Source organism: Salvelinus namaycush, chromosome 5 (genome assembly GCF_016432855.1).
Source record: "Salvelinus namaycush isolate Seneca chromosome 5, SaNama_1.0, whole genome shotgun sequence".
NCBI classification, from domain to species: Eukaryota; Metazoa; Chordata; class Actinopteri; order Salmoniformes; family Salmonidae; genus Salvelinus; species Salvelinus namaycush.
Window position 1 is genome coordinate 63267689 of NC_052311.1, and position 71086 is coordinate 63338774.

At 45.5% G+C, this 71086-nt stretch overlaps 3 protein-coding genes across 10 annotated transcripts in view; 1 reads left to right on the top strand and 2 right to left on the bottom strand.

Annotated features, from left to right (window-relative positions):
- Positions 1-12099: 12099 nt before the first annotated feature.
- On the top strand, positions 12100-24893 carry LOC120047712 (voltage-dependent calcium channel gamma-4 subunit-like). The gene is made up of 4 exons (XM_038993265.1): positions 12100-12319; positions 21733-21816; positions 23458-23598; positions 24079-24893. The coding sequence occupies exons 1-4, from the start codon at positions 12100-12102 to the stop codon at positions 24891-24893; spliced, it is 1260 nt and encodes a 419-aa protein (XP_038849193.1).
- A 26486-nt stretch (positions 24894-51379) lies between these two features.
- On the bottom strand, positions 51380-62151 carry LOC120048687 (splicing factor U2AF 65 kDa subunit-like). Of its 4 annotated transcripts, XM_038994826.1 has the most exons (13): positions 61573-62151; positions 61114-61176; positions 60774-60915; positions 60067-60105; positions 59435-59544; positions 59097-59248; positions 58525-58641; positions 55516-55654; positions 55227-55306; positions 54732-54872; positions 54146-54232; positions 53607-53858; positions 51380-53501 (listed from the first exon to the last, which is right to left on the bottom strand). In XM_038994826.1, the coding sequence occupies exons 1-13, from the start codon at positions 61619-61621 to the stop codon at positions 53367-53369; spliced, it is 1506 nt and encodes a 501-aa protein (XP_038850754.1). In that variant the 5' UTR covers positions 61622-62151; the 3' UTR covers positions 51380-53366. The 4 variants fall into 4 exon arrangements, with proteins under 4 accessions (XP_038850754.1, XP_038850757.1, XP_038850756.1 ...); XM_038994829.1 differs by lacking the exon at positions 61114-61176; XM_038994828.1 differs by lacking the exon at positions 60067-60105.
- Positions 62152-62464: 313 nt separating this feature from the next.
- The window catches only part of LOC120048688 (coiled-coil domain-containing protein 106-like), a 10459-nt gene continuing 1837 nt past the window's right edge, over positions 62465-71086 (bottom strand). For all 5 annotated transcript variants that reach the window (XM_038994835.1, XM_038994833.1, XM_038994832.1 and 2 more), the window contains exons 5-9: positions 70600-70656; positions 70197-70439; positions 67993-68163; positions 64541-64844; positions 62465-63696 (exon numbers count right to left, since the gene is read on the bottom strand). In XM_038994835.1, the coding sequence (XP_038850763.1) occupies positions 63639-63696; positions 64541-64844; positions 67993-68163; positions 70197-70439; positions 70600-70656 (833 nt within the window). In that variant the 3' untranslated portion in view covers positions 62465-63638. The remainder of the gene's footprint in view (positions 63697-64540; positions 64845-67992; positions 68164-70196; positions 70440-70599; positions 70657-71086) is intronic.

Below are 71086 nucleotides of genomic sequence, written 5' to 3' on the forward strand. Positions count from 1 at the left end.
AGGTTCCTACAGCCAGCTGCTCTCCTGGTACAACTTAGAGAGGAGAGAGAGAGATCTGGAGGTTCATACAGCCAGCTGCATCTCCTGGTACAACTTAGAGGAGGAGATCTGGAGGTTCCTACAGCCAGCTGCATCCCTGGTACACTTAGAGGAGAGATCTGGAGGTTCCTACAGCCAGCTGCATCTCCTGGTACAACTTAGAGAGGAGAGATCTGGAGTTCATACAGCCAGCTGCACCCCTGGTACAACTTAGAGGAGAGATCTGGAGGTTCCTACAGCCAGCTGCATCCCCTGGTACAACTTAGAGGAGAGATCTGGAGGTTCCATACAGCCAGCTGCATCTCCTGGACAACTTAGAGAGAGAGAGATCTGGAGGTTCATACACCAGCTGCATCTCCTGGTACAACTTAGAGGAGAGATCTGGAGGTTCCTACAGCCAGCTGCATCTCCTGGTACACTTAGAGAGGAAGAGATCTGAGGTTCATACAGCCAGCATGCATCTCCTGGTACAACTTAGAGGAAGATCGGAGGTTCCTAAGCCACTGCATCTCCTGGTACAACTTAGAGAGGAGAGAGATCTGGAGGTTCATACAGCCAGCTGCATCTCCTGGTACAACTTAGAAGGAGAGAGATCTGGAGGTTCCTACAGCCAGCTGCATCTCCTGGTACAACTTAGAGAGGAGAGAGAGTCTGGAGGTTCCTACAGCCAGCTGCATCTCCTGGTACAACTTAGAGAGGAGAGGAGAGAGATCTGGAGGTTCATACAGCCAGCTGCATCTCCTGGTACAACTTAAGAGAGATCTGGAGGTTCCTACAGCCAGCTGCATCTCCTGGTACAACTTAGAGAGGAGAATCTGGAGGTTCATACAGCCAGCTGCATCTCCTGGTACAACTTAGAGAGGGGAGAGATCTGGAGTTCCTACAGCCAGCTGCATCCCCTGGTACAACTTAGAGAGAGAATCTGGAGGTTCCTACAGCAGCTGCATCCCCTGGTACAACTTAGAGAGGAGAGATCTGGAGGTTCCTACAGCCAGCTGCATCTCCTGACAACTTAGAGAGGAGAGAGATCTGGAGTTCATACAGCCAGCTGCATCTCCTGGTACAACTTAGAGAGAGAGATCTGGAGGTTCCTACAGCCAGCTGCATCTCCTGGTACAACTTAGAGAGGAGAGAGATCTGGAGGTTCATACAGCCAGCTGCATCCCCTGGTACAACTTAGAGAGGAGAGAGTCTGGAGGTTCCTACAGCCAGCTGCATCTCCTGGTACAACTTAGAGAGGAGAGAGATCTGGAGGTTCATACAGCCAGCTGCATCTCCTGGTACAACTATGAGAGGAGAAGATCTGGAGGTTCATACAGCCAGCTGCACTCCTGGTACAACTTAGAGAGGAGAGAGATCTGAGGTTCCTACAGCCAGCTGCATCTCCTGGTACACTTAGAGAGGAGAGAGATCTGAGGTTTTACAGCCAGCTGCATCTCCTGGTACAACTTAGAGAGGAGAGAGATCTGGAGGTTCTACAGCCAGCTGCATCTCCTGGTACAACTTAGAGAGGAGAGAGATCTGGAGTTCTACAGCCAGCTGCATCTCTGGTACAACTTGAGAGAGAGAGAGATCTGGAGGTTCCTCAGCCAGCTGCATCCTGGTACAACTTAGAGAGAAGAGATCTGGAGGTTCATACAGCCAGCTGCATCCTGGTACAACTTAGAGAGGAGAGAGATCTGGAGGTTCCTACAGCCAGCTGCATCTCCTGGTACAACATTAAGAGAGGAGAGAGATCTGGAGGTTCATACAGCCAGCTGCATCCCCTGGTACAACTTAGAGGAAGATCTGGAGGTTCCTACAGCCACGCTCTCTCCTGGTACAACTTAGAGAGGAGAGATCTGGAGGTCCTACAGCCAGCTGCATCTCCTGGTACAACTTAGAGAGGAGAGATCTGGAGGTTCTACAGCCACTGCATCTCCTGGTACAACTTAGAGAGGAGAGAGATCTGGAGGTTCCTACAGCCAGCTGCATCCCCTGGTACAACTTAGAGAGGAGAGAGATCTGGAGGTTCTACAGCCAGCTGCATCCCCTGGTACAACTTAGAGAGGAGAGAGATCTGGAGGTTCATCAGCCAGCTGCATCTCCTGGTACAACTTAGAGGGAGAGATCTGGAGGTTCTACAGCCAGCTGCATCTCCTGGTACAACTTAGAGAGGAGAGAGATCTGGTTCCATACAGCCAGCTGCATCCCCTGGTACAACTTAGAGAGAGAGAGATCTGGAGGTTCATACAGCCAGCTGCATCTCCTGGTACACTTGAGAGGAGAGAGATCTGGAGGTTCCTACAGCCAGCTCATCTCTGGTACAACTTAGAGAGGAGAGATCTGGAGGTTCATACAGCAGCTGCATCTCCTGGTACAACTTAGAGAGGAGAGAGATCTGGAGGTTCATACAGCCAGCTGCATCTCCTGGTACAACTTAGAGAGGAGAGAGATCTGGAGGTTCTACAGCCAGCTGCACTCCTGGTACAACTTAGAGAGGAGAGAGATCTGGAGGTTCCTACAGCCAGCTGCATCTCCTGGTACAACTTAGAGAGGAGAGAGATCTGGAGGTTCCTACAGCCAGCTGCATCCCCTGGTACAACTTAGAGAGAAGAGAGGAGAATCTGGAGGTTCCTACAGCCAGCTGCATCCCTGGTACAACTTAGAGAGGAGAGGATCTGGAGGTTCATACAGCCAGCTGCATCCCTGGTACAACTTGAGAGGAGAGAGATCTGGAGGTTCCTACAGCCAGCTGCATCTCCTGGTACAACTTAGAGAGGAAGAGAATCTGGAGGTTCCTACAGCCAGCTGCATCCCCTGGTACAACTTAGAGGAGAGATCTGGAGGTTCCTACAGCCAGCTGCATCTCCTGGTACACTTAGAGAGGAGAGATCTGAGGTTCCTACAGCCAGCTGCATTCCTGGTACAACTTAGAGAGGAGAGATCTGGAGTTCCTACAGCCAGCTGCATCTCCTGGTACAACTTAGAGAGAGAGAGAGATCTGGAGGTTCCTACAGCCAGCTGCATCCTCTGGTACAACTTAGAGAGAGAGAGAGTCTGGAGTTCATACAGCCAGCTGCATCCCTGTACAACTTAGAGAGGAGAGAGATCTGGAGGTTCTACAGCCAGCTGCATCTCCTGGTACACTTAGAGAGAGAGAGATCTGGAGGTTCCTACAGCCAGCTGCATCTCCTGGTACAACTTAGAGAGGAGGAGGATCTGAGGTTCCTACAGCCAGCTGCACCCCTGGTACAACTTAGAGAGGGAGAGAGATCTGGAGGTTCTACAGCCAGCTGCATCTCCTGGTACACTTAGAGAGGAGAGAGATCTGGAGGTTCCTACAGCCAGCTGCATCTCCTGGTACAACTTAGAGAGAGAGATCTGGAGTTTCATACAGCCAGTTGCATCTCCTGGTACAACTTAGAGAGGAGAGAGATCTGGAGGTTCATACAGCCAGCTGCATCTCCTGGTACAACTTAGAGAGAGAGATCTGGAGGTTCCTACAGCAGCTGCATCTCCTGGTACAACTTAGAGAGGAGAGAGATCTGGAGGTTCATACAGCCAGCTGCATCTCCTGGTACAACTTAAGAGGAGAGAGATCTGGAGGTTCCTACAGCCAGCTGCATCTCCTGGTACAACTTAGAGAGAGAGAGATCTGGAGGTTCCTACAGCCAGCTGCATCTCCTGGTACAACTTAGAGAGAGAGGAGATCTGGGGTTCATACAGCCAGCTGCATCTCCTGGTACAACTTAGAGAGGAGAGAGTATCTGAGGTTCCTACAGCCAGCTGCATCTCCTGGTACAACTTAGAGAGGAGAGAGATCTGGAGGTTCCTACAGCCAGCTGCATCTCCTGGTACAACTTAGAGAGAAGAGATCTGGAGGTTCATACAGCCAGCTGCATCTCCTGGTACAACTTAGAGAGGAGAGAGATCTGGAGGTTCCTACAGCCAGCTGCATCCCCTGTACAACTTAGAGAGAGAGAGATCTGGAGGTTCTACAGCCAGCTGCATCTCCTGGTACAACTTAGAGAGAGAGAGATCTGGAGGTTCAACAGCCAGCTGCATCCCTGTACAACTTAGAGAGGAGAGAGATCTGGAGGTTCCTACAGCCAGCTGCATCTCCTGGTACAACTTAGAGAGGAGAGAGAGTCTGGAGGTTCCTACAGCCAGCTGCATCCCCTGGTACAACTTAGAGGAAGATCTGGAGTTCCTACAGCCAGCTGCATCTCCTGGTACAACTTAGAGAGAGAGGAGATCTGGAGGTTCCACAGCCAGCTGCATCTCCTGGTACAACTTAGAGAGGAGAGATCTGGAGGTTCTACAGCCAGCTGCATCTCCTGGTACAACTTAGAGAGAGAGAGATCTGAGGTCTACAGCCAGCTGCATCCCTGGTACAACTTAGAGAGAAGAGATCTGGAGGTTCTATCAGCCAGCTGATCTCCTGGTACACTTCAGAGAGGAGAGAGATCTGGAGGTTCCTACAGCCAGCTGCTACTCCTGGTACAACTTAGAGAGAGAGATCTGGAGGTTCATACAGCCAGCTGCATCTCTGGTACAACTTAGAGAGGAAGAGATCTGGAGGTTCATACAGCCAGCTGCATCTCCTGGTACAACTTAGAGAGGAGAGAGATCTGGAGGTTCCTACAGCCAGCTGCATCTCCTGGTACAACTTAGAGAGGAGAGAGATCTGGAGGTTCATACAGCCAGCTGCACTCCTGGTACAACTTAGAGAGGAGGAGATCTGGAGGTTCACAGCCAGCTGCATCTCCTGGTACAACTTAGAGAGAGAGAGATCTGGAGGTTCCTACAGCCAGCTGCATCTCCTGGTACAACTAGAGAGAGAGAGATCTGGAGGTCATACAGCCAGCTGCATCTCCTGGTACAACTTAAGAGGAGAAGAGATCTGGAGGTTCCTACAGCCACTGCATCCCCTGGTACAACTTAGAGAGAAGATCTGGAGGTTCCTACAGCCAGCTGCATCTCCTGGTACAACTTAGAGAGGAAGATCTGGAGGTCCTACACCAGCTGCATCTCCTGGTACAACTTAGAGGAAGGAGAGATCTGGAGGTTCCTACAGCCACTGCATCTCCTGGTACAACTTAAGAGAGAGATCTGGAGGTTCCTACAGCCAGCTGCATCCCTGGTACAACTTAGAGAGGAGGAAGATCTGAGGTTCATACAGCCAGCTGCATCCCTGGTACAACTTAGAGAGAAGAGAGGATCTGGAGGTTCATACAGCCAGCTGCATCTCCTGGTACAACTTAGAGGAGAGATCTAGGTTCCTACAGCCAGCTGCATCTCCTGGTACAACTTAGAGAGGAGAGAGATCTAGGTCCATACAGCCAGCTGCATCCCCTGGTACAACTTAGAGAGGAGAAGATCTGGAGGTTCATACAGCCAGCTGCATCTCCTGGTACATTAGAGAGGAGAGAGATCTGGAGGTTCTACAGCCGCTGCACTCCTGGTACAACTTAGAGAGAGAGATCTGGAGGTTCATACAGCCAGCTGCATCTCCTGGTACAACTTAGAGAGGAGAGAGATCTGGAGGTTCTACAGCCAGCTCATCTCCTGGTACAACTTAGAGAGAGAGAGAGATCTGGAGGTTCCTACAGCCAGCTGCATCTCCTGTACAACTTAGAGAGGAGAGAGATCTCGAGGTTCCTACAGCCAGCTGCATCTCCTGGTACAACTTAGGAGGAGAGAGATCTGGAGGTTCTACAGCCAGCTGCATCTCCTGGTACAACTTAGAGAGAAGAGAGATCTGGAGGTTCAACAGCCAGCTGCATCTCCTGGTACAACTTAGAGAGGAGAGAGATCTGGAGGTTCCTACAGCCAGCTGCATCTCCTGTACAACTTAGAGAGAGAGAGAGATCTGGAGGTTCCTACAGCCAGCTGCATCCCCTGGTACAACTTAGAGAGAAGAGAGATCTGGAGGTTCATACAGCCAGCTGCATCCCTGGTACACTTAAGGAGAGGAGATCTGGAGGTTCCTACAGCCAGCTGCATCTCCTGGTACAACTTAGAGAGGAGAGAGATCTGGAGGTTCTACAGCCAGCTGCATCTCCTGGTACAACTTAGAGGAAGATCTGGAGGTTCCTACAGCCAGCTGCATCTCTGGTACAACTTAGAGAGGAGAGATCGGAGGTCTACAGCCAGCTGCATCTCCTGGTACAACTTAGAGAGGAGAGATCTGGAGGTTCTACAGCCAGCTGCATCTCCTGGTACAACTTAGAGAGGAGAGAGATCTGGAGGTTCCTACAGCCAGCTGCACCTCCTGGTACAACTTAGAGAGGAGAGAGATCTGGAGGTTCATACAGCCAGCTGCATCTCCTGGTACAACTTAGAGAGAGAGATCTGAGGTTCCTACAGCCAGCTGCATCTCCTGTACAACTTAGAGCGGGAGAGATCTGAGGTTCCTACAGCCAGCTGCATCTCCTGGTACAACTTAGAGAGAGGAGATCTGGAGGTCCTACAGCCAGCTGCATCCCCTGGTACAACTTAGAGAGGAAGAAGATCTGAGTTCATACAGCCAGCTGCATCCCTGGTACACTTAGAGAGGAGAAGATCTGGAGGTTCCTACAGCCAGCTGCATCTCCTGGTACAACTTAGAGAGGAGAAGATCTGGAGGTTCATACAGCCAGCTGCATCTCCTGGTACAACTTAGAGAGGAGGAGATCTGGAGGTTCTACAGCCAGCTGCATCTCCTGGTACAACTTAGAGAGGAGAGATCTGGAGGTTCTACAGCCAGCTGCATCTCCTGGTACAACTTAGAGAGAAGAGAGAGAATCTGGAGTTCTACAGCCAGCTGCATTCCTGGTACAACTTAGGAGGAGAGATCTGGAGTTTCCAGCCAGCTGCATCTCCTGGTACAACTTAGAGAGGAGAGATCTGGAGGTTCCTACAGCCAGCTGCATCTCCTGGTACAACTTAGAGAGGAGAGAGATCTGGAGGTTCTACAGCCAGCTGCATCTCCTGGTACAACTTAGAGGAGAGAGTCTGGAGGTTCCTAAGCCAGCTGCATCTCCTGGTACAACTTAGAGAGGAGAGAGATCTGGAGGTTCATACAGCCAGCTGCATCTCCTGGTACAACTTAGAGAGGAGAGAGATCTGGAGGTTCCTACAGCCAGCTGCATCTCCTGGTACAACTTAGAGAGGAGAGAGATCTGGAGGTTCCTAGCAGCTGCATCTCCTGGTACAACTTAGAGAGGAGAGAGATCTGGAGTTCTACAGCCAGCTGCATCTCCTGGTACAACTTAGAGAGAGAGATCTGGAGGTTCTACAGCAGCTGCATCTCCTGGTACAACTTAGAGAGAGAGATCTGGAGGTTCTACAGCCAGCTGCATCTCCTGGTACAACTTAAGAGAGGGGAGAGATCTGGAGTTCCTACAGCCAGCTGCATCCCTGGTACAACTTAGAGAGAGAGTCTGGAGGTTCATACAGCCAGCTGCACTTCTGGTACAACTTAGAGAGGAGAGAGATCTGGAGGTTCCTACAGCCAGCTGCATCTCCTGGTACAACTTAGAGAGGAGAGAGATCTGGAGGTTCATACAGCCAGCTGCATCTCCTGGTACAACTTAGAGGAGAGATCTGGAGGTCCTACAGCCAGCTGCATCTCCTGGTACAACTTAGAGAGGAGAGATCTGGAGGTTCTACAGCCACTGCATCTCCTGGTACAACTTAGAGAGGAGAGAGAGAGATCTGGAGGTTCCTACAGCCAGCTGCATCCCCTGGTACAACTTAGAGAGGAGAGAGATCTGGAGGTTCATACAGCCAGCTGCATCCCTGGTACAACTTAAGAGGAGAGAGATCTGGAGGTTCATACAGCCAGCTGCATCTCTGGTACAACTTAGAGGAGAGATCTGAGGTTCCTACAGCCAGCTGCATCTCCTGGTACAACTTAGAGAGGAGAGAGATCTGGAGGTCCATACAGCCAGCTGCATCCCCTGGTACAACTTAGAAGGAGAGAGATCTGGAGGTTCTCTACAGCCAGCTGCATCTCCTGGTACACTTAGAGAGGAGAGATCTGGAGGTTCACAGCCAAGCTGCATCTCCTGGTACAACTTAGAGAGAGAGATCTGGAGGTTCATACAGCCAGCTGCATCTCCTGGTACAACTTAGAGAGGAGAGAGATCTGGAGGTTCTACAGCCAGCTGCATCTCCTGGTAACACTTAGAGGGAGAGAGATCTGGAGGTTCATACAGCCAGCTGCATCTCCTGGTACAACTTAGAGAGGAGAGAGATCTGGAGGTTCCTACAGCCAGCTGCATCTCCTGGTACAACTTAGAGAGGAGAGAGATCTGGAGGTTCCTACAGCAGCTGCATCCCCTGGTACAACTTAGAGAGAGAGAGGGAAATATCTGGAGGTTCCTACAGCCAGCTGCATCCCTGGTACAACTTAGAGAGAAGAGAGATCTGGAGGTTCATACAGCCAGCTGCATCCCTGGTACAACTTAGAGAGGAGAGAGATCTGGAGGTTCCTACAGCCAGCTGCATCTCCTGGTACAACTTAGAGAGGAGAAGATCTGGAGGTTCCTACAGCCAGCTGCATCCCCTGGTACAACTTAGAGGAAGATCTGGAGGTTCCTACAGCCAGCTGCATCTCCTGGTACACTTAGAGAGGAGAGATCTGGAGGTTCCTACAGCCAGCTGCATCTCTGGTACAACTTAGAGAGGAGAGATCTGGAGGTTCCTACAGCCATCTGCATCTCCTGGTACAACTTAGAGAGGAGAGAGATCTGGAGGTTCCTACAGCCAGCTGCATCCCCTGGTACAACTTAGAGAGGAGAGAGATCTGGAGGTTCATACAGCCAGCTGCATCCCTGGTACAACTTAGAGAGGAGAGAGATCTGGAGGTTCATACAGCCAGCTGCATCTCCTGTACAACTTAGAAGGAGAGATCTGAGGTTCCTACAGCCAGCTGCACTCCTGGTACAACTTAGAGGAAGAGATTGAGGTTCCATACAGCCAGCTGCATCCCTGGTACAACTTAGAGAGGAGAGAGATCTGGAGGTTCATACAGCAGCTGCATCTCCTGGTACAACTTAGAGAGGAGAGAGATCTGGAGGTCCTACAGCCAGCTGCATCTCCTGGTACAACTTAGAGAGGAGAGATCTGGAGGTTCATACAGCCAGCTGCATCTCCTGGTACAACTTAGAGAGGAGAGAGATCTGGAGGTTCATACAGCCAGCTGCATCTCCTGGTACAACTTAGAGAGGAGAGAGATCTGGAGGTTCCTACAGCCAGCTGCATCTCCTGGTACAACTTAGAGAGGAGAGAGATCTGGAGGTTCATACAGCCAGCTGCATCTCCTGGTACAACTTAGAGAGGAGAGAGATCTGGAGTTTCCTACAGCCAGCTGCATCTCCTGGTACAACTTAGAAGAGAGAGATCTGGAGGTTCCTACAGCCAGCTGCATCTCCTGGTACAACTTAGAGAGAGAGAGATCTGGAGGTTCATACAGCCATCTGCCAATAATGCAGGGTAGAGTACAGGGTGGTAGCCGCTATAACATGACTATGTACATGGGCAGCAGCCTCTAAGGTACAGTGTAGAGTACCGTGGTAGCCGGCTAGTAACAGGGACTATGTACAATAGGGCACAGCAGCCTCTAAGGTGCAGGGTAAGTACCGGGTGGTAGCCAGCTAGTAACAGTGACTATGTACCTGGGGGGGGCAGCAGCCTCTAAGTTCGGGTAGAGTACCGGTGGTAGCCGGCTAGTAACATGACTATTACATGGGGCGCAGCCTCTAAGTGCAGTAGAGTCACAGGGTGGTATCCGCTGTAACAGTGACTATGTACATGGGGCAACAGCCTCTTAAGGTGCAGGGTAGAGTGACCGAGTGGTAGCCCGGCTAGATAAAAGTGACTATGTACATAGGGCAGAAGCCTCTAAGGTGCAGGGTAAGAGTACCGGTGGGGTAGCCGCTAGTAACAGTGACTATGTACATGGCAGCAGCCTCTAAGGTCAGGGTAAGTACCGGGTGGTAGCCGGCTAGTAACAGTGACTATGTACATAGGGCAGCAGCCTCTAAGGTGCAGGGTATAGTACCGGGTGGTAGCCGGCTAGTAACAGTGACTAAAGTTCAGGGCAGGGTGCTGGGCAGAGGACTATGTAACCATCATGTAAATGCACAGGTTTTAGCACCACTTCATGTACAAGGGGACCAGAGGGGTATACTATGGTGATGTTGGAGGTAAGAAGAGGATAGGAACACTGATACTGTATAGGATTGATTGTATAAGCCAAAATGGTTGATTGATTGATTGATTGATTGATTGATTGATTGATTGATTGATTGATTGATTGATTGATTGATTAATTGATTGATTGAGTTGCGACAATGAAGATTTCCTGTTGAGTCTTGCTTTGTTCCTGTATGTGCTGATGTTGCTGCTGTGTTCCTGCGCTGTGATTATGTATATTGAGTTGTGTGTGTGTGTGTGCGTGCATCCGTGCGTTAGTGTGTTCTGTCTCATCGAGTGTGTTGTGTATTCTGCGCTAGCCCTGTCTATGCTGATTATGTGGGGGAGAGAGTGGTGTCATGGTCATGAATATGGAGCACATTGAGATTCTCAGAGTGTAATTTGTTGTGTTCACCATCAATTCCTTCCTGTTAAGACGAGTCAGCAGTGTCGTCCAACTCCCCTTCCAAGGACACCTCATATAACCACTTATACCCCTCCTCTCTCTGTCTCTTTCTTTCTCTCTGCCTCTCTCTCTCTGCCTCTCTTTCTGCCTCTCTCTCTGCATCACTCTCTGCATCACTCTCTGCATCTCTCTCTGCCTCTCTCTGCCTCTCTTTCTGCCTCTCTCTCTGCCTCTCTCTCTGCCTCTCTCTGCATCTCTCTCTGCCTCTATCTCTATCCCTGCCTCTTTCTCTCTCTCTGCCTCTTTCTTTCTCTCTGCCTCTCTCTGCCTCTCTCTCTCTGCCTCTTTCTCTCTCTGCCTCTCTCTCTGCCTCTCTCTCTGCCTCTTTCTCTCTCTCTCTCTCTGCCTCTCTCTCTGCCTCTTTCTCTGCCTCTTTCTCTCTCTCTCTCTGCCTCTCTCGCTGCCTCTTTCTCTTTCTCTCTCTCTACATCTTTCTCTCTCTCTTTCTCGCTCTCTGCCTCTTTCTCTCTCTCTGCCTCTCTCTCTTTCTCTCTCTCTGCCTCTCTGCATCTCTCTCTCTGCCTCTTTCTCTCCTTCTCTCTCTGCATCTTTCTCTCTCTCTGCATCTCTCTGCCTCTTTCTCTCTTTCTCTCTCTCTGCCTCTTTCTCTCTCTGCCTCTTTCTCTCTCTCTCTGCATCTCTCTGCCTCTTTCTCTTTCTCTCTCTACATCTTTCTCTCTGCCTCTTTCTGTCTCTCTTTCTCTCTCTCTCTGCCTCTCTCTCTCTCTGCCTCTTTCTCTCTCTGCCTCTTTCTCTCTCTCTGCATCTCTCTGCCTCTTTCTCTCTCTCTCTCTGCCTCTTTCTCTCTCTCTGCATCTCTCTCTCTGCCGATCTCTCTCGCTTTCTCTCTCTCTGCCTCTTTCTCTCTCTCTCTGCCTCGTTCTGTCTCTCTGCCTCTTTCTCTCTCTGCCTCTTTCTCTCTCTGCCTCTCTCTCTCTGCCTCTTTCTCTCTCTCTTTCTCTCTCTCTGCCTCTTTCTCTCTCTGCCTCTTTTTCTCTCTGCCTCTCTCTTTCTGCCTCTTTCTCTCTCTCTCTCTCTCTCTCTCTCTCTCTCTCTCTCTCTCTCTCTCTCTCTGCATCTCTCTCTGCTTCTCTCTCTCTCTCTCTCTCTCTCTCTCTCTCTCTCTCTCTCTCTCTCTCTCTCTCTCTCTCTCTCTCTCTCTCTCTCTCTCTCTGCATCTGTCTGTGCATCTATTTTTCTTGTCCATCCCTTTTTCATTCTCTCTCCTCCCTCTCCCTCAACTCCCCTTTCTCCCTTTGTCTATCTCATCTGTTCCTCTCTTGTCTCTACTGCACTTCTTCTCCTTCTTCCTCCCTCCACCTTTCTCATCCCTTTTCTATTTCTCACTTTTCTTCCTCCTTGTCCCTTCTCTACTTCTCATCCCTCCCCTCCATCTCTCTCTCTCTCCTCCTCTGCCTTCCTCTCTAGGGATGGTTTGTGAGAAGGGGATCCAGATCCTCCTCACCACCGTGGGGGCCTTTGCAGCCTTCTGCCTGATGACGGTTTCTATAGGGACGGACTACTGGCTGTACTCCCGCGCCTCCATCTGCAACAGCACCCGCAACCACTCAGACGACCCCCACAACAAGGACAAGAAGGACCCCGGAGCCCTCACCCACTCTGGCCTCTGGAGGATCTGCTGCCTGGAAGGTAGGCTGCTGAAATGCTACTGAGACACCATCTTGGATCTGTGGGTAGAGTGGGAGAGGATGGATAGAGGGTAAACGGAGGCATGTGGGGATCTTGTATCTGTGTGTGTGTGTGTGTGTGTGTGTGTGTGTGTGTGTGTGTGTGTGTGTGTGTGTGTGTGTGTGTGTGTGTGTGTGTGTGTGTGTGTGTGTGTGTGTGTGTGTGTGTGTGATGTTGGAGGGGATGAGTTAGGACTGCTTCCATTTGAGCCTTTTGTCCTAATGTCCTTTCTAGATTTAAAGGTGCGCTATGGAGAAATCATTCCACCATTTCCTGGTTGCTAAAATTCTAATAGTTCTCCTAATTTCAGTTTGACAAAACAAGCAGGTACAGTGTAGAGAATCATTGTACCATCTAATCCCCTGTGAAATATATTTTCCATAACCAAAAATATTGTGTTTTCAGCTGTTTGAAGCTGGTGTACAAAACCGAAAGTAAAAGACGCAAAAATGAAACTTAAGAATGGGGAGCATAGAAATAGCTCATATAGAACAGATCTACCACTTCTTACTTTACTGACTTTATTGTCCCCATGGGGAAATTTTGTTGCAGTGTCATGTACATGTTTAAAGTGTCGTTTAAATACAACGCAAATTGACAATACAACTTTCATAACAGTTACATACCAATAAAAAGAGACTAGCCTGCTGGCCTTACTGGGTCGATAGGAACATTAGCCCAAGCTAATAAGGAGGGATATCACACCTGGTACAAATTATTGTCTAGTTCTGTTTTTTCAGCCGACGAGTGCCCTATATCTGTGCCCAGAGGGGAGTAGTACAAAGTCCGGGTACAGGGGGTGGTTTGATTTTAGACTTGCTTTCAATGAGAATGACAGATCTATAACTCACATTTCTATGTGAATTTGGTTGGGTCACCCAAAAAGTTACATACTGCAGTTTTTAAGAGATTAGATACTATAAATACTATGTATAATATATTGAATGTAATAGTAATAGTTGGTAAAAGCTGGTCATAGTTGGTAATAGCTGGTCATAGTTGGTAATAGTTGGTAATAGTTGGTAATAGCTGGTAAAAGTTGGTAAAAGTTGGTAATAGCTGGTAATAGCTGGTTATAGTTGGTAATAGTTGGTTATAGTTGGTAATAGTTGGTAATAGTTTGTAATAGTTGGTAATAGCTGGTAAAAGTTGGTAAAAGTTGGTAATAGCTGGTTATAGTTGGTAATAGCTGGTTATAGTTGGTAATAGTTGGTTATAGTTGGTAATAGCTGGTTATAGTTGGTAATAGTTGGTAATAGTTGGTAATAGCTGGTAAAAGTTGGTAAAAGTTGGTAATAGCTGGTAATAGCTGGTTATAGTTGGTAATAGTTGGTAATAGTTGGTAATAGTTGGTAATAGCTGGTTATAGTTGGTAATAGCTGGTTATAGTTGGTAATAGTTGGTAATAGTTGGTAATAGTTGGTAAAAGTTGGTAAAAGTTGGTAATAGCTGGTAATAGCTGGTTATAGTTGGTAATAGTTGGTTATAGTTGGTAAAAGTTGGTAATAGCTGGTTATAGTTGGTAATAGTTGGTTATAGTTGCTAATAGGTGATAACAGTTGGTAATAGTTGGTAATAGCTGGTCATAGTTGGTAATAGTTGGTAATAGTTGGTAATAGCTGGTAAAAGTTGGTAAAAGTTGGTAATAGCTGGTAATAGCTGGTTATAGTTGGTAATAGTTGGTTATAGTTGCTAATAGGTGATAACAGTTGGTAATAGTTGGTAATAGCTAGTAAAAGCTGGTAATAGCTGGTAAATAGGTGGTAATAGCTGATAATAGTTGGTGATAGCTGGTATGATCAAAGTAAGGACTGTGGCCATTTTGGATCTGATGCAATACCAGTGCAGACCTCATGTCTGTGTCCTAATGCACTACCTGCAGTGTTGCTGTCTTGTGAGATGGAAAGGAATAAGGACTGAATGGAATGGAGGTTCCATTACAGGGAAGCTCAGAGTTGATGTTGTGTAGTGTTTCGTGTCAGATGAGAGTGAATGGATGGTATGGTTACCATATGTTTCAATGGAATTATGTAGTCAGCAGTGCTGCCGGAAAGGTCATTATAATGTGAAGCAATGCACATGCTGAGTTTATGAGCTCCTTGGAAAATCTGGAACTTGTAAATGCTGGAACAGGAAACTCTTTCCTAGACTTTCCCAGTGGACTGATGTTTCTGTTTAATGATTTCCAAGGAGCATCAAATCAATTGTTATTGGTCACATACACGTGTTTAGCAGATTTTATTGCGGGTGTAGTGAAATGCTTGTGCTTCTAGTTCCGACAATGCAGCAGTATCTAACAAGTAATATCTAATAATTTCACAACATATACCCAATACACACAAACCTAAGTAAAGGAATGGAATTTAGAATATTTAAATATATGGACGAGCAATGTCAGAGTGGCATAGATTAAGATACAGTAGAATAGTATAGAATACAGTATATATACTACCGTTTCAAAGTTTGTGGTCACTTAGAACTGTCCTTGTTTTTGAAAGAAAAACACATTTTCTGTCCATTAAAATAACATCAAATTGATCAGAAATAGTGTAGACATTGTTCATGTTGTAAATGATTACTGTAGCTGGAAACGGCTGATTTTTAATAGAATATTAGGCATACAGAGGCCCATTATCAGCAACCATCACTCCTGTGTTCCAATGGCACATTGTGTTAGCTGATCCAAGTTTATCATTTTAAAAGGCTAATTGATCATTAGAAAACCCTTTTGCAATTATGTTAGCACAGCTGAAAACTGTTGTTCTGATTAAAGAAGCAATAAGGCCAGCATCCCGGAGTCGCCTCTTCACTGTTGACGTTGAGACTGGTCTTTTGCAGGTACTATTTAATGAAGCTGCCAGTTGAGGACTTGTGAGGCATCTTTCTCAAACAAGACACTAATGTATTTGTCCTCTTGCTCAGTTGTGCACCAGGGCCTCCCACTCCTCTTTCTATTCTGGTTAGAGCCAGTTTGTGCTGTTCTGTGAAGGGAGTAGTACACAGCATTGTACGAGATCTTCAGTTTATTGGACATTTCTCGCATGGAATAGCCTTCATTTCTCAGAACAAGAATAGACTGACGAGTTTCAGAAGAAAGGTCTTTTTTTCTGGCCATTTTGAGCCTGTAATCGAACCCACAAATGATGATGCTCCAGATACTCAACTAGTCTAAAGAAGGCCAGTTTTATTGCTTCGTTAATCAGAACAACAGTTTTCAGCTGTGCTCACATATTTGCAAAGGGGTTTTCTAATGATAAATTAGCCTTTTAAAATGATAAACTTGGATTAGCTAACACAACGTGCCATTGGAACACAGGAGTGATGGTTGCTGATAATGGGTCTCTATACGCCTATGTAGATATTCCATAAAAAATCAGCCGTTTCCAGCTACAATAGTCATTTACAACATTAACAATGTCTACACTGTATTTCTGATCAATTTGATGTTATTTAATGGACAAAAAAAAGTTTTTTCTTTCAAAAACAAGGACATTTCTAAGTGACCCCAAACTTTTGAACGTAGTGTACATATGAGATGAGTAATCCAAGATATGTAAACATTATTAAAGTGACATTATTAAAGTGACTAGTGATCCATTTAATAATGTGGCAAATGATTTCAAGTCTGTGCATATAGGCAGCAGGCTCTCTGTGTTAGTGATGGCTATTTAACAGTCTGATGGCCTTGAGATAGAAGCTGTTTTTCAGTCTCCGTCCCAGCATTGATGCACCTGTACTGACCTCGCCTTCTGGATGATAGCGGGGTGAACAGGCAGTGGCTCGGGTGGTTGTTGTCCTTGATGATCTTTTTGGCCTTCCTGTGACATCGGGTGCTGTAGGTGTCCTGGAGGGCAGGTAGTTTGCCCCCGGTGATGCGTTGTGCATAAGAACAACACAGCTTTAGAGTGGGTTCACATGAAGTTTAAGGGAAGAGGTCTGAACTGTATCTGTGCAGAGAGCTAGTACAGTACAGCCACTTTATCTATGAATACTGGATGTTTGTGGAGATTGTCATTTCTACCCTTCAAATGAATTTGTCATAAGGATACCACTTCATCCCTGAACTAAGGATGACTCCAGTGGTGAAGTAGGTAACAGGAGCTGATGGTCTAGATCAGGGGTCGGGAACCTATGGCTCCCGAGCCAGGTGTGGCTCTTTTGATGATTGTATCTGGCTCGCAGATAAAACAAAATATTCTCACTTTTTTTTTCTTTTTTTTTTAAAATTTTATCCGCTTTTCTTCCCAATTTTCGTAGTATCCAATCGCTAGTAATTACTATCTTGTCTCATCGCTACAACTCCTTGTTTTAATCCATCCATCGATTTTTCACTGCTCATGTCCTGTTCAGGGCTGCAGGAGCAATTGTCCATTATTTTAATTAAATGATACTGGCCTACGTTGGCCGTTGCTAGGTAAAACAGGTAAACGCCTCCTTTTGAATCAGTCTGCTCGGTCATTAGCTCAAAGCTAACCCTTCGACGAAGAAGATGGCGAAAAGAAAAAAAGATGACGAGTATCGTACATTTCAGGACGAATGGACCGAAGAATTCGCCTTTGTGGAGAGAGCAGGTTCTGCGGTGTGTCTAATTTGCAATGACAAAATTACATCGATGAAACGGTCGAATGTAAAGCGGCACTTCGACACGCGCCATGCTACCTTTGCATCAAAATACCCTGCGGGAGACAGCAGAAAGAAAGCGTGCCAAGAGCTACTGAGCAGGGTGCAAGCTAGCCAGCAGCAACTCCGCGTATGGACCCGGCAATGTGACTATAATTCCGCTAGCTTTGCTGGATCTTTAGCAATAGTGAGGAACGGAAAACCATTCACAGATGGCGAGTATGCTAAAACGTTCATGCTGGATGTAGCCAATGAACTTTTTGATGATCTTCCGAACAAAGACAAGATAATTAAACGGATACAAGACATGCCTCTGTCGGCAAGAACTGTTCATGATCGTACCATCGTGATGGCAAACAAAGTGGGGGAAACGCAAGTGAAGGACATAAATGCAGCGCCGTTCTTTTCCCTGGCTTTGGATGAGTCAACAGACGTGAGCCATTTGTCGCAGTTCAGCGTGATTGCAAGATATGCTGTTGGTGACACACTGCGCGAAGAAAGTCTTGCAGTTCTGCCATTAAAAGGGTCCACAAGAGGTGAGGATTTATTTAAGTCTTTCATGGAGTTTGCTCAAGAAAAAAATCTACCTATGGATAAACTTCTCTCAGTGTGTACTGATGGTGCTCCGTGTATGGTGGGGAATAAAAAAGGATTTGTGGCGCTTCTCCGTGAACATGAAAATAGACCCATCCTAAGTTTCCATTGCATTCTACATCAGGAGGCACTTTGTGCTCAGATGTGTGACAGGCAGTTTGGGGAAGTGATGTCGCTGGTCATTCGTGTGATCAACTTTATTGTTGCTCGAGCCTTAAATGATCGCCAGTTTAAAACACTGCTGGATGAAGTTGGAAATAACTATCCTGGTCTGCTTTTGCACAGCAATGTGCGTTGGTTGTCAAGAGGGAAGGTGCTTAGCCGTTTTGCGGCTTGCCTGAAAGAAATCCGGACTTTCCTTGAAATGAAAGGCATCGAGCATCCTGAGCTAGCCGAAACTGAGTGGCTCCTCAAGTTTTACTATCTCGTAGATATGACTGAACATCTGAACCAGCTCAACGTGAAAATGCAAGGCATTGGAAATACAGTGTTATCCCTTCAACAAGCTGTGTTTGCTTTTGAAAACAAGCTAGAACTTTTCATCATGGATCTTGAAACAGGTCGTTTACTACATTTTGAAAAACTGAGCCAATTTAAAGATGCATGCACAGCAAGTGAGCCTATTCAAAACTTTGATCTCCACCAGCTAGCTCGCTGCACATCCAGTCTCCTACAGTCCTTCAAAGCACGCTTTGGAGAATTTCGTGAGCACACTCATCTTTTTAAGTTCATCACCCTTCCAAACGAGTGTTCACTGAACACAGCCGACCTGAGTTACATTCCTGGTGTCTCCGTCAGAGATTTTGAAGCAGAAGTGGCTGACCTGAAGGCCTCAGACATGTGGGTGAATAAGTTCAAGTCACTGAATGAAGATTTGGAAAGAATCACACGACAGAAAGCGGAGTTGGCGAGCAAGCACATGTGGACAGAAATGAAAAAACTTCAACCCGAAGAACAGCTGATTCTCAAAACTTGGAACGCGCTTCCTGTCACATACCACACACTGCAGTGTGTGAGTATTGCTGTATTGACCATGTTTGGATCTACGTATGCATGTGAGCAGTCATTCTCACATCTTAAAAACATCAAGTCCAACCTACGATCACGTTTAACGGATGAAAGCCTCAACGCTTGCATGAAGCTTAACCTCACCAAGTACCAACCAGACTACAAAGACATCAGCAAATCCATGCAGCACCAGAAGTCGCATTAATGGTGAGTATTATAACAACATTATTTAAGAATAAATTCAGAGGCTTATTATACTGACATTTAGTTGAATTCACTTTTAAAATATATTATATGGCTCTCACTGAAATAAATTTCCAAATGTTTTGCTTTCATGGCTCTCTTAGTCAAAAAGGTTCCCGACCCCTGGTCTAGATGTACAGTATACAGTGGCTGTATTCCTCATGTTCCATTGTGTCAGCAGATCAGGTACTTGAAATCACCTGAAAAGAACCCCTCTCATCTCATTCCTTCCATCACTGTATTTAATATATAACCTACCTTACACGCATCACCCACTAGCACTGTGCTCACCAACCATGTGTTGGAAACCTGATTCAACTAGATCCCTCAAGCCTTTGATAAGCTGAATCAGGTATATTACAGCTGGCCCTACAAACTCACTGCAGACCCTGTTGTCCAACCCTGCACTAGTCCAGTGATTTAACTGACGGGGTCTCTGAAAATGACAGTAGCCATCACGCCATCTTCACTGCGGCACAAGCAGCTAATTTATAATACATTCAACTGCTGCTCTGACATACAGGCTTTAGAAGGGGGAAGACAGGACAAGGCTGGATAGGACAGAATAGGACAGAATAGGACAGTAGTTGAAGCTGAATGAATGGTGTTAGCTAGCTGCCGTATGTTTGTAGTCCCATCACTACTCCTCTATAAGGCATGTAGGGTAAGTCCCATCCTTGGCCTGGTCATTGTGCAAAGCTCATTTGTCCTCATCTCTAAGCTTCCTGATAACAAAGCAGCCAATTAGAGATAAGCCCCAGCCCTCACAGCAATGCTGCAGTGCTCCTCTCTCTCTCTCTCTCTCTGTCTCTCTCGCTCGCTCTCATGCTCTCTCTCCCTCTCTCGCTTTCTCTGCTCTCTCTCTTTACTCTCTCTCTGCCCTCTCTCCCTCCCTCTCTCTCTCTCTGCTCTCTCTCTCTTCCCACTCTCTCCCTCTGTCGTCTCTGCCTTTCTCTCTGCCTCTCTCTCTCATACTCCCTCTGCCTCTGTCTGCTATCTCTCCCTTTACGCTCTCTCTGCCCTCTCTCTCTCTCTCTCTCTCTCTCTCTCCTCTCTTTCTCTCTCTCCTCTCTTTCTTTCTGCGGTGCAGTGGAGCCTTCAGTGCTTTGGTATGGCTTAGAGGTCAAGTATCCTTGATGTCCGTAGAGTATTGAGTCAAGATGGATGCTCAGAAGCCGTGCAGTGATGCAGTGAAGTGTAGGTGCAATGTTAACAGAGGACATATTGGCTCTAAAAGATTTAAGCCCGCGGGTGGGTGTCACACATTGCTGTGTTAGGGGCCGAAGGAGTGGGGTATTCTCTAATTCGGCAGGTTGAGATGATTCCAGATTTTTATTTTTATTTTATTTGTACCTTTATTTAACTAGGCAAAATACTACTAGGTCAGTACAGTCTCTCCCTTAGCTTTTAGTCAAAGGCCCCTAACATCACATTGTGGGCTGCAAATATTCAACTGAAACCAATGGAGAGCAAGAGTTTTATGTGCATGGCATCAGACAAGCCACCAATCAACAGCAGTGATATGAGTGTTGATGCTTTAGATTGAATGCTGTTGTGGTGATGGTTCAAATAGAGAACACTGATCTTTGAGGCAGTACTTAGAGGCAGCCTCTACTGCCCATGTAGGTCAGTTTCACCCTCCAGTACATTTCTTACAGAGTTACCAGGTAAGTGAATGGAAGTGAGTGAAACTCAGGTCATTTTGGCTCTAGCCAGCTGTTTCTCTGTTTCAGGACTAGCCAGTACAGCTGTAGAGTAGTTGCTCCCTAGATACTGGTTTTCCCACCTAATGGTTATGGTTAACATTGGGAGAGAGGGTTAACTGATCCTAGATCTGCACCAATGGGGAACTACTTCCTGGTTTAGAGCCAAAATGGCGTCTGTCAGGGGGTTTAGCTGACACCCCCCTCTGTGCCCCCATCTCTTTCTTTACAGACGACAACCATGGAAATAAAAGAACTATGAGAAAGAGACAAGCTCACCCCACATCTGTCCTTCTCTCCCTCCTCCGTCTGTGTCTCATCATTCCATCACTCCAACTCTCTCACAATCCATCCATCAGCCAGCACCAGTCGTGTGCTGTCATCACCGTGCGTCCGTCCGTCCATCTGTCTGTCTGCAATAGAGCCACAAGACCCCAGCGGGTAGCTATCTGTCTGCCCGTCTGCCTGTATGGATGGCTCTCTGTGTTGGGGTGTGTGTGGGGGTGAGTGAGTGTGCTCATTCAGTTACTGCATGCTCTTATTCAGAAAGGACCACAGTGAAATTACTATTTTTAAGTGAATATTGGTAGCTGTGGTTCACTCTAAATAAAACATTTCTTATTAGAACTATACATACATATAAGCTGGTACCCTTTCTACATGAAATTAGTATTTTTCTACCCAGCACCTGATGACAAATAATGTATGTATGTGAGTGTGATACTAATGAGATACTGCATGACCTTAACGACAGACCCAGGACCAATTTTGCTAGTTTTGTTTTCCTAATGGTTAAGGTGAGGGCTGGGGCAAGGACATCTGATCTAGAATCAGTTCCTAAGGGCAGAGAGTGTGGATGTTTTGTGTTGGGGATGCGTACTGTTCTGTCCTCAGACCTACCTGGGAAGGGTGTACAATGACAGGACAGAACCTGAGGCACAACCAGTCTGCAGTTTCTCTCTCTCCTTTTTCTCTTCCTCTTTCTCTCTTGCTCTCTTTTTATATGCTAATATAAACTGCTCTTTCTTTTTCTGATGAATCTCTGTGGAGTGGAGTTGATGCATGTGCTGATGTATAAAGTGTGTGTGTGTGCGCGTATGTGTGTGTGTGTGTGTGTGTGCATGTGTGTGTGTGTGAGATAGAGTGTATGTATTCTGTTCTAACACCCCCCCATCCCCTCCCTCTCTCTCTCTCTCTCTCTCTCAGGGGTGAAGAGGGGAGTGTGTTCTCAGATCAACCACTTCCCTGAGGATGCTGACTTTGACCATGATGGGCCTGAGTATGTTCTACGTAAGTCAACATCTGATGGACCTGAAGTGGAGGTGCAGGCTTTTGTTCCAGCCCAGCTCTAATATACCTGATTCAAATTAAATCAAATTGTATTAGTCACATGCGCCAAATACAACAGGTGTAGTTACCTTACATTGAAATGCTTACTTACAAGCCCTTAACCAACAATGCAGTTTTAAGAAAAAAAAGAGTTAAGAAAATATTTACTAAATAAACTAAAGTAAAAAATAATAGAAAGTAGCACAATAAAATAACAATAACGAGGCTATATACAGGGGGTACCGGTACCGAGTCAATGTGCGGGGATACAGGTTAGTCAAGGTATTTTGTACATGTAGGTTGGGGTAAAGTGACTATGCATAGATAATAAACAGCGAGTAGCAGCAGTGTAAAAACAAAGGGGGAGGGGGTCAATGTAAATAGTCCAGGTGGCCATTTCATGAATTGTTCAGCAGTCTTATGGCTTGGGGGTAGAAGCTGATAAGGAGCCTTTTGGACCTAGACTTGGTGCTCCGGTACCGCTTGCCGTGCGGTAGCAAGATAACAGTCTACGATTTGAGTGGCTGGAGTCTGACAATTTATTGTGGTCTAAAATGAAAATCATTTGAATCAGGTGTGTTGGGCAGGGCTGGAACAAAACCCTGCGCACACTGTTGCCACCCTCAGGACGGGAGTTCCCCATAACTGATACACAGCCGTAACTCATCCACAACTGTAAACCACTTTTTACAGAAAACTTAGACCACATAGAGCAGTTAGACTCCTGAAGAGCGGGAGAAAACAAGCTGTTTGAATTAAACATGTTAGTGTTTGTATGAAGTCGAGGGATAATGTGCTGCCCTAGTTCACGGGTGTTCCTCCAGGCCACACCTGAGTGGGTGTTCCTCCAGGCCACACCTGTGTGGGTGTTCCGTGCCACACTATGTGTGCCCGCCCCACAATGCAGCAGGAGAAGACTGTGTACTGTTTGCTATGTAGCCTCGGCATTTGGCTGGCATTTACTTTGGCATTTCTGGCCTATGTCCTAGATGGGAGAGGAGTGGTGATGTGTGTGTGTGTGTGTGTGTGTGTGTGTGTGTGTGTGTGTGTGTGTGTGTGTGTGTGTGTGTGTGTGTGTGTGTGTGTGTGTGTGTGTGTGTGTGTGTGTGTGTGTGTGTGTGTGTGTGTGTGTGTGTCCTGGGGGGTATCAGAGTTGATGCCTCTTGGGAAAGAGCTGATACAATTAAACACTCACTAGCTTGGCCACATGGTAATTCATTTGCTCACAGCAGAATACAGCTGTTTATTTCTCATCCTCTCCCTCTGATTCTATCTGCTACTTTGACCTTTTCCCTTTCCCCTCCCTCTCTCTTTATCACCAACTTCCTCTCTCTTATTCTCTCTCTCCCTCTTCTCTCTCTTTATCACCAACTTCCTCTCTCTCTTATTCTCTCTCTCTCTCTCTCACTCTCTTCTCTCTCTTCTTCTCACTTACTTGTTCTCTGTCACTTCCCCTCCATCTCTCTTTATCACCCACCTCCTCTCTCTCTTCTTCTCTCTCTCTTCCTCTCTCACTCTCTTCTCTCTCTTCTTCTCACTTACTTGTTCTCTGTCACTTCCCCTCACTCTCCCCGTCTCTCTCCTGTCCCTCTCTCTCTGTAGGTATGGTCAGGGCTTCCAACATCTTCCCTATCCTCAGTGCTATCCTGCTGTTGATGGGAGGGGTGTGTATCGGTCTCAGTCGCTTCTATAAGCACAAGAGGAACATCGTCCTGGGAGCAGGCATTCTCTTTGTGGCTGCAGGTGCACTAACTAACTCCTGTCAGGCCTGTCTGTGTGTTTGTGTATGTGTCTGTGATTATTTCTGTGTCTTTATGTGTCTATCTAAGTCTCTTAGTATGTATACATATGTTTATGTTCTGTTGATGTAAAGTCATGTCTTTCCTCTTGCTCTCCTGCTCTGGATAACATGACAGAGAGAGAGAGAGAGAGAGAGAGAGTGTGCGTGTGTGCGTGTGCGCGCGTGTGTGTGTGTGTGTCTGTGTGTCTATGTGTCTATGTATGCATGTGTATCCTCCCCTGTGTGTGTGTGTGTGTGTGTGTGTGTGTGTGTGTGTGTGTGTGTGTGTGTGTGCGTGTGTGCGTGCGTGCGTGCGTGCGTGCGTGCGTGCGTGCGTGCGTGCGTGCGTGCGTGCGTGCCGTGCCGTGCCGTGCCGTGCCGTGCCGTGCCGTGCCGTGCCGTGCCGTGCGTGCGTGCCCTCATCTATCCCCTGTCTCCCCCAGGTCTGAGCAACATCATCGGTGTGATCGTGTACATCTCTGCAGCGCTGGGAGACATCTCCCCTAAGAAGGACGAGGACAAGAAGTGGCAGTACAGCTACGGCTGGTCCTTCTACTTCGGAGGCCTGTCCTTCATCATGGCTGAGATGGTGGGCGTTCTGGCCGTCAACATCTACATCGAAAAGAACAAGGAGCTTCGCTGCCGCTCGCGCACTGACATCTTCAAGGGGACCACGCACGCCATGCTCCGCCTACCCAGCTACCGCTTCCGCCGTCGCTCCCGCTCCTCATCCCGCTCTACTGACCCCTCACGCTCCCGAGACCCCTCGCCGGTGGGGGGAGGCGGGGGGAAGAACTTTGGCCTGCCCCCCTCGGCCATGCTCTCCCAGGGGCCCATGTCTGTGGCCACGCTGCCCAACCCTCACTCTCGCTCCCACACCACCCTGGCGGGGGGTGACATCTCTCTCTACACTCTGTCCCGCGACCCCAAGCTGGCTGGCCTGCCCCCCATGTACGGCACTGTGGACCGCGCCACCCTCTACCAGCTCCACAACTGCTTCCCCAAGGACGGGGGAGGAGGGGGAGGAGGGGGTGTGATGATGAGCGGCACGCTGCCCTCTCTGAAGTCCCACAACCCCTCGCTGTCCCAGAATTCCTCCAACTCCAACGCACCCATGGGCAACTCGGTGGGCTCGGGGCCCCCACCCTTCTCCTCGTCCACGGTGGAGAGAGAACGAGGGATGGGAACGCTGGACAGGCTAAAGGGAGATAGAGAGAGCAACTCCAATACGCTCAACAGGAAGACAACACCCGTGTAGAGAGGAGGGGAGGGGGAGAGAGGGAAGGAAGAGAGAGAGAGATATATAGAGAGGGGGATTGGGATAAAGGAGTATTAAGGGGTATTGAGATAAAGGAATGGAGAGGAGAGAGAGAATCTTTTTCACTGTTATTAGTCTACAGTATCTCACTGAAAAACAACAGAAAACAAGTAATAACAGAACGTGATAATTACAACAATAATGAACTTTCACAACAAAACTATTTTACTATTTTAACTCACTAGAAATGAATTATTTTGTTAATGATCCAACGCGATTAATCTTGGGCTACTATTTTAAACAATCCACTTTCTTTAGTGCAATACTAACTCTGATTTAACAAGATCATATTTGACGTCAATTGTTGTTGTGATTATTATTAGCGTTATTACGAGCTAGCTCTGTTTGCAATGCTATCGTTTTAGAATGATGATATGATTTGTATAATTTTCACTCTGATTTTGGATCCTGGCGACGTTTACTGTGAATTTCTTAAACACAGACACGCTGGTATGATCAGTGTAACTGTCATTGGTGTCAAGCATGAGTTTATACAACGTATGAGAAGATGAGTGTGTGTATTATGATTTATATGATTTCATTATATTCTAATAATAATAATAATATATAATGTATTATTATTACTATTACTACAACTTGTTCTTTGGTGGAGTTCAGGTCATTCATTTTTACGTCTATTTTGATTTTCTACCCCTTGGTTCTAACACACAGTTAAGTTGTGTGAATACTGTACATTGTCTTCCAATATTGTAACTGAAGGCTACAATAAGTGAGTGACTGAGGCAACTGAGCAACTTCAGTGTTATTCTGAGTCTGTTTTCTATGGGCCTATGTTAGTCTGAGTTCCATTCTAATCAATGTTAGCAGTAGTAGTAGCTGTAGTCATGTTGAAGATGTTTGTTTTCTGGGCATTAACAGAAACCTCTGTCTTGAGGAGAGAAGAAGAGAAACTGATATATTTGTACAGAGAAACCAGGTGAAGCTTGTCACCTGGAGAGAAGAAGAGAAACATTTATTCATTATTTTCTACAAGCGAGAGACCCAAAATTATTCTCTAGAACAGACACAACAGATGCTATCCATCCATTATTAAAAATGAAATTGACAATGAAAAATGTCAATTAAATAAATGTGGGGATGGAGGTGGGGGGGTTCAAATACACTATAGAGAACTTTTGAAATGAAACATGTACATTGTAATTAACGCATACCTATATTTGCAAACTCTATAGATACTTTCTTTAGGAACTCTGGTATGAAAACAGGGTGTGTATTTTGGGAAGGGGAGGGGAGGGTGATGTGTTTTTGATCCTCTGTATGGGTACAGGCTACCCCCCAGTTCTCATGGGGTGCGCTACCTCTCTCCACCCTGCCCTGCCCCGCCCCACTCTAGCTTGGCCCCGCCCTGCCCGTTTTGGGCATGTCTTCTCCTCTGTCACATGACCCATGACAGAATCACTATGGAGATGAACATCCAAACCCCAACCCCAAAGAAAAAACTCTCACTGTGCTTCCCACGTGACCCTTGAACCTTGAACTTTGACCCCTTCTGTTTATGTTGATGAGAATGTATACACGTGTAAACACTCTCCTGCACCTCATTTATTGTCTGGAGTGATGGCAGAACTGGGATGGACACTGTTGGACACCCCGCTACATTACAGACTGGGGAAAGGAAATGAAACCACCTGACGCTTCCACATTCTTTTTGATTTTAGTTTCTTCTTTTTATTTCATTTGAGAAAAAAAGAATAATGCGACAAAACTGCACACAGATAGCATTTATGTGGGCAATATGAATACTATGTAGTTGAGAATAGATATATCTAGACAAAATGATTATGGTTTATCTAAATGTGTGATAAACTCAAACACTGTATTGCACGAAGTTTATAAAAAAAAAACAATAACAGACCGATTTACAGACTGGTTATTCTTTTCTTTAAAGGAATGACAGTATGAGATGATCAAGGGATGGAGCGAGAGAGAGAGGGAATGACAGTATGAGATGATCAAGGGATGGAGCGAGAGAGAGAGAGAGAGGGAATGACAGTATGAGATGATCAAGGGATGGAGCGAGAGAGAGAGAGGGAATGACAGTATGAGATGATCAAGGGATGGAGCGAGAGAGAGAGAGAGAGGGAATGACAGTATGAGATGATCAAGGGATGGAGCGAGAGAGAGAGAGGGAATGACAGTATGAGATGATCAAGGGATGGAGCGAGAGAGAGAGAGAGAGGGAATGACAGTATGAGATGATCAAGGGATGGAGCGAGAGAGAGAGAGAGAGGGAATGACAGTATGAGATGATCAAGGGATGGAGCGAGAGAGAGAGAGAGAGGGAATGACAGTATGAGATGATCAAGGGATGGAGCGAGAGAGAGAGAGGGGATGACAGTATGAGATGATCAAGGGATGGAGCGAGAGAGAGAGGGAATGACAGTATGAGATGATCAAGGGATGGAGCGAGAGAGAGAGGGAATGACAGTATGAGATGATCAAGGGATGGAGCGAGAGAGAGAGAGGGAATGACAGTATGAGATGAACAAGGGATGGAGCGAGAGAGAGAGAGAGGGAATGACAGTATGAGATGATCAAGGGATGGAGCGAGAGAGAGAGAGAGAGGGAATGACAGTATGAGATGATCAAGGGATGGAGCGAGAGAGAGAGAGAGAATGACAGTATGAGATGATCAAGGGATGGAGAGAGAGAGAGAGAGGGAATGACAGTATGAGATGATCAAGGGATGGAGAGAGAGAGAGAGAGGGAATGACAGTATGAGATGATCAAGGGATGGAGCGAGAGAGAGAGAGAATGACAGTATGAGATGATCAAGGGATGGAGCGAGAGAGAGAGGGAATGACAGTATGAGATGATCAAGGGATGGAGCGAGAGAGAGAGAGGGAATGACAGTATGAGATGATCAAGGGATGGAGCGAGAGAGAGAGGGAATGACAGTATGAGATGATCAAGGGATGGAGCGAGAGAGAGAGAGAGGGAATGACAGTATGAGATGATCAAGGGATGGAGCGAGAGAGAGAGAGAGGGAATGACAGTATGAGATGATCAAGGGATGGAGCGAGAGAGAGAGAGGGAATGACAGTATGAGATGATCAAGGGATGGAGCGAGAGAGAGAGAGGGAATGACAGTATGAGATGATCAAGGGATGGAGCGAGAGAGAGAGGGAATGACAGTATGAGATGATCAAGGGATGGAGCGAGAGAGAGAGAGGGAATGACAGTATGAGATTATCAAGGGATGGAGCGAGAGAGAGAGAGGGAATGACAGTATGAGATGATCAAGGGATGGAGCGAGAGAGAGAGAGGGAATGACAGTATGAGATGATCAAGGGATGGAGCGAGAGAGAGAGGGAATGACAGTATGAGATGATCAAGGGATGGAGCGAGAGAGAGAGAGGGAATGACAGTATGAGATGATCAAGGGATGGAGCGAGAGAGAGAGAGGGAATGACAGTATGAGATGATCAAGGGATGGAGCGAGAGAGAGAGAGAGGGAATGACAGTATGAGATGATCAAGGGATGGAGCGAGAGAGAGAGAGAGAGAGGGAATGACAGTATGAGATGATCAAGGGATGGAGCGAGAGAGAGAGAGGGAATGACAGTATGAGATGATCAAGGGATGGAGCGAGAGAGAGAGGGAATGACAGTATGAGATGATCAAGGGATGGAGCGAAAGAGAGAGAGGGAATGACAGAGAGAGAAAGAATAGAAAAAGTGAGAGTTGGCGGGAATGACAGACAGAGACTTGACACAACTTTTGACCTAAGGTATGAAACCATTTATTTGCGCTATACAGTGCACTATCCTGTTAATGAATGTGACCACAATATTTTATTTATTTACTTTATTTAACCAGGAATTTTTATTATTATTTTTATTTTTTATTTAACTAGGCAAGACAGTTAAGAACAAATTCTTATTTACAATGACGGCCTACCCCGGCCAAACCCGGACGACGCTGGGCCAATTGTGCGCCGCCCTATGGGACTCCCAATCCCGGCCGGGTGTGATCCAGCCTGGAAAGAGGTGGTGATACTACATTTGTCGGCAACAATCTCCCAAATTTCACACTCTGAGGTGTGAGGTGTACACTCTGAGGTGTACACTCTGAGGTGTGAGGTGTACACTCCGAGGTGTACACCTGGTACAAGCCAGCAGTGCTTCTATTGCTCTCGTCAACGAGGCTGTGCAGAACCATTAAACAGCTATATATACTTTCTGAACACCGTGTCAACACTGGGTTCACTTTCTGCTCACTGGGAGCGCTGGAGGGCTAGAGTGTATGTGTGTTGGTGGTCTCTGTACCCCGCTTGAACAATTAGGGCAGAGGGGTCCAAAAGGAAAAGACATGGAAGGAGGTTCTAGGACCCTTCTGACCTAGAACACCACCTCTGGGCCAATGGGGTGAGGGCAACAGAGGTGGGGGGCTTGGGAAGAGGTGCTCCCCTAGAGACAGGAGAGAAAGTGGGGTTGGGAGAGGGGTTGGTGCAGGTGCACGTGGGGGTAAGGGTGAGGGTAGGGTGGGGGTGAGGTACATAGTTCACATTCATGGATAAGGTTTCTCAACCTCTGCAGTGCAACTGGGATGAGCAATGTACTAATTTTAGAGAGAGAGAGTTGGTCGGGGTTGGTGCGTCTGTGGGTAAGGGTTAAAAAATGGGTTGCATTTAAGTTAGAAGGGAGAAAAGGACTCGTAGACAAGACAAAGTAGGAGAGCGTTTCTTATGTCAAATCTATTTATTTCAAAAGCAAACCCAGTGAGACATACATATGATAGTAGGACCATTTAGGCACAATGTGCATTTCCCCAAACAAACATGTAGGTAGAGAAAGACAAGGTGGTTTTTATTATGACAAATAAAACACATGATGAAAAAAGGTTTTGAATAAGCTAAAAACTAAATACACCCTCCTAAGTTGGAACAAAAGGCTACAGTGTGCAGGTATAAATAAAATATAAACACATATATTTTATATACAGAGCTGTGCTTGTAAAGTGAGTCTATACAATACACTGTCAAATATAAATCTTTATCTTCCATACATACATTAAATCATTCACACATTCTTAAGTAAAAACAGCATTCATTCATGTGGACAATGTGTAGATTATAAATAGATAATATATTATTTCTAGGTATTAAGTGTAAGGCATTTCATGTAGCAGGGATGGTTATGCCACTTCCTGGAAACAATATAGTATCTCCTCCCTTAGCAACGGTAGTGACCTACATGTTACCATGGTGCCCCCCCCCCTGTGTGATTTAATTGGCTAAGTAACATTATCAATAAGTAATGGTTAGTACATAGTACAGACAGGATGCTGCATCCCACTGCTGGGTCTTTATCTACAACTACAGTGTGGTTGACATTGTGTTTAAAGAACTAGTTCAATAACTAAATGACATATTGGTTTCCTTAACCTGTTAGCAGTCAATGGACAAGTTAAGACAGCAATCCATGCTTTGGATTTGTTTAACCCAGCATTACCCCCCTTGTTCTTTGGTAGGTCATCAGAAACTTCTAAAAGCTATAGGTTGGTCATGATGCCAAAAAGTGGGGAAGTTGTGGTCTACGTAGTGTTTTCTGGTAAGGTCGCAGGCTTTAGGGCAGGCTTGTAGAGTTCTAGGCAGTTAGTGAGCATCATTGTTATTGCATTAAGTAAACACTGTAGACCTAACAAGTTAGTCAGTCTTTCAGTCTAGTTTGACAATATAACTGACAATATAAACAGGTCTCCAACAACTCCTGGGTGGCATCAGTGTCTACTGGTTGTAGTTGTTCTAATCAGTGTCTGATTTATACCTGACAACTAAAGCCAGCAGACAGTGCATCCCTCGAGGACTGCAGGTTGATTGCGATCCTGATATAAAACTTTTTTTAAATCCCACAGCTTTTGGGCCTCCCATGTGCTAGGTAGTGCTGCTGTTGCGTTGAGGCAGACATTTCTCCCATGGGCTGTAGGGGAGGGAGAGGATCAGGAAAAGGATCCCCCCCATGATGAGGATGGCCCCAGCGAAGCCCACACAGGCCACGGACCAGGAGAGCTCGTGGTGGAGCGGTATGGAGTGGTCAGATGACAACAGGGCCAGCACTGACTGGTGAAACACCAGTATAGAGAGCAGGACCAGTAGACCTGTGGGAGGGAGGGAGGGAAGGTGTGAGGGGAGAGAGAGAGATATACAAATTGATGGAAAGTGGTGTTGAGGGAAAAACATACAACATTACAAAATCCATGTACACAAACAACAAAATGTGCAGTTAAAATTGGCAAAAAACACACTTTTCTTTCCACAGGGCTGGGGGGTGAGACAGGGATGCAGCTTAAGCCCGACCCTCTTCAACATATACATCAACAAATTGACGAGAACAGTCTGCAGCCTCACCCTACTAGAATCTGAAGTCAAATGTCTACTGTTTGCTGATGATCTGGTGCTTCTGTCCCCAACCAAATCATGAGAAAACAAAAATATAATTACTTGACACATTGGAAAGAATTTACAAAAAAACTGAGCAAACTGGAATGCTATTTGGCACTAAACAGAGAGTACACAGTGGCAGAATACCTGACCACTGTTACTGACCCAAAATTAAGGAAATCTTTGACTATGTACAGACTCAGTGAGCATAGCCTTGCTATTGAGAGAGGGCGCCGTAGGCAGACCTGGCTCTGAAGAGAAGACAGACTATGTGCACACTGCCCACAAAATGAGGTGGAAACTGAGCTGCACTTCCTGACCTGCCAAATGTATGACAATTTTAGAGACACATGTTTCCCTCAGATTACACAGACCCACAAAGAATTTGAAAAACAAATGCAATTTTGATAAACTCCCATATCTATTGCATGAAATACCACAGTGAGCCAACACAGCAGCAAGATTTGTGAACTGTTGCCACAAGAAAAGGGCAACCAGTGAAGAACAAACACTATTGTAAATACAACCTATATTTATGTGTATTCATTTTCCATTTTGCACATAATTACAATACTGTACAGTCGTGGCCAAAAGTTGAGAATGACACAAATATTAATTTTCACAAAGTCTGCTGCCTCAGTTTGTATGATGGCAATTTGCATATACTCCCGAATGTTATGAAGAGTGATCAGATGAATTGCAATTAATTGCAAAGTCCCTCTTTGCCATGCAAATGAACTGAATCCCCAAATAACATTTCCACTGCATTTCAGCCCTGCCACAAAAGGACCAGCTGACATCATCTCAGTGATTCTCTGGTTAACACAAGTGTGAGTGTTGACGAGGACAAGGCTGGAGATCACTCTGTCATGCTGATTGAGTTCGAATAACAGACTGGAAGTTTCAAAAGGAGGGTGGTGCTTGGAATCATTGTTCTTCCTCTGTCAAACATGGTTACCTGCAAGGAAACACGTGCCGTCATCATTGCTTTGCACAAAAAGGGCTTCACAGGCAAGGATATTGCTGCCAGTAAGATTGCACCTAAATCAACCATTTATCGGATCATCAAGAACTTCAAGGAGAGCGGTTCAATTGTTGTGAAGGCTTCAGGGCGCCCAAGAAAGTCCAGCAAGCGCCAGGAATGGCAGCAGGCAGGTGTGAGTGCATCTGCATGCACAGTGAGGCGAAGACTTTTGGAGGATGGCCTGGTGTCAAGAAGGGCAGCAAAGAAGCCACTTCTCTCCAGGAAAAACATCAGGGACAGACTGATATTCTGCAAAAAGTACAGGGATTGGACTGCTGAGGACTGGGGTAAAATCATTTTCTCTGATGAATCCCTTCTCCGATTGTTTGGGGCATCCGGAAAAAAGCTTGTCCGGAGAAGACAAGGTGAGTGCCTCCATCAGTCCTGTGTCATGCCAACAGTAAAGCATTATGAGACCATTCATGTGTGGGGTTGCTTCTCAGCCAAGGGAGTGGGCTCACTCACAATTTTGCCTAAGAACACAGCCATGAATAAAGAATGGTACCAACACATCCTCCGAGAGCAACTTCTCCCAACCATCCAAGAACAGTTTGGTGACGAACAATGCCTTTTCCAGCATGATGGAGCACCTTGCCATAAGGCAAAAGTGATAACTAAGTGGCTCGGGGAACAAAACATCGATATTTTGGGTCCATGGCCAGGAAACTCCCCAGACCTTAATCCCATTGAGAACTTGTGGTCAATCCTCAAGAGGCGGGTGGACAAACAAAAACCCACAAATTCTGACAAACTCCAAGCATTGATTATGCAAGAATGGGCTGCCATCAGTCAGGATGTGGCCCAGAAGTTAATTGACAGCATGCCAGGGCAGATTGCAGAGGTCTTGAAAAAGAAGGGTCAACACTGCAAATATTGACTCTTTGCATCAACCTCATGTAATTGTCAATAAAAGCCTTTGACACTTGTGAAATGCTTGTAATGATACTTCAGTATTCCATAGTAACATCTGACAAAAATATCTAAAGACACTGAGGCAGCAGACTTTGTGAAAATTTATATTTGTGTCATTCTCAAAACTTTTGGCCACGACTGTATATAGACATAATATGACATTTGAAATGTCTTTATTCTGTTGGAACTTTTGCGAGTGTAATGTTTACTGTACATTTTTGATTGTTTATTTCCCTACAGGGATGTCTAAGTCTACACCCAGAATAGTGGATGCTTTCTTTGTAATCTATTTCCCCTTACCTGATAGGATGAAGCAGAAGGAGGCGGGCTTGAGGAAGAAGGGCACTCCTTTACTGAGGGACATGGTGATACAGATAGCTCCCATCACCATCATAGACAGAGCTATCATTGCTAGGATAGCAGCCGCTATGTTCAGGTCTGGGAAAGAGAGGGGAGGGGGGAGACAGAATGAGAGGAGGAGGAGAGAGGGATGGAGAGGAAGTGAATAGAGGGAGAAGTGGTTCGAGAAAGAGTGGAGAGGTGTTGGAGAGGAAGACAGGGGAGAATGAGGGAGGGAGGGCAGAGTTACACCTCAGTGAGTATTGTGCATCTGAGAGTGACGCCACAGGGGATAAATACAGTACTGTGAGAAAGAGAGAGAGGGGAAGAGGGAGAGAAAGAGAGGGAGAGAGGAAGAGGGAGAGAAGGAGGAGGAGGCGAGACTTAAGATGCTGACTTACTCTTGTGGGTCGTCTTCTTAAATATGACTGCGTTGTCTCCATTGATGAAGAATTTGAAGTAAGTGCAGTTGGATTCTGAGAAGAGAAACAGAGAGGGAACATCACACACACATTATATTGCTGGTCCCTGTGCATCCATCCCCTCTGTCCTCCTAGGCATGAAGACACATTTTATCTGTTGTGTAGCGGGAGCACCATGAAAAACACTGCTCACTGCTCTACACAGTCCCACATCCACAGCACATCCACAGCACATATGGTGCCACGAGAGAGGTGAGAGAGAGGGGGGATGGAAGAGAGGGAGGAGGACAGATATAAAGAGGGGGCAGGTGGAGGGGAAGGAGAGAAAGCAAGACATTTGTAGGGAGGAAGAGAGAGAAGGAGAGAGCGCAGAGAGCGCAGAGAGCATGAGAAAGAGGGGGAAGGAGAGATAGGGAGTGATAGAGTGGGCAGATGGAGGGAGGTGTGAGAACAAAGAGAAAGAGGGAGACAGATGGAGAGGGAGGTGAACGAGATGAAAGAAGGAAAAGAGAGGATCACAGGGGCTTGGTTAATACTGCATTGGATAGACACTCTTCCTCTCTCTCTGTCTTTATATATATATATATATATATTCTCTTATCCTCTGCTGCTCTTCCTCTCTCTGTGTCTTTATATATATATATTCTCTCGTCCTCTGCTGCTCGTCCTCTCTCTCCCTGTCTTTATATATATATATATATTCTCTCGTCCTCTGCTGCTCGTCCTCTCCCTGTCTTTATATATATTCTCTCGTCCTCTGCTGCTCTTCCTCTCTCTCCCTGTCTTTATATATATATATATATATATTCTCTTGTCCTCTGCTGCTCTTCATCGATCCCCCTGTCTAGTAGTCACCCCTGCATACTCTGTGTGGTCAGAGACGCAGAGGGACCCACAAACACATGTTAGTTTTACTATCCATGTGGGGACCAAACAACTGATTCCCATTCAAAATCCTATTTTCCCTAACCCCAAACCTTAACCCCAAACCCTAACCCTAAACCTTAGCCTAAAATAAAATGTTTCCTTGTTTGACTCATGGTCACCACAAGTATAGTAAAACCAACACACACAAGTACAAACACATACAGCAGACTCTCCTATCAACCTTAATGCTATTCTGTCTGCAACACTGGTGCGTTACAGGAAACCTGTATATTATGACCACAGATTTATAGTCAGATCTACCTCTCAAGCTCTCCACCTGTCTACCTGCCCTCCTGTCCACCGGTCCACCTGTCCTTCTGCCCTCCTGTCCACCTCTGAGTGGCTTAGTCAGTTAGTCAGAGGTTATGGTAATGTACAGTAGCAGTGAGTGATGTATGATGTATTAGTTGGTCTGGCACTGACAGACAGTGACAGAGAATGACTGTGATGTTGTTTCCCAGGGACAGGCGCCAGGGGCATGTAAACATGAATGTGAAATAGAGAAGCACAGATGGAGAAACAGTTGTTTTTCTCCAAACATGAGAAGTCCACACACACAGCAGAGCCTGTCTGTCAGGCGCTGTGGGCCAACAGTGTTTTGACGCAAGGAGACGAGGAAGTGTCAGAATAGATACGGACTCTACTCCAACACACAGACCGTCATCGTAAACACAGATGTTTATCTGATAGACAAGCCACACAAGGTGAGTCAGACATAGATGTTTATCGACTAGACATCCAAGGTGAATCAGCCCTCTAAAATACCGGAGGCTGATAAACAATGCACCAGATGGATATAGCGTGTAATCTACATTGTAATAGATATGAACATTCATAGGATTCATCCATCCTAATAAAACAGGCTAAATCAAGACTGCAAAATGAAATACATACATTTTATATTTATACAATGTAAAATATATGCATACATCCTATTCAAAACAATACATACATCATTGCTAGTGTATCAAAGCCAACCACTGCTAGCCTGGCTGAATATCAGACTATTCTGGCAGGTAAAGCAGGAATACAGAAGATGACTACCTCATCCTACCGTAGGCCCTGTCTGGCCCCCTCTGTGGGATAAGTGCTTTAATACCTGCATTCATCCACCACTGGACGATCCCTACAGACAGAAACGGGTCATTCCACAGATAAGAGACTTACATGGGGGAACGTAACAGTACAGGATGGAGGAAGTTGCTGAAAATCATAATTAATTAGCTTTCTTTTCCTGAAATTTAAAAAAATTAAATGTTTAATATAATGAGGAATTCCTGCAATCAAAATATATTTCTGACTGATCATTCAATAAATGAACATTCTAAAACTAAAATATATTGAAATTAAATATAATCCATTGAAGTATTCCAAAAGACGAAGCTCCATCATGCAGTAAAAGGGAAGCGTCTGTCTTATATAAACACACTGAAAGGTTGGATGTTTACAAGGATACTGGAAACATCCTTTTCTGACTCACCAACGATAATAAAAATCTGATGCCTATAGCTAGATAACTAACAGACAGACCAGTAGCCACATTCAGATTTGTCAAATTCAAACTGGCTCCATTTCAAAGCAGTATTCCTTTAAGGACTCAATTTGCACATTATCTGTAGGATGACCCAGATAAACACCCAGCAAAGCTGGCATACGCGTACGCCTCCTATTCACACACGTTTGCATAAGCACACGCACACACACACAAACACACAAGTGCATGCACACGCATACATACAATATACACATGCATACACACACCCACATATTGATGCTGCATTGATGCAAATTCCTGGGAGACATCCAACACACTGCTTCCATCTATCCTATGTTTACAGATCATTACAGAGGAAGGGGAGGAAGCCCTAACTAACACACACAGCACTGCAGTGCAATCAGGGGTCGGTCATGAAATCGGTGCCCCAGTTGACTACATCTTTAACTCCATTTCTGCGGTTGTGATTTGAGGGAGTCCAGCTACGACCGGAAGAGGCTTTTCGTAGCAGGTTAGGAGAACATTTTAGCTAACCTTAACCCTTTTCCTAACCTTAACCTAAGTCTCCTAACCTGCCACATTAATTATCCTAAACTGCTGCGCAAATTCTCCTAACCTGCTCCGAAAAAATCCCTTCCGGTCATAGCTTTACTCCCTCTAGTCAGAACCCATTTTTACAGTGTTGTCATCAAAATGAGACCCTAAGGATATTACCTAGCCGGTCCCTCAAATCAACTCATGGCCTGCCCTAATGCAACAGACAGACAGACAGACTCCTCACCTCCGGGCAGGTCGGCGGGGCCGCAGCTCTCTCTCTCGGGGTCGATGTCGTCCACCCATAGGGTGCGGGTACACCCCTTCCACAGGCCGTAGTGGGCTGTCTGACACGTCTGGTTATTACTCCAGGTCTTGGGTGTGGCCAGCTCCACCCAGAACTCTGTTCCCACCCCCAGCACTGTCAGGGTCACGCCCACAATGGCCACAAAGAACGCCAGCTTGATCTTCCCCTCCTGGCTGTCACTCATTCTAGGGGTCCGCCTTGTAGCACGCCCAACTCCCTTCCCCCCTGCCAGGCCGGCCATGCCCCCATGGGGCCCTGCTCCTACCACCCCCATACGGCCATCCTCCTCCGGCTGGACAATGTAGTTGGCCCACATGGTGACCTCTACCAGAGGCCGAGAGGCCGGATGGAGAGAGGAAGGGAGGGAAAGAGGGAAGAGGACGGGAAAGAGGGTGAAGAGAGAGAAGCAGGGAAATAATTGAAGGGAGGTGAACCCCAAAAAGAAGAAAGGAAGGTTGAAGACAGGAGGAAGGTAGAGACACAGATAACAGCAGTTCAGAGGTGGATGTGGGGATGAAGAATGGAGAACGTAGAGAACGGGAGGAGGAAAGGGGAGAGAGAGATGAATGGTTCAGTATGGGAGTAGAAAAGATGGGAGAAAGGGAGTGATGGAGAGAACGATGGAGGAGGAGAGGACAGGGTGACGAGGAAGGATGGCGTCTAATTTTACTGGAACACCTCCTGAATAAAAACAAGGACAGAAGAAAAAAAACGGTTAACAACGACAACACCCTCTTTGTCCCCATCCATAACAACAGAGAAGATGACTCCCTAAAAAGGGGGATCAAGTTCAGGTGGGAAAAAACACTTGACTGGGCCAACACTGATCCCTCTGTGGATAAAACTTCCAGTCTGCCAGGAGTAGAGATCCTTTGTTGCTGCCCTATGCAGCAGAGTACAAGCCACATACAGCAGGTAGCCTAGTGGCTAGAGCGTTGGGACAGTAACTGTAAAGGTCGCTAGTTTGGATCCCTGCAGTGACAAGGTGAAAAAAAATATGTTAATGTAGCTTTGAGCAAGGCAATATCCCAACTCCCCTGTTAATGTGTCTTAACAATGGCTGGCTGTGATCCCACTCTCTGAAGGTGTCTCAGGGGGAGTTGGGATATGTAAAAACACACATTTCCAATTCATACATGTGTGAAATAATACAAATACAAGCACCCACCAAATAATTTCTTCTTATTAAAGAACTGCCTGGATTGGACATTTTTTGTTGCTGTCCTATACGCCAGAGAGAGTATGAGCCAGATACAAGCTATTAGAGTGGACTGCTGTCAGAGTCAAGGTGAGTGTCAAATCCTCTATTAGGAACTGTGCTGGCTCTGGACCAGTCAGCCATAAGGATAGGCTATTGTTTTCGCCTACCAATATCCCAGCCAGGTATCCCTGGGTCAGCCCCTACAGATCCTCCTCGCAGGTTGCTATTAGTACTGTGACAAACCTCTTCAAGGTTATGAGCATTTGTCACAAATTAAGTGGGAAACTGTCACCAAATTACCCCAAAATGAGAGTTATTTTGAACAGGACAGTACCTGGTCCACCCAGGTCATAGGCAAGGTCAAGGATAGCAGGGTTCGGTACACGAATCGGGTTATCGGTAGGTCCAGGTCCAAACGCCAACAGGTAAGTCCAAAACAGTCCAGCTCATACACGGTAAATCCAGCCAATATCTATTGTCTCTTTCTCTACGGTTCATAGATCCTTCCAGCCCTCTCTTCCGCTTCCTGGTTTTTCTTGACCCTTTATCTGTGTGTCGGCTCCACCTTCTGAGGGTTCCCCTTGCTTCTGGGACTTGTAGTTTTGGCAGTCGGCCATGTTGTGATCTGTAGTTCTGATCGGGGTGGCCATTTTAGTGATCGGGCAGAGCCCGTTTATTAGTTCTGCTCTCACATATCTGCCATTTATCACTCGACCCCCTTCTTTGCCACACATCTCCCCCCCTAGATCCGACCCCCTAGGTCGGGCTACCGCAGCAAAATATGCATGCATGCGGGATAACCCATCCACATTTCCCATTTCCTTCCCTGCTTTGTGTTTCAAGTCAAAGTGAAACGGTTGGAGACTCAAAAACCACCGCATCATCCGAGCGTTCTTCTCTTTAGCCCTACGCATCCAGGTGAGTGGGGCATGGTCACTGATGAGGGTGAAGTGGCGCCCCAGCAGGTAGTATTTCAGGTTTTCTAGAGCCCACTTTACTGCCAGCACCTCTTTCTCAACGACTGCGTAGTTGGTTTCCCGTGGTTCCAGCTTCCTGCTTAAAAACAGGATGGGGTGTTCCACCCCTTCTACCTCTTGGGATAGCACTGCTCCCAAGCCGACCTCTGAGGCATCCGTCTGAACCACAAACTCTTTCTCAAAGTCTGGTACCACCACCACTGGATTACAGCAGAGAGCCTCCTGTAATGTCCTAAATGCTTTGGTGGCCCTTTCATCCCATTTGACCATGGTTGGCCCTCTGGCTCTAGTCATGTCGGTGAGTGGGGCGGCCACTGTGGCATAACTTGGGATGAACTTCCGGTAGTAACCGGTCAGCCCTAGGAAGGCTCGAACCTGCTTCTTATTTACTGGTTTCAGCCATTCTCTAATTGCCTCCACCTTCTTACGTTGGGGTTTGATTAACCCTCTTCCCACGGTGTATCCCAGATACTCTGTTTCCCCTAACCCCACATAACACTTGGCAGGGTTCGCCGTGAGCCCTGCCTTTCTAAGGGCGTCTAACACCGCCTGTACCCGGGGTAAGTGGGACTCCCAATCAGGGCTGTAGATCCCCACGTCATCTAAATAAGCTGTGGCGTATGCCTGGTGCGGTTTTAGGACCTTGTTCATGAGCCGTTGAAAGGTGGCTGGGGCCCCGTGTAAGCCGAATGGCATGACGGTGTATTGAAACAAACCGTCAGGGGTTGCAAAGGCTGTCTTTTCTTTGGCCCTGGGAGTCAGAGGAATTTGCCAGTACCCTTTTGTCAGGTCCAGGGTCGTAATGTACCGAGCTTTACCAATTTCTCCAGTAGTTCGTCTACTCGGGGCATGGGGTAGGCATCAAACTTGGAGATTTAATTTACCTTCCGAAAGTCGTTACAGAACCGCAAAGACCCATCGGGCTTGGAGACCATCACAGTTGGGCTAGACCACTCACTATGTGACTCCTCGATCACTCCAGCTGTCAACATTTTCTCTGTCTCTGCTCTAAACGCGGCCTGTCAAGCCTCGGGTACCCGATATGGCCTCATGCTCACTTTTCTCCCTGGTAGGGAAACGATATCATGAGCTGTAACCTCAGTTCGGCCGGGTACCTCTGAAAACACATCTCTGTTTTTCTGGATCAGGGTCTTTACTTCCTGTACTTGTGCTGGGGACAGAGTAGGTGAAATATTTACTTCGGCTGTCTCCTGAGTGTGTGTAGGGTATGTGACCATTAGTGTTTCTCTCTCTCTCTCCATGCTTTTAACAGGTTTATGTGATAGATCTGTTCCTGTGGCCGTCGACCTGGCTGTCGGATCCGATAATTAACTTCTCCTATTCTCTCCAGTACTTCATATGGTCCTTTCCATGTGGCTAGTAGTTTGCACTCTACCGTGGGGATCAGCACTAACACCTTATCTCCCGGTTGAAATTCCCTCAGGGTAGCCTGCCGGTTATAAGTGTGCCGCTGGTGCTCTTGTGCTTGTCTCAAGTCCTCTCGGACGATGGGCATGACTGTGGCTATCCTGTCTTGCATTGCCGTGACGTGCTCTATGACACTAGTATACGGGATTAATTGGTGCTCCCAGGTTTCCCGGGCGATGTCTAAGATTCCCCGGGAGTGCCTCCCATATACCAGCTCAAAGGGAGAAAACCCCAGCGAGGCTTGAGGAACCTCTCTAATGGCAATCATCAGATACGGCAACATGCAATCCTATTGAATTGCCTTATATTTATGGATATGCATGCACTGCATACGCCTTCCACTAGATGTCAACAGGCAGTGGAAGGTGGAATGGGGTGTCTAGCTTGATCTGAGGTCGAACAAGAGCTCTTGGAATGACGTGTCCAGAATTTCCTTTCTCTACCTAGGCGCGGGAAGCACCTCCCTATTGTCTTATGATAAGCGTTCGGTATACACGGCTAATATCTCCGGCTTTGTTTTTATTTGATACATATTAGAAAAACATCATAAAGTAGGTTTTTTCAACCGAGTTTCATCAGTTTATTCAACGTTTAATGGGACTTTTGGAGTTTTCCGTTCTCTGAGTCGAGAGAAATTGGGAACGTCATCAACATTGGCTAGCCTTGTGGAGCGTATTCGACAGGAGAGAAGGACATTCTAAAACCAAACAACGATTTATTCTGGACCTAGGACTCCTTGTACAAGATTCTGATGGAACCTCAGCAAAAGTAAGAACAATTTATGATGTTATTTCGTATTTCTGTGGAAAATGTTTAGTCCTATTATCCGCCCTTTTTGCGGGCGCTGTCTCGCTATGACGTAAGCTGTTTGTTATGGTAAAGTTATTTTAAAAAATCTAACACGGCGGTTGCATTAAAACTAGTGTATCTTTCATTTGCTGTCCAACATGTATTTTTTAGTAAAGTTTATGATGAGTTCTTTGGTCAGATTAGGTGAGTGTCCAAAATAGCTCCGGACAATTTGGTGAATCAATGCTACATATTCACAATGTATAACCACGGTTTGCAGCTCTAAATATGCACATTTTCGAACAAAACATAAGTGTATTGTATAACCTGATGTTATAAGACTGTCATCTGATGAAGTTGGTCAAGGTTAGTGATTAATTTTATATCTTTTGCTGGTTTTTGCGATCCCTACCTTTTGCTGCTAATAAATGCATTTGTGTGTTTGGCTATTGTGGTAAGCTAATATAATGTTATATTGTGTTTTCGCTGTAAAACACTTAAAAAATCGGAAATATTGTCTGGATTCACAAGATGTTTATCTTACATTTGCTGTACACCATGTATTTTTCATAAATGTTTTATGATGAGTATTTAGGTATTTCACGTTGCTCTCTGTAATTATTCTGGCTGCTTTGGTGATATTTTTGATGGTAGCTGCAATGTAAAACTATGATTTATACCTCAAATATACACATTTTCGAACAAAACATAAATTTATTGTATAACATGTTATAAGACTGTCATCTGATGAAGTTGTTTCTTGGTTAGTGACTAATTATATCTCTATTTGGTCGGTTTTGTGATAGCTACCTATGCGGTAGAAAAATGGTGAAAATATGCGGTTGAGTCTTTTGCTATTGTGGTTAGCTAATAGAAATACATATTGTGTTTTCGCTGTAAAACATTTTAAAAATCGGAAATGATGGCTGGATTCACAAGATGTTTATCTTTCATTTGCTGTATTGGACTTGTGATTTCATGAAAATTATATTATATGATATCCCTGTCGCGTTAGGCTAGGCTATGCTAGTCAGCTTTTTTGATGAGGATGCTCCCGGATCCGGGATGGGTAGCAATGAAAGGTTTTAAACAGCTTGGAAAATTCCAGAAAATGATGTCATGGCTTCAGAAGCTTCTGATAGGTTAATTGACATCATTTGAGTCAATTGGAGGTGTACCTGTGGATGTATTTCAAGGCCTACCTTCAAGCTCAGTGCCTCTTTGCTTGACATCATGGGAAAATCAAAAGAAATCAGTCAAGACCTCAGAAAAAGAATTGTAGACCTCCACAAGTCTGGTTCATCCTTGGGAGAAATTTCCAAATGCCTGAATGTACCACGTTCATCTGTACAAACAACAGTACACAAGTATAAACACCATGGGACCACGCAGCCGTCATACCGCTCCGGAAGGAGACGCGTTCTGTCTGCTAGAGATGAATGTACTTTGGTGCGTAAAGTGCAAATCAATCCCAGAACAACAGCAAAGGACATTGTGAAGATGCTGGAGGAAACAGGTACAAAAGTATCTATATCCACAGTAAACCGAGTCCTATATCGACATAACCTGAAAGGCCGCTCCGCAAGGAAGAAGCCACTGCTCCAAAACCACCATAAAAAAGCCAGACTATGGTTTGCAACTGCACATGGGGACAAAGATCGTACTTTTTGGAGAAATGTCCTCTGGTCTGATGAAACAAAGCAATAAATGTCAGGAATTGTGAAAAACTAAGTTTAAATGTATTTGGCTAAGGTGTATGCAAACTTCCGACTTCAACTGTACACCCGCAGATACCATGAATGTGTTGTGCGTGTGTGTGTCTTGGCTCTCTGTGTAGTTTCTGTTCCAAACACATCTAGGAGGAGATGAGGGAGAGGAGCTTAGTGGTTAAGATTAAACAGAGTGAGTGACAGGACGTCAAGGTGTGTGTGTGTGTGTGTGTGTGTGTGTGAGAGAGAGGTGATAATGGCCCTGGGTGGCAATTAATGCCAAGCGTTGACAGTGGTGGTGGACAGATTGAGTGTCCCAGGGATAGGTCCCACATCAGGGGACAGGGCGGTGGAGTGAGTCCCAGGGACAGGTCCCAGGTTGGGGCACAGCCAGTCAGACAGCAGGTGAAAAGAAAAGAGAAACACTTGATCCTAAGTAGGTTCTCTACTATCAAACTGCAATCCTAAATCAACCCATTGCCCCTACTCTTTAGGCACATAAGTAAAACTGATGAAAAGTCCTCCTAGCCTATAGGAGGGTAAGTTGGTATATTTTGCTTATACATACAATCCACTATCTACACAAGTGCCTGAGGGGTTAGGGACAAGGGTTGAGTTGGGGCAACGGGATAGGATAGGAGACAGCAGTTCAGTTTAAACGTGGGAGATTGGGAGTTGCTTTGGATGGAAGCGTCAATCAAATGACCATCTAAATGTGATAGAAATGTGGGGAAGGAGTGGGGATAGGCTGTGTGGCAGTGGAGGCTGGTGGGAGGAGCTATAGGAAGGCTGGAATGGAATAAATGGAACGGAGTCAAGCGTGATTTCTATATATTTGATGCCGTTTCATGAATTCCATTCCAGCCATTACAATGAACCCGTCCCTCTATAGCTCCTCCCACCAGCCTCCACTGTTGTGTAGTAATCCATTAGGTGTGTACTCTGCTATCAGTCTATAGCTCCTCCCACCAGCCTCCACTGCTGTGTAGTAATCCATTAGGTGTGTACTCTGTTATCAGTCTATAGCTCCTCCCACCAGCCTCCACTGCTGTGTAGTAATCCATTAGGTGTGTACTTTGCTATCAGTCTATAGCTCCTCCCACCAGCCTCCACTGCTGTGTAGTAATCAATTAGGTGTGTACTCTGTTATCAGTCTATAGCTCCTCCCACCAGCCTCCACTGCTGTGTAGTAATCCATTAGGTGTGTACTCTGTTATCAGTCTATAGCTCCTCCCACCAGCCTCCACTGCTGTGTAGTAATCCATTAGGTGTGTACTCTGTTATCAGTCTATAGCTCCTCCCACCAGCCTCCACTGCTGTGTAGTAATCCATTAGGTGTGTACTCTGCTATCAGTCTATAGCTCCTCCCACCAGCCTCCACTGCTGTGTAGTAATCCATTAGGTGTGTACTCTGTTATCAGTCTATAGCTCCTCCCACCAGCCTCCACTGCTGTGTAGTAATCCATTAGGTGTGTACTCTGCTATCAGTCTATAGCTCCTCCCACCAGCCTCCACTGCTGTGTAGTAATCCATTAGGTGTGTACTCTGCTATCAGTCTATAGCTCCTCCCACCAGCCTCCACTGCTGTGTAGTAATCCATTAGGTGTGTACTCTGTTATCAGTCTATAGCTCCTCCCACCAGCCTCCACTGCTGTGTAGTAATCCATTAGGTGTGTACTCTGCTATCAGTCTATAGCTCCTCCCACCAGCCTCCACTGCTGTGTAGTAATCCATTAGGTGTGTACTCTGTTATCAGTCTATAGCTCCTCCCACCAGCCTCCACTGCTGTGTAGTAATCCATTAGGTGTGTACTCTGTTATCAGTCTATAGCTCCTCCCACCAGCCTCCACTGCTGTGTAGTAATCCATTAGGTGTGTACTCTGTTATCAGTCTATAGCTCCTCCCACCAGCCTCCACTGCTGTGTAGTAAACCATTAGGTGTGTACTCTGTTATCAGTCTATAGCTCCTCCCACCAGCCTCCACTGCTGTGTAGTAATCCATTAGGTGTGTACTCTGTTATCAGTCTATAGCTCCTCCCACCAGCCTCCACTGCTGTGTAGTAATCCATTAGGTGTGTACTCTGTTATCAGTCTATAGCTCCTCCCACCAGCCTCCACTGCTGTGTAGTAATCCATTAGGTGTGTACTCTGCTATCAGTCTATAGCTCCTCCCACCAGCCTCCACTGCTGTGTAGTAATCCATTAGGTGTGTACTCTGTTATCAGTCTATAGCTCCTCCCACCAGCCTCCACTGCTGTGTAGTAATCCATTAGGTGTGTACTCTGCTATCAGTCTATAGCTCCTCCCACCAGCCTCCACTGCTGTGTAGTAATCCATTAGGTGTGTACTCTGTTATCAGTCTATATCTCCTCCCACCAGCCTCCACTGCTGTGTAGTAATCCATTAGGTGTGTACTCTGTTATCAGTCTATAGCTCCTCCCACCAGCCTCCACTGCCGTGTAGTAATCCATTAGGTGTACTCTGTTATCAGTCTATAGCTCCTCCCACCAGCCTCCACTGCTGTGTAGTAATCCATTAGGTGTGTACTCTGCTATCAGTCTATAGCTCCTCCCACCAGCCTCCACTGCTGTGTAGTAATCCATTAGGTGTGTACTCTGTTATCAGTCTATAGCTCCTCCCACCAGCCTCCACTGCTGTGTAGTAATCCATTAGGTGTGTACTCTGTTATCAGTCTATAGCTCCTCCCACCAGCCTCCACTGCCGTGTAGTAATCCATTAGGTGTGTACTCTGTTATCAGTCTATAGCTCCAAGCCAAAGTCAAACGGCTGAGAACTGTCTGGCCTTTTTAAAATGTTGCACTGGGACGTCCTTCTGACAGAGCTGGCAACCACAGTGGAAGGGATCACTTTCTGTCTGTCAAAGAGCATCATGCTATGGAATGTCCCACAGAACCAAAATAAAGATTATTTAATGGAGTACACTTTCAGAGATATGTATAGCCAATGGCTAGACCGAAACTTCTCTTGCACATTAAGTAACCTATCGCTTATATCTATAGCATAAGGCATAGCACTGAATGTAACGGAAAATAACAAGAGCAGCTGCTGACAGTTGAATTAGGAGCTGGAGAATTACACACACCGCACATGGATGGATATCCCATTACATCACTGCATAAAGTGAAATCTAAGCAAGCCTAGAAATGTTATATTGAGTGATAATTAACTTTTTTTTTTAAATGTTCTTAATGAAATTATGTAACGTCATTGCCAGATAATTTTGCTTACTTTATCTTTAAAAAATATATTCAAATAAGATAAATTACTTGTATTTAGCCTTTTTTAGGTTAAAAGAAGCCAAATATATGCCAATGACGTTAGATATTTTAGCTTAGTAAGACAAGAAACACTGATTTGAAGTGAATTATCACTCTAGATAACATATTTAAGTTGCTTAGATGTCACTTTTTGCTGTGCAATGTCCATGATTAACTAATCACGGTCAAAATAGTCAAAATAACACAGCAAACTGTTCCACAAATCAGATCAAACCTAATCGTGTGTACACATCCGTCAAAACTAAGATCGACTGCAGAAATGTTTCATTTCAAAAGAATCTGTCCATTACTTGTTGAGCAGTAGAACTAAAACGGCAGGCTCTAACTGCTCACACATGTTAGGAAAAAAGACATCTGTGAAAATCAGCCACACTCTCTCCTACTTAACCACCACTACTGCAACCAGCACAACATGCAGCTATAAGCACGATCTAAAGCACAGCACATATAACAACAAGGAGAAAAGTAAGTCTGACCTGTTTGGAATATGTTGTTCACTTCAGATTGAAAGAAGCTTGGAACTTAATAGAGGGGAGAAAGTTGGGAGCGTTGGAGAGGGAGAGAGAGGGGGGGGGGGGGGGGGGAAGAGAGAGAAAGGAAGAGAGAGAGAGAGACACGTTTATACCTGGTGCTATCATAGGTCCTTTGTCCTGATTGTTTACATTCTGATTGTGCCCACATTTCCAGATTTCCTGGTCCCTCCCTGTACGCAGATTAACTGAGTGTTATTCTTTTAAAATAATATTTATTTCTTTATTTTAAGACACACATATTGATGTCATAATTTAATGGTGTCACCTGTCAATGATTTTAGAAGGTGGGAAAATGATGATTTCAATTGTTTCTCTGTACGGATCTGTCTACTGTACACACAAGACATCCAGACACAATGCATGCTTGACTACCTCCGGGGGTGGTCAGAAAGATCTGATCACAATCAGATCGCATATGCGTATTTTAATCGTCTACACCTGTCTAAAAATGTGGGCACAATCAGAATGTGGACAAGATCAGGACAGAGTATGCATGTTGTTAAAACCAGGTATAAATGGGGCTAAAGAGAGAGAGAGGCAGAAGAGAGAGAGATAGTCAGTGTGTGTTAAGGGGGTGGGGTAAGTAAAGGATATGGAAAGAGAGAGTAAGAGGAGAGGGAGTGCTGGGTAGGTTGGTTCTGTTGTTGATTAACTGTGTCTACTGGCCTCTGCCCCTCAGAATGTGTGTTTGTGTGTATCCGGGTCCATGTTCAAACTCAACACTACATTTGTTTGAAATCTTTATGGTTTTGTCTTCCGCCATGACGACAGGCGACATTTGTGTGGGTAAAAACATTTTGTGTGTGTGTGTGTGTGTGTGTGTGTGTGTGTGTGTGTGTGTGTGTGTGTGTGTGTGTGTGTGTGTGTGTGTGTGTGTGTGTGTGTGTGTGTGTGTGTGTGTGTGTCTATTTAAGAAAGCCAGCTGTTAATGACATTAGGTGGTGGCAAAGGAGGGGCCTCTGTACTGTTTATATGAGTGGAGGCCAGGGCAGCACTTCACAGCAATCCATAACACACTGTTAATCAGAGAGAGAGAGAGAGAGAGAGAGAGAGAGAGAGAGAGAAAGAGAGGAGATGAAGAGAGAGAGAAAGACAGAGAGACGAGACGAGAGAGAGAGAGAGAGTCAGAGCAGAGAGAGAGAGAGTCAGAGCAGACAGAGAGGGATTAGGGGAGAAAGACAGAAGGAAAGAAAGAGAGAGAGACAAACTGCAACTGAGAATGACAGACAGAAACACACTGGAAAGAGAGCACTACAGAGGCAAAGAAGAGGTGGAAAGAAAAAGAGAGTGTGTTGGAGAAAGAGACGACAAGAGCAGTCAAGGTACAACTACATTTCATACACTTTGCTTTCCTGTAGAGCAGCAGAACCATAGTCGTTGTTCTAAAGCAGAGTGGAACCCCATTCAACGTTCTGAAGAAAATTAGAACTGTAATCACTATTCTAAAGCACAATCAGAAGCCCAGTCAGTGGTCTATAGTACAGAACCTCCCTTTAAGGAAGCAGAGTGTAGAGAGGTCCAGCCTGGTCTCATGGAAGCTCTCCACATGATCCAGCTCCTGCTCTGCTGTACTGCTCACAGTTTGGGTTACACATGACACGTGTGTGTGTGTGTGTGTGTGTGTGTGTGTGTGTGTGTGTGTGTGTGTGTGTGTGTGTGTGTGTGTGTGTGTGTGTGTGTGTGTGTGTGTGTGTGTGTGTGTGTGTGTGTGTGTGTGCGAGAGAGAGAGAGTGTGTGTGTCACGGGGAACTCAACGAATGAGGTACGGGGCTGACAGGAATACCCCAGTCACCACTCATCTCAGTTCCTCACCACTTCCTGGGATTGCAGCATAGCAACACGCTTGTTCTGTAGATGATGATTATTTTCAGAAAGTGGACAATATGGTGGGCATATCGGCTTGATGAATAGCCAAACATCCATTCAACTGGATTCATTTTCCTAGCACCCGGGGTGGGTGGGCAAGGGTCCAGAAACACGCACGGCATGGGGGAAGGGGGGCTGTCAGATTTGACATAGAAATGCATTGAATTAATGTGGTATCAATCATAAAAGGTGGCCTACATTATTTCATCTTGTCTATGCTAATTAGCTTTCCTGTCAAAATATAATTATACTTGTGTGCTTTATATCGTAACTTTTTTCTAGTTGCTGTAGAGTGGACTCTGGCACTGTGATCTGTCCTGGCTGTATGGCTTTACCTCTCCTCCCTCATATGGTCTGATAGGAAGACAGTGGTAAACTCAGGTCTTTTATAATACACGGTGTGCTGATGTGAACATCCTCAGACTCTCATATACACATCACTCAAAGTCCTTCTGTCACCACCGGAGTAATGTATGCTCACACACACACACACACACACACACACACACACACACACACACACACACACACACACACACACACACACACACACACTCACTCACTCACTCACTCACTCACTCACTCACTCACTCACTCACTCACTCACTCACTCACTCACTCACTCACTCACTCACTCACTCACTCACTCACTCACTCACTCACTCACTCACTCACTCACTCACACGCATACACACTCATGCAAGCACGTACACCACGCGGGCGCGGACACACAACGAAACGCACACACACTACATGGTGTCATCTATAAGATAGTCTATAGTGGAACTAAGGACTGCATAGAAGAGTAAAAACACTAAATGTTAGTTTGATCTACTGCTCTGTGATGTCATGACAAGAGAAATCAGAACCTTAAACCTATGCATTTACAAATTGTGCTCTGCTTTCACACACACAGGCACAGGCACACACAGGCACACAGCCTCCATCCCTTGATGTAGTGTTTAGAGTTGCTCTCTCCCTCTGCCACTGCAGCGTTCCATCTTTCTGAATGAAGATCAGTGGGGAGGCGTGGTGTAGAATGACAATGACCAGCGTCAGTGGTGTAGACTTCCCACTAGAGGGCAGCAGTACATGGATATACCACTGCAGCATCAGACCTACCTGGGCTGGGCTCCTATGGTGGGCTGCAGGGGAAAGATCTCAATTGCATACTCCTCGCATCCTCCCTCCTTGTCTCCTTCTCAAAACCCATTGGAGGAGAAGGTCAGAGGGGCAGGTCCTCTGGCTTTCTCATCCAATGGGTTTTGAGGAGGAGACAAGGAGAGAGGACACGATGAGTATGCAATTGAGATCTTCCCTGAGTCTCTGTACTGATTCCCATTGGAGTAGGATGAAGTTGTTCCTTTACACTGATCTAAGGACAGTCTTGTTTTCCCTCTTGGGATGAGGGTGGGCAAACTGATCTTAGATTCTGTGCTTTCTGGCAACATTTACCTGCCTGGTCTAGAGGGATTGCACCATATTGCTGGCCTTCCTCAGTGGAGTGCAACGGCACAGACAGAGATGGGATGTATAGCGACATGGTTCATTATTCCCACGACAGTGTCATGTCTGTGCTGCACTATACACTTCTGTAGCTGTGCCCTCCTGAATAAGCCCCAGGTGAGTATAGAGGGAGTACTGACGGCTGCAGTGTCAACCTGTTTTCATGCCACTTAGGCAAGCCTCTACTGACCAGTCAGCTCAGGTTTATGTGTACTGTGGTTCTGAACCTGTCACCTTGACATTTCAATGGAGAAACAGTCAAAATCAGTCCCGTGTGACTTAGTTGGTAGAGCATGGCGCTTACAATGCCAGGGTTGTGGGTTTGATTCCCATGGGGGACCAGTATGAACATGTATGCACTCACTACTGGAAGTCTTGGCTAAGAGCATTTGCTAAATGAGTCAAATGTAAACATACAAGCCAAGTCTATTTGCACTGTTAGTCAACTCCTGCTTTTCAGTGTGATATCCAGAGAGCAACAGAAATCCTGTTAGAGCAACTTCTGAAAACGAGAAACTAAGTGGCCTCCCGAGTGGCACAGCGGTCTAAAGGCACTACATTTCAGTGCTAGAGGCATCACTACAAACCCTGGTTCAATTACAGGCTGTATCACAACCAGCTGTGATTGGGAGTCCCATATGGCGCCGCACAATTGGCCCAGTGTCGTTAGGGTTTGGCCGTCATTGTAAATAAGAATTTGTTCTTAACTGACTCGCCTAGTTAAATAAAAGATCCACAATTCTGTTATAAACTACATGTGGTTTTAGCCATTTTTTATTCCATTAATTCACATTTTGCCCCCAAAAATATTAAATTAAAACGACATGGTAACATTTAAAAAGCACATTTTAGAAAGGGAGGAAGTCACATGTCATTGGTACTGCCCAACTCTAGGTCTGAACACAAAGCATCATGGGAACTCGCTCAACCCCATAGTGTAACCAGTGGTCCTTGAAGTCGTAATGACAAAGGTTGAGGGAGATGAGGAAGTGAGACCATATATACAGTTGAGGGGACAACCTTTTGATGCCTATTAACATGTTGTTGAACATTCCAATAGAACACTTGAGAACCTGTCCAAAAGACTGCACTCCCCTTCAGGTAAAAAAACCATCTCACCCTTTGTGACAACAAACCCATTACTTAACAGAAGAGGTATACAATCACACAATACTACCTGACTTTTATGGTTACTAAAAGCCTGATAACTTGGTCAAAGTAAATAGTGCATTTTATTTGTGGGCAGTAGAAGAGGAAACATTGGTATTAGTCTTTATAACTTTATTTTGTCTGCTGAGGTGAGAAGTTACACAAACACTACCTGGGCCAAAGAGAGATTTCTGTATGAGCGGTCCAATATTCTATAGGTAGGTTTGAAACAGGATGCAAAACAAAAGAAACTCATTCCAGACAAAGCAATACAACTTGAATACTGACTACAATCTCAAATCATTGTTACCTGAAAAGACCAAAGCCATGAAATGACTCCATGTATTGACAAACTTGCTAAGCACAGACATGAATGAGTACTCCACATATTTTACTCTCGAATGAGACTTGAAAAATAACATTAAGGCTTTTAATCAGAACCAGATCGAGCCCTACAACACCAATCCAATATTTACCACTCACAATTCAAAAATAACAATTCAAAACTTCAAAAGCCTGCCTTTCCCCTCTCCCAGTCTCTCTTATGGGTAAGGGTGTAGGGATAGAATTATTTTGCCTGCTAAAAATGGCAATGGATAAATTCACACTAGAAGAAAGGTTTCAATCCAAAAAAGAAACAAAACCTTCAAAGAAACACAGGCAGTAATACAAATGTATGGTACTCAAACTCCGGCCCTGGTGACAATGCAAGGTGTGACAGTGTAAATATACAGTATTGGAACCACAAAAGCTGACATTCAGATAAATTAGTCGAATATGACATTGGAGTTGGTTATGTATGGTTACAGCTTCTCCCCCTCTCGCTACACACACAGGGAGAGGGGCTTAGTCTGATGTACATGGAAGAAAAGAAACAAGGAAATGTAAAGGTCCAAATCTGAGAAGGAAAATCACAAAACAAGGCCATTCCTGTCAATAGCTTTCCATCTGATCCTGTCAATAGCTTTCCATCTGATCCTGTCAATAGCTTTCCTTCCCCCTTTTCTCATCAAGAATCTGATCATGTTATCTACATTGGTGGGTCAAATAAAAAAAGTCACCACCTCCCTCTCCCCATATGAAAAGATGAATACGCCTCTGTCCATCCATCTATCCACCACTCTTATAGAGTAGCCCAGTCTACTTCCCCCTCTCCACACCTTCCTAAAGTACTTAAAACAGGCTCCCTCCATTTAAATACAAACCATAAGGTGTGGCAAGACCCCCCCCCCCCCCGCCAGAATGACCCATCTCTTTCTCAAAGTATAAAAATCATTTACCCCGGACCTGTTACTACACACAATTCACAAAAATATTTGAACCCCCCCACCCCTCCCTCCCATGACCCTCTTGGTTTTCATCAGAATACAAACCCTTCATCTCTCCCTTCTCTTTTGCCCAATACCAAATGGATCCCCAGCCCCTACCCCTGGGTACTTCTCTGAACTCCACCTGGCCTTCTGATGGACTAGCTGAAACATTATGTCGCTCACACCTTTTCAGGTCAAAACAAGTGCCTAGGTGGTGTGGGGTTAGGGGTTGATTTGAAATATGGCAATCCACCCCCCTCACTATCCTCGTCTGTCGTCATCCTCTACCAGAAGTCTCGGCGGTGGTAGGCATCAGGGTCGCAGTATTTGGTCACCACCACCCGGTTGGCAAACTTCCTGCCCGTCAGACCCTGCATGGCCTTCTGGGAGTCAAACACTGACATGAACTCCACAAAGATCTATAGGACAGAGAGGGATAGAGAGAGGAAATGTAAGGAGGTTCAATGGAGATCATTCAAAAAGGCATAGTCATAAAGCTGAAGACAGAAGCCTCTCTCTCTCACCTTGCCAGTGCCAGGGACCTCCAGCCCATCCACAGGTCTGGGGATCTCGATGCTCTTGACCTGGCCGTACTTGCTGCACTCGTCCCTCACATCCTCCACGATCTCCTCGTATTCCTCTTCATCCACCAGCTCCTCCACAGCCACCATATTCATCAGACACAGCACCTCAGTGGGCAGGCCAGCCATCTGGGTCATTGAGCTGTTCATCAGGCCCGGCACCTGCAGCGTTACCGGGGTCTGGTTTATACTTGTCTGGAGGGGAGAGAGGAGGGTTGGCGAAGGAGTGTCGGTGGATACAGAACATGCTGTGAGGGATTGGAAAAGTAGAACAGACACAGCACAGGCCGCCCCAAGGGCATAACATATGCTCCCCCTCGTCTCTCTGCTCTACCTAAGATCCTCTGCCCCCTCTGCACAAGTGTATCTTTCTCAGATGTCCTGAAGGCTCCCTGGACCAAGCGTTTCCCCTCTACCTTCTACTTCCCTCTCCACTGTAGCACACTATTCCCTGCCTGACCAGCGTCATCTCTCAGTCTTACCAGAGTGGCATTCTTGGATCCCACGCTGGCTCTCTGCACCAGGAGCTTTTTATCTCCCAGCTGCATGCCGTTGAGTCCTGCTATGGCCTGTGGGGACAGGGCATCTCCAAGTGGTTAATACAGCTGTCAATTATCAGCAGGGACAACCCCCCAGGGTCTATGCACTTCTACACTATATATTGAAATTCCCCCTTTCAAGAACCCAATCAAAAGCTGAATTTAGGATTTTTACCTTTCTACAGATGGTCATTTTAAAAGGTTTTATTAAATTTTTACTGCAATTCAGTTCAATCATAACAGATTACCCTGAAATATTGGGAGTGTAACCATATGAAATCATTTTGTCAAGAGTTATGTCTCTTGCTGTGGGGGCTAAAGTATTATATATGAAACACAAACATTTTATTAATAATATCTCAAGAGCAATATAGTTCCCCTTTAACATTCATTTACATTTTTATTGATATGCAAGTAATTAAAAATGTGAAGAGATACTGCAAAAATGTGTGAGAAAAAAAAACTGGATCAAATCCAAAACCATGACATGGTGTGTGAAGAAGTAAAAATGCAGGGGTTGGTTAGCTACCTGATTCTCCATGGTGATCTGGTCGTTCAGGTTGACGTCTACATACTCACAGAACGCATAACCCTTAGACAAACCTGTGGCACTATCCTTGACCAAGTTAAAGGCCTTGAGAGGCCCAAACGATGTCAGGAGCTCCTTCACCTGGAGAACACAGAGAGGGAAGGGGTGAGATTACCATAGAGATCAGAGGGGAAAAGATGGGAGGGATAGGGGAAAGGGGAGAACAGTCAGACGAGGAGACATTGTTGAACACTTAACATCTCAGACTATTGGAGCTCTTTCAAGCTATCTGGCTTCCGTCAACAGTGTTACTTCAGTACACTGCTAACCGCGTCCAGCATTGACTAGGCATGTGAGGAAACAGGAGGTTTTCACTGGGCCAGACTGGGACGTCACAGGAGGTGAGCAGCCAGCCAGCACACCCCAGTATGGCCCAGTAGGTGGCTCCAGGTGACCTGGTTAGAAGGCTAAGCTGGTTAAGGTTAGCTCACTGACCTGGTCATCATTCAGGTAGTTGGGCAGGCCCCCGATGAACAGCTTGTGGGCCGAGTCAGGCACCACTGTGGACACCACGCCTACACAGACAGAGAAGGAGAGACAAGTTATTTAAAGTCAACCAAACGTTGATATAAACAGCCTACATCCAGTCTGATCCTATAGAGACGGGTAAATAGTTCAAGTAGGCCAGACTAAGAAGGGTTTAAAGATGGACTAAATAGAGAGTGAAGCAGCCAGAGACATTTGGACAGTTAACCAACAGACAGAGACAGACAGGCGGACAGACCAGGCACGTAGACGCTGGGGTTCTCGCTCATGCCGGGCAGAGGCTGGTAGTCATGGGGACGGCGGATCTTCAGACTCTGTCCCTGGAAGATGATGCCGTCGAACGCCATGGCCTGGGTTGTCTCATCCACTGAGCGGAACTGAGGGACAACAAACACAGACCAGGTTTGAGAAAGGTAGAGGGTTAACTTTCACCTGTCAGATGATTTCATAAAGCTCAGATAAAAGGGCCGAATACACCCGCATTAACATCCACAGGGCTGTAGTGGAGCGGGTCGAGAGTTTCAAGTTCCTTGGAGTCCACATCACCAACGAACTATCATGGTCCAAACATACCAAGACAGTCGTGAAGAGGGCACGACAACACCTTTTCCCCCCTCAGGAGACTGAAAAGATTTGGCATGGCCCCCCAGATTCTCTAAAGGTTTTACAGCTGCACCATGAAGAGCATCCTGACCGGTTATGATTTTTCAATGCCGATAACGATTATTGGAGGACCAAAAAAGTCAATACCGATTAATCGTCCGATTTTTATTTATTTATTTGTAATAATGACAATTACAACCATACTGAATGAACACTTATTTTAACTTAATATATCAATAAAAATCAATTTACCCTCAAATAAATAATGAAACATGTTAAATTTGGTTTAAATAATGCAAAAACAAAATGTTGGAGAAGAAAGTAAAAGTGCAATATGTGCCATGTAAGTAAGCTAACGTTTAAGTTCCTTGCTCAGAACAAATGAAAGCTGGTGGTTCCTTTTAACATGAGTCTTTAATATTCCCTGGTAAGAAGTTTTAGGTTGTAGTTATTATAGAAATTATAGGACTATTTCTCTCTATACGATTTGTATTTCATATACCTTTGACTATTGGATGTTCTTATAGGCACTTTAGTATTGCCAGTGTAACAGTATAGCTTCCATCCCTCTCCACGCCGCTACCTGGGCTCGAACCAGGAGCACATCACAACAGCCACCCTCGAAGCAGCGTTACCCATGCAGAGCAAGGGGAACAACTACTCCAAGACTCAGAGCGAGTGACGTTTGAAACACTATTAGCGCGCACCCCGCTAACTAGCTAGCCATTTCACATCGGTTACACCAGCCTAATCTCAAGAGTTGATAGGCTTGAAGTCATAAACAGCGCAATGCTTGAAGCATTGCGAAGAGCTGCTGGCAAAACGCACAAAAGTGCTGTTTGAATGAATGCTTACGAGCCTGCTGGTGCCGACCATCGCTCAGTCAGACTGCTCTATCAAATCATAGACTTAATTATAACATAATAACACACAGAAATACGAGCCTTAGGTCATTAATATGGTCGAATCCGGAAACTATCATCTCAAAAACAAAACGTTTATTCTTTCAGTGAAATACGGAACCGTTACGTATTTTATCTAACGGGTGGCATCCATAAGTCTAAATATTCCTGTTACATTGCACAACCTTCAATGTTATGTAATAATTACGTAAAATTCTGGCAAATTAGTTCGCAATGAGCCAGGCGGCCCAAACAGTTGCATATACCCTGACTCTGCGTGCAAGAGAAGTGACACAATTTCACCTGGTTAATATTGCCTGCTAACCTGGATTTCTTTTAGCTAAATATGCAGGTTTAAAAATATATACTTCTGTGTATTGATTTTAAGAAAGGCATTGATGTTTATGGTTAGGTACACGTTGGAGCAACGACAGTCCTTTTTCGCGAATGCGCACTGCATCGATTATATGCAACGCAGGACACGCTAGATAAACTAGTAATATCATCAACCATGTGTAGTTATAACTAGTGATTATGATTGATTGATTGTTTTTTATAAGATAAGTTTAATGCTAGCTAGCAACTTACCTTGGCTTCTTACTGCATTCGCGTAACAGGCGGGCTCCTCGTGAGGCAGGTGGTTAGAGCGTTGGACTAGTTAACTGTAAGGTTGCTAGATTGAATCCCTGAGCTGACAAGGTAAAAATCTGTCGTTCTGCCCCCGAACAAGGCAGTTAACCCACCGTTCGTAGTGGTATTTCACCGGCGGTCGAGGCCTCCCACTTATTCTACACCTCTCATGTCTCTTCACAGTGCCAGACTAGAGTCAAGCTCAACAGGATCTCTAGGCCATCATTGAAAACAAGAATGTGTTCTTAACTGACTTGCCTAGTTAAATAAAGGTGCAATTTTTTTTTTTTTTTTAATTGGTGTCCAAAATTACCGATTTCCGATTGTTATGAAAACTTGAAATCGGCCCTAATTAAATCGGCCATTCCGATTAATCGGTCGACCTCTAATCCTGACTGGTTGCATCACAGCCTGGTATGGCAACTACTCGGCATCTGACCGTAAGGCGCTACAGAGAGTAGTGCAAACGGCCCAGTACATCGCTGGGACCAAGGTTCCTGCCACCCAGGACCTATATAATAGGCGGTGTCAGAGGAAAGCCCATACAATTGTCAGAGACTCCAGTCACCCAAGTTATAGACTGTTTTCTCTGCTACCACACGGCAAGCGGTACCGGAGTGCCAAGTCTAGGACCAAAAGGCTCCTCAACAGCTTCTACCCCCCAAGCCATTAGACTGCTGAACAATTAATAAAATCACCACCAGACTATTTACATTGACCCCCCCCTTGTACACTGCTGCTACTCGCTGTGTTTGTTACCTATGCACAGTCACTTCGCCCCCACCTACATGTACAGATTACCTCAACTAACCTGTACCCCTGCACACTGACTCTGTACCCGGTGCCCCCTGTATATAGCCTAGTTATTCTTATTGTGTTACTTTATATTATAACTTTTATTTTAGCCTACTTGGTAAACATCTTCTTCTTGAACTGCACTGTTGGTTAAGGGCTTGTGAGTAAGCATTTCACGGTGAAGTCCACACTTGTTGTATTCGCCGCATGTGACAAATAAAGTTTGATTTGATTTGAAAAGAGGTCCGTTTGACTATTGAGGAAGGTCACATTTATTCTCCAGTATTGAGTATTGTCAAGTGGGTGTTGAGACCCACCTCGAGGAAGGCAAAGTTCTTGTCCTGATTGATCTGAACAGCGAGGACGGGGTTCCCTGGAGCCTGAGTGAGACCACCCAGACGCATCTGAGCGTTGAAGAAATCCATCATGGACTCCTACACAGGGAGAGGGAGAGACATTGAGGCAATACTCTGGAAAAGAATCACTCCAACAACAACAGTATTTATTATGCACTCTCTGATAGCCTTAACCTGACAGAATCAGATGGCCCGGCCCCTAGCCTTAACCTGACAGAATCATCCTACCCTATCTTTAAACTGTCAAGGCACTACGGTCAACTTTTTTTTTTACAAGGATCACATGAAAAATGTAGGCGCAAACAAAGAAATTTAAAAGCACAATGAAACATATGAGGAAATAAAAGCTAGAATCCTTAATTTTTCTAGGCACACTGGTCCTCCTAAATAAAAATTCCAGGTCGCACAGCTACATATTCAGGCACATACACATGTAAAATGGCAGCACTGTAGAACCCTGTTAAGCTGTATCAACTTTTACCTACTACCTCTCTCTGATCTCTGTCCCTACATCCATCCAGAAGCTAACTGACCTCTGTGATGCCGAAGGGGATGTTCCCCACGTAGAGCCGACGGGCCTGTCTGGTCATCTGGCTTCCCACCACAGGGACAGGAGTGGGGGTCACGGCCAGGCCGTCTGGGGTCATGGTGGGCAGCAGGGCCGTGGCTGGGATCTGACCCGCAGCTTGAGGAGAAGTCACACATTTAAAAACACAACATTCATACAGCTTCCAGAACAAGATAGTATTAGTAAAACCTCAGTTAAATATGAGGCCAAACGAGGGTCAAAGAGTTGAATAGAGTAGATGAAAATAGAGGAGAGAACAAGGGAGAGAGGAAGAGGATGATGAAGTGAGGCCTCCTCTCTTACCCTGCATGGCTTTGTACTGCATCACACTGATGTGTTCAAAGCCAGGAGGAGGGACGTCCCAGTACTTCTTCACTTTGTTCTTCTTCTTCGTTTCACGGTGCGGGGAACGACTGATGGAGAGAAAATAGGACAGGAGGAGTGAGGACAGAAAGACCAACAAAGGAGTGCAGGGAGAAACAGATGAAGCAAAAAGACAAATAGAAGTCATTACTTGTGATGTCCTCTGAGTCAAGCCTTATACAGACCTTTAGAGAAACCTACAGCTTCTCTTTAACCCATCTATGACAAACACCAGGTTTACACTTCTGAATCCATGTTTAATTATTGTACCTTTTACAAATATAAGTGATTTCAAATGACATACTACTTTTAAATGACATTTACAGTGGATGATGTCACAGAGCCCTACAAATGTAACCCATTATTACAGAGTTGACCCTACAGTTTCATTTCTCTCTCTCCATAGAAACCCCTTACCAAAACCTTCCCACACAATGGTATACACAGGATATAATACGCTGTTGTAAACATGAGTGGATAGTACACAATCAGAGGAAAGATCACTTGCTAGAGTGACTGGAGTGATATTGTAATAATGCAGAAACAAGCTCTGTGTTAGTTTGCTGTATTACCTTACAGCAATCTCTTGGGGTTGTTGTTGGGATGGTGAGCTGAAATGACATTGGAAGGAGTTCACATTTCATTTCACTCCAACCCTGGTCACAGGTAGTTCCACTGCAGGAAGTGGAACTAGAGTGCAATTCGAAATTAGCCCCAAGCCACTGTTTGTATGAACATAGATCCTAAAGGATTGGATAGGTATAAGCAATATGGTCTTCTGCTGGAGCGCTCACCACATCCACTCCTTTCAGATCTACTAGTAGGGCCTAGGGATAGGGACCGATTTGGAATCAGGCACCTACACTTCTACAGAACACTGAGGTCTAGTAAGTGTACGTTATGGCTCTTTCCACTAAAACAAATGCATCCTAAAACAACTTCAGGGACCAGGTGTAGAATGTTCAATGTGTGTGAACACTGTTAGATGTGGGTCTTCCTCCACAAAGTTGCATTTCACTGTCAGGACAATAGGTAGGCTACCTCATACAGAGGAATAATGCTGTGTATCAATATGCTTGAGAGCTTTCTATTTCAGATTTAAACTTACAGTCAGTGGAGGTACAGTCAGTGTTGCCTGGGTTGCTTATTTTCCAAGAGTCCTGATACTGTTCACTCATCAGGTGTGCAGATAGCCCTACTCTAACCAGTACGTAGTACCTGCACGTAACTAGGTCTCTTACACACCTGAGAGCGTGCAGTAAGACAATGCTGTAGTTACCTGCGTCTCGGTCTGCGCTCCTTGCTGTCTCCACGGCGATCCCTGCTGCGTCTGTCCTTGTCTCTGCTCCTCCTCTTCCTCTCTCTGCTGCGGCTGCGAGAGGGGGAGCGACGGTGGTGGCGGTTCTCCTTGTCCTTCTCCGCTGGAGGAAGGGAAATCAAAGGGAAGGAACGGTGAAACAATAGGAAGAGGGAGGGTGGGAGGAAAGAAAACAGAAAGGGAGGAAAGAAAACAGAGGGGGAGGAGAGAAAACGGTTGAGTTAAAATAATATAGCTATGCCATTAAAACAGACGCTTTTATCCAAAGCGACACAGTCATGCGTGCATACATTTTACGTACGGGTGTTCCCGGGAATCGAGCGACCTATCCTGGCGTTGCAAGCGCCATGCTCTACCAACTGAGCTACAGAGGACCATAGAGATGGGGAGGAGAGAAGATGGTACAGGGGGCAAGAGGATTGACACCGTTACGTGTTTACTTTCATAGGATATAGCTACTGTATGGCCAAGAGATGTTAACTTTTCATGGATTCAACACATTCAGAGCTGGAAAACGTCAGCTGGCTCAAAACAGGGCCGATTAGTGACAAAAATATCGTTACTTTTAAACAATGGGTTAGCTAGTTATAGCCACACGAATGTGCCTGGGACGACAGCTGCGACAGTGTGGGCTCTAGCAGCTAACGTTACTACTAGCTAGTTAGCCAGCCCGCGCTCTTGTGTTGTGATGATATGCGATTGCTAACTAGCTAGTTTATAACCTGGTTATAAAATATAAGTGATTAACTAGCTAGCTTACCTTGTTTGTTTTCAGACAGTTGTCTCTCGAATTCGTCGAAATCCGACATTGCCGTTTCTTATTTGCTAGCCCTAGCTAGTTAGTTAGTTGTGACTGTAAAATGGACGGGAATGCTGAGCGGTCGCTAGTTTGCGAAAAAAGTGCACAACACACTTAGTAAAATGCTAGCTAACTACACACCACTAATGCAACGGTTTAGAAATATCAAAGTAAACAACTCCAGGTGAGTTAAAGATGTGGTTCTAGTTTACACTAATAACTGAAAATAACATTGATAAAGAAAACCTGTTATCTTGTGCTAGCTAGTTGGATAAAGCAAAGTCCAGGCTGGGGCCTGTTCTTGAAGCAGTCGTGGTAGCGAGCTAATGCTAACTAGCAAGTCGAGTGAATAAGGATATGCTGGTACAATTGCACATCCAATGTTATGCCGTTCGTCCTGTTGATGTTGCAACGGTGTTTGGCGTCGTCCCAATATATGTTTTTCAATTAAATGTATACAAGGAGAAAATACGGGATATGTTCGGTATGCCCGCTTTTTGCGTTTCGTCGCCCAGGCACCCCGTGACACCGGAAGTTGATCTACACATTTTACTTTTAGCGCCCCCTTTGGGCTTGTAATTCAACCAACAAAAACATGTACATACAGTATGTTCTCTTTGCCCTAGCACCAAACAAGAAGTTCTTACAAAATGCATGGTATTTTCTAACATTGGACATTATAGTATGCATTGCATACATGAAAGCTAGATATCCCTGTACTGATTTCAGAAACAACCTCTCAGATCTGTGATTACAACAGAAAGGAGTTTGACCCAGGGGAGCAGCATTTGTTTTTCCTAGCATCTCCCTATCTACACACTCATAGAGAAACACACGTCAAATCATGATTTTTTAAGAAATCAAATGCTTTAATGGCATTTCTGTTTTACAGTCCATACAATTTGTATAATCAACCAAACATTTTCAGTTTTTGAATATAGGCTACTCCTCGTGATTCTTGAAGAGAAATACAATATTAAACATTTTTTAAATGCTGCACAAACAAAGACCGGTATCTTAAATGATACAGGTTGTACTGCACCGTTCAGTAAATTATTGGTTCCTTATTAAAGTCAAAATGACATCTCTGACCCGTATAAAAGGTGTTGTAACATAACATGATTTCAGCAGTTGTACACACTGATACCTGTCAGTGGGTGAGTTTGTGTTGTGAATAAGTAAGACATGAAGTTTAAAGTGAGAGGTACCCTTTCACACGCTCAGACAACCTGGGGTCTCAGCAATTCCTTGTACCAGTATAATAAACACACAATATACCACTATATTACACCATCGCCAATACTACTGCTATTGTTTTTTTAACATCATTATTAAGTTCAACAACAGCTCTGTCTAAACAACTGACCAACAAGAGTTACTTTCACATGCAATTGTAATGGGGAACTGGTGATTGATTTTGATTTACAGACATGTTCAAATAAAAATCAACATTTGTATTTTGTCCCTTTTGTGGAAATCACTGAGCTTATTGGAACACAAAGAAAGAGAAGCGTAATAGTATGCAATCTAATTGCAATAAATTATTCTCAAGCAAACAAAGTATTGCAGTAGAGAACTGATAAAAGAAAGCACAAATCTCAACTGATGGTGAAATAGCACAGTAAATCATACTACTATTATAGTAAAAACGAATCTTCGTAGCACAGTACAAAGGGTACGTGATGTTACACTACACCACATTTCAGTCAAATTACACATCTCACAACTGTATGCTACAGTGGCACTTTACAGTGACAGAATATATTCTGGTGCAACAAAAAAAGTGATGTATTTGTGGTACAACAGCTTAACCTCACAGTAGAACTATCCCCAAAACTGTCCCCATCCTCCTTCCAAAGCAAAGAGTATCTGCTTATTCTGTTGTTCTGGTGCAGACACAACACCAGTGGTCAGTCAGCTAGCTAACTTCCTTTGTTTCAGAACCTGGAAGCTTTCTGACAGAACACTGGAATGATTCTACTTAAGATTGAATCTGAGCAATAGTGTGCAACTACTCTTTGCTTTGTTCAGTTTGTGGTCGCGTGAGTTTCCTTCTCTTTAAGAGAATCCTCTCCTCCTTTCAACCTGGAGAAATGAGAGACAGATCCAAAATCACAAGATGTGGGCTTTTTTAAATATCTAAATAAGGTCATCATTTAAGTGCACAAATAATACACTTGTTTTTGAAGTGCTAGGGAAAAGACGAGGGAATGTTATCCAAACAACAAACATTTATCTGTAAATAAAGATGTATTTATAGTATTGGCATTGCTTTTGTGAGTGTGCAGAAAATGACACCACTTTTACATGAAGACACTAAAAGGTGAAATGCTGACAGCTCAAAATAGATGATCGTCAAAAAAGACCGTATTACCTCAAATAGTCAGCATGGCACTTATTTCAAGTATGATGAAAATAAAGAGCCAGTTTGGAATGCTACAAATCTATGATTTGATCACTGTACCTTCATGCTGCTACTGTAAGTAATTGGGAGAAGCACGGCCTCTTCAGACAATAGCACCACTTTTTGGCACTGGCAAAATGGGGCCCTACGTGTCAAAATTGCACTGAAATACAGTACTACAAAGTTCAATAGTACTCTGGTCAGAAATAAGGAATGCTATAGTTCATGACCTCTGCTTCAAAAGGATTCTGAACAAATAGTTAAGAATAGAAAACAAACTCTGTACGGGATGGGCAACAACCTCCCCTACATATCCAGCGCTCCCATACACAAATCTTAACTTTCCATAAATGTCTGAATCTTAGGGAGATGGTTGAGTGACGACCTTCTCCAAAATTCCCACCCTGCTCTTCTCCATGACAAAATGAAGCCCTCCTCCCCCCAGAGCACCCCCCCATCCCCTTGGACCCCAGATTCCCCTCATCCCCTAGGCCCCAGCGTCCCTCCCCCCATCAGTGTCTGAACCTGTAAGAGATGGGTAGTAGCAGGTTGTTCTTCTTCAGGGCCTGCACCCTGCTGAGCGTCTCCTCGTCCAGGGCGACGTAGCAGCGCCGTGCGTAATCCAGCAGCTTCTCCTTGGACGGGTCAAACTCGCCCACCTCCGCCACCTTCTCCGGGGCCACCAGCAGCATCTCAGCGATGGGCGTGGTGGAGGCCACTGTGTTGCGGTCTACGCCGTGGATCTGGAAGGCCTTAGACATGTTCTTCAGCCGCTGGTAGGTCAGCAGGATCTTCTTGTAGCGAAACAGAACCCCTGCAGCGTCTTTGACTAGAGGGGGAGGAGATGGAGGGAGGTGGGGATTGATTAGGCCTACTTCAAGGAAGGAAAGAAAGAAGCATTTCCAAAGCATTTTTTTATTTTTTTTATTTTTTTATTTCACCTTTATTTAACCTGGTAGGCCAGTTGAGAACAAGTTCTCATTTACAACTGCGACCTGGCCAAGATAAAGCAAAGCAGTGCGACAAAAAAACAACAACACAGAGTTACACATGGGATAAACAAAAGTACAGTCAATAACAATAGAAAAATCTATATACAGTGTGTGCAAATGGAGTAAGGAGGTAAGGCAATAACTAGGCCATAGTAGCGAAGTAATTACAATTTAGCAAATGAACACTGGAGTGATAGATGTGCAGATGATGATGTGCAAGTTGAAATACTAGTGTGCAAAAGAGCAAAATAAAGTAAATAAAAACAATATGGGGATGAGGTAGGTAGTTGGATGGGCTATTTACAGATGGGCTGTGTACAGCTGCAGCGATCGGTGAGCTGCTCAGACAGCTGATGCTTAAAGTTAGTGAGGGAGATATAAGTCTCCAACTTCAGCGATTTTTGCAAATCGTTCCAGTCATTGGCAGCAGAGAACTAGAAGGAAAAGCGGCCAAAGGAGTTGTTGGCTTTGGGGATGACCAGTGAGATATACCTGCTGGAGCGCGTACTACGGGTGGGTGTTGTTATGGTGACCAGTGAGCTGAGATAAGGGGGCGCTTTACCTAGAAAATACTTAAAGATGACCTGGAGCCAGTGGGTCTGGCGACGAATATGTAGCGAGGGCCAGCCAACGAGAGCACACAGGTCGCAGTGGTGGGTGGTATATGGGGCTTTGGTTACAAAACGGATGGCACTGTGATAGACTACATCCAGTTTGCTGAGTAGAGTGTTGGAGGCTATTTTGTAAATGACATCCCCAAAGTCGAGGATCGGTAGGATAGTCAGTTTTACGAGGGTATGTTTGGCAGCATGAGTGAAGGAGGCTTTGATGCGAAATAGGAAGCCGATTCTAGATTTAATTTGGGATTGGAGATGCTTAATATGAGTCTGGAACGAGAGTTTACAGTCTAGCCAGACACCTAGGTATTTGTAGTTGTCCACATATTCTAAGTCAGAACCGTCCAGAGTAGTGATGCTAGTCGGGCGGGTGGGTGCGGGCAGCGATTGGTTGAAGAGCATGCATTTAGTTTTACTAGCGTTTAAGAGCAGTTGGAGGCCACGGAAGGAGTGTTGTATGGCATTGAAGCTCGTTTGGAGGTTTGTTAACAGTGTCCAAAGAAGGGCCAGATGTATACAGAATGGTGTCGTCTGCATAGAGGTGGATCAGAGAATCACCCGCAGCAAGAGCGACAACATTGATATATACAGAGAAAAGTGTCGGCCCGAGAATTGAACCCTGTGGTACCTCCATAGAGACTGACAGAGGCCCGGACAACAGGCCCTCCAATTTGACACACTGAACTCTATCAGAGAAGTAGTTGGTGAACCAGGTGAGGCAGTCATTTGAGAAACCAAGGCTGTTGAGTCTGCCGATAAGAATATGGTGATTGACAGAGTCGAAAGCCTTGGCCAGGTCGATGAAGATGGCTGCACAGTACTGTCTTTTATCGATGGCGGTTATGATATCGTTTAGTACCTTGAGCGTGGCTGAGGTGCACCCGTGACCAGGTCGGAAACCGGATTGCACAGCGGAGAAGGTACGGTGGGATTCGAAATGGTCAGTGATCTGTTTGTTAACTTGGCTTTTGAAGACTTTGGAAAGGCAGGGCAGGATGGATATAGGTCTGTAACAGTTTGGGTCAAGAGTGTCACCCCCTTTGAAGAGGGGGATGACCGCGGCAGCTTTCCAATCTTTAGGAATCTCGGACGATACGAAAGAGAGGTTGAACAGACTAGTAATAGGGGTTGCAACAATGGCGGCAGATAATTTTACAAAGAGTGGGTCCAGCTTGTCTAGCCCAGCTGATATGTACGGGTCCAGGTTTTGCAGCTCTTTCAGAACATCTGCTATCTGGATTTGGATGAAGGAGAAGCTGGGAGGCTTGGGCAAGTAGCTGCGGGGGGTGCGGAGCTGTTGGCCGGGGTTGGGGTAGCCAGGAGGAAAGCATGGCCAGCCGTGCTTATTGAAATTCTCGATTATTGTCGATTTATCGGTGGTGACAGTGTTTCCTAGCCTCAGTGCAGTGGGCAGCTGGGAGGAGGTGCTCTTATTCACCATTGACTTTACAGTGTCCCAGAACTTTTTGGAGTCTGTTTGAAAAGGCTAGCCTTGGCTTTCCTAACTGACTGTGTGTATTGGTTCCTGACTTCCCTGAAAAGTTGCATATCGCGGGGACTATCCATGCCTAGTGCAGTACGCCACAGGATGTTTTTGTGCTGGTCGAGGGCAGTCAGGTCTGGAGTGAACCAAGGGCTATATCTGTTCTTAGTTCTACATTTTTTGAAAGGGGCATGCTTATTTAAGATGGTGAGGAAATTACTTTTAAAGAACAACCAGGCATCCTCTACTGACGGGATGAGGTCAATGTTCTTCCAGGATTCCCGGGCCAGGTCGATTAGAAAGGCCTGTTCGCAGAAGTGTTCTAGGGAGCGTTTGACAGTGATGAGGGCTGGTCGTTTGACCGCGGACCCATAACTGATGCAGGCAATGAGGCAGTGATCGCTGAGATCCTGATTGAAAACAGCAGAGGTGTATTTGGAGGGCAAGTTGGTCAGGATAATATCTATGAGGGTGCCCATGTTTACGGATTCAGGGACCTGGTGGGTCCCTTGTGTGAGATGGAAGGCATCTAGCTTAGATTGTAGGACGGCCGGGGTGTTAAGCATATCCCAGTTCAGGTCACCTAACAGAACGAACTTTGAAGATAGATGGGGCAATCAATTCACATATGGTGTCCAGGGCACAGCTGGGAGCTGAGTGGGGTCTATAACAGTAAGATACTTATTTCTGGAGAGATAAATTTGTTTAATTAGAAGCTCGTACTGTTTGAGCATAGACCTGGAAAGTATGACAGAACTCTGCAGTAGATTGCAACTCCTCCCCCTGGCAGTTCTATCTTGACGGAAAATGTTGTAGTTGGGGATGGAAATCTCCGAATTTTTGGTGGAACATGAAATGAGTAACATGGCTGCCATTGTCCCTCACCTCTCTGCCTCTCCCTGGTGATTCGGAAGACCCGCCTCCTCTTCATCCCTGGGTGCCCACCGCTGCTCATGCCCTCTGACATCACGTCCTCTCCTGAAATCATTTCCTCCTCGTTCATGTAGCCATCCTGCTCCAGGAACTCCTCGGCCTCCCCCAGGAGGGACAGGGAATCTAAACAGACAAACAAGACCGTGATAAAAAACAACTTTAGACTAGAGGTGCTAGACTAGAGGTGCTCATAGTTTGGACTAGGGATTGTCACAGAAGTGAACATTTATTCCTGTCCCATCTGGTACTGTCCATTTCTCCCCCTATACTGTCCTGATTAGTGGTGGGAAAAGTCCCCAATTGTCATACTTGTGTAAATTAAAGATACCTTATTAGAAAATGACAAGTAAAAGTGAAAGTCACCCAGTAAAATCCTACTTGGGTAAAAGTCTAAAAGTATTTGGTTTTAAATATACTTAAGTATCAAAAGTAAATGGAATTGCTCAAATATACATAAGTATCAAAAGTAAAAGTATGAATAATTTCAAATTCCTTATATTAAGCAAACCAGCATGCACAATTGTCTTGTTTTTTAATTTATTTTACGGACAGCCAGGGGCACACTCTAACACTCAGACAAAATTTACAAACGAAGCATTTGTGTTTAGTGAGTCCACAATATCAGAGGCAGTAGGGATGAGCAGGGATGTTTTCTTGATAAGTGTGTGAATTGGACCATTTCCTGTCCTGCTAAGCATTCAAAATATAACGAGTACTTTTGAGTGTCGGGGAAAATGAATGGAGTAAAAAGTACATTATTTTCTTTAGGAATGTAAGTAAAGTAAAAGTTGTCAAAAATATAAATAGTACAGGTAAGTAGAGATACCCCCAAATAATACTTAAGTAGTACTTTAAAGTATTTTTACTTAAGTACTGTACATCACTGGTCCTGACCCATCCAGATAAAAATCCCCAATATTTACACACAGAAATGAGAAATAACTTCCTCCATTAGCTGCTCATCTCTGTCCCCCACTCTGCTGTGAGTAGCCATCATCAATGACTGTATATATGGTAGCCATAGCAACTGGTTTGTTTGGCTGCTGCTCAGCGCTCACGAGACAGTTGCCAGCAGTTCACACACAACCCCATTACCCGATTTTGGCCCTCAACCAGATTAAATGGCCGGAGGCTGTATCTGCCACCCTATGGCCATCCTACTCTTTACTTCAGATGGCACGGGTTTAGTTAAATATGCAAACAATTGGCCGGTAATATTGTTGGTGGAGCAGCTATGCCGCTTCATGCCGCTTGTCCCGTTCTCCGGTTGGTTCTGTGTACTCGGTTCCTTCGTTGTCAAAGACAACTCCATCACATTTAGCTGAAACATCGCTCATTCCTTTTAATGGCTCTAATGTTAGTGATGGGTCCTTGGCTGCAACAAGACATTGCAATTCCTCTCTTGAAGGCTTCATCATTCACTGATGTACGTTGGCATCTGAGGTAAAGTAGGGACCGGCTAAAACTGGAGCAAGGAGTGAGAGTGAGCCTGAGCCTAACCCTCCCCCCAAAAAATATTTGTATAACTATTCCTGTACTGTGACCGTTCCTGTGGACTGTCGATCCTGTCCAGTCCTGTCCTGAACTCGACCCTAGAACTTCCCACTAATTCCTTTTTATTTTTTTTACTCCTTTTTCTCCCCAATTTCGTGGTATGCAATTGGTAGTTACAGTCTTGTCTCATCGCTGCAACTCCCGTACGGACTCGGGAGAGGCGAAGGCAGAGAGCTGTGCATTCACCGAAACACAACCCAACGAAGCCGCACTGATTCTTGGCACAATGCCCAGTTAACCCAGAAGCCTGCCGCACCAATGTGTCGGAGGAAACACCGTACACCTGTGTCAGCGTGTACTGCGCCCGGCCCGCCACAGGAGTCACTAGTGCGCGATGGGACAAGGACATCCCTGCCGGCCAAACCCTCCGCTAACCCGGACGACGCTGGGCCAATTGTGCGCCGAACCATGGGTCTCCCGGTCGCGGCCGGCTGCGACAGAGCCTGGACTCGATCCCAGAATCTCTAGTGGCACAGCTAGCACTGCGATGCAGGGCCTTAGACCACTTCACTACTCGTGAGGCCTCTCCCATTCCTGCCGGAATCCCTTGGCACGTGCAAGAGTCCTGTTCCCATGTCAACCTCTAGTCTGGATCCCATTACCTGGCCCTATGCTCCCGTGTGCATTCATGTCACTCATGGTGGCTCTGTTAGCGCTGCTACTGCCACTGCTGTGCCCCTGCAAGAGGGTCTGGGAGGCCCCGGAGCTGAACATGGAGCTCATCGCGGCCATCTGATTGGCTATCGTGCTGGAAGTGTGGTTTTTGGGTGGGGCCATGGCAGTGGGGGAGGGTCTTCGCTGGAATATCTGACGAGATGTGAAACGCTGTGGCTCGGACTTCTGCTCTGAAAGGGTTAACGGACGGAAAAGGAGAAGATCAATGAGGGTGATCAGTGAACTGAGGCCAGTAGTGGTGAGAGGTGATGAGAATATATAGAATATGCTCTGGATCTAGATACATGTATCATGAACAAGGGACTAGTGAAGTCATAAAGCAGTCCTTACCAGCTGGCCGCTCCCCCTCTCTCCTCGGCTTCCATTCAAAACGTCTAGAGTCATAGCCTGCAGGAGGAAAAACAACGGTTCCCGAGAATAAATCTATGCCTGTAAAAAGTATGTTCTTTTACATGCTGACCAAACCGGCTCCACGCGTGCGTCTGCATGCTGATTTTGTCTATCCCCACCAGACTTGTTCACGACACGCAGGTTAAAATACCAAAACCAACTGTGGACCAACTATATTAATTTGGGGACAGGTCGAAACACACACAAAACTTTCATGGACATTTAGCTAACTAATTTGTCCTGGAAAATAAACATTGGGTTGTTATTTTACCTGAAATGCATATAGTCCTTTTTTTATGGATCTTTTTAGAATTTTTACCCATGTTGTGTAATACAAAATCGTGTGTTCTCTACTCCGACAATTAATCCACAGATAAAAAGGGGAAACCTAGTTAGTTTTTCTCCTTGTTCATTCTTCTTCTTCTGT

Excerpts from the sequence above, each read along its gene's own strand:
- LOC120048687 (XM_038994826.1), bottom strand. The coding sequence starts at position 61,621 with ATGTCGGATTTCGACGAATTCGAGAGACAACTGTCTGAAAACAAACAA. Across the intron at positions 60,916-61,113 it reads CTCGATTCCCGGGAACACCC|CGGAGAAGGACAAGGAGAAC; the intron begins GTACGTAAAATG and ends CCCTTCCTCCAG. Across the intron at positions 53,859-54,145 it reads GATCCAAGAATGCCACTCTG|ACAAGTATAAACCAGACCCC; the intron begins GTAAGACTGAGA and ends TCTCCCCTCCAG.
- LOC120047712 (XM_038993265.1), top strand. The coding sequence starts at position 12,100 with ATGGTTTGTGAGAAGGGGATCCAGATCCTCCTCACCACCGTGGGGGCC. Across the intron at positions 12,320-21,732 it reads GAGGATCTGCTGCCTGGAAG|GGGTGAAGAGGGGAGTGTGT; the intron begins GTAGGCTGCTGA and ends TCTCTCTCTCAG. Across the intron at positions 23,599-24,078 it reads CATTCTCTTTGTGGCTGCAG|GTCTGAGCAACATCATCGGT; the intron begins GTGCACTAACTA and ends TGTCTCCCCCAG.